General features: G+C 39.6%; 2 protein-coding genes and 1 pseudogene across 8 annotated transcripts in view; all 3 read right to left on the reverse strand.

The window, feature by feature from the left end:
• Positions 1-10,966: 10,966 nt before the first annotated feature.
• On the reverse strand, positions 10,967-14,127 carry LOC118676773 (annotated as a pseudogene).
• A 2,010-nt stretch (positions 14,128-16,137) lies between these two features.
• Positions 16,138-50,149, reverse strand: LOC118676735 (guanylate-binding protein 6-like). 3 transcript variants are annotated; one of them, XM_036351107.1, is made up of 12 exons: positions 49,800-50,149; positions 44,161-44,266; positions 37,652-37,847; positions 34,215-34,342; positions 32,554-32,663; positions 32,169-32,365; positions 22,473-22,718; positions 20,901-21,181; positions 20,045-20,257; positions 18,289-18,391; positions 17,761-17,954; positions 16,138-16,803 (listed from the first exon to the last, which is right to left on the reverse strand). In XM_036351107.1, exons 3-12 carry the CDS (start codon positions 37,839-37,841, stop codon positions 16,582-16,584), a joined length of 1,884 nt encoding a protein of 627 aa, XP_036207000.1. In that variant the 5' UTR covers positions 37,842-37,847; positions 44,161-44,266; positions 49,800-50,149; the 3' UTR covers positions 16,138-16,581. The 3 variants fall into 3 exon arrangements, with proteins under 3 accessions (XP_036207000.1, XP_036207001.1, XP_036207002.1); XM_036351108.1 differs by lacking the exon at positions 49,800-50,149 and having other exon boundaries at positions 44,161-44,442; XM_036351109.1 differs by lacking the exons at positions 34,215-34,342; positions 44,161-44,266; positions 49,800-50,149 and having other exon boundaries at positions 16,139-16,803; positions 37,652-37,758.
• Positions 50,150-71,547: 21,398 nt separating this feature from the next.
• LOC118675952 (guanylate-binding protein 6-like) overlaps positions 71,548-72,089 on the reverse strand; it is a 143,112-nt gene continuing 142,570 nt past the window's right edge. For all 5 annotated transcript variants that reach the window (XM_036349027.1, XM_036349028.1, XM_036349029.1 and 2 more), the window contains one exon: positions 71,548-72,089. This exon is cut by the window's right edge and continues 368 nt beyond it. The gene's annotated coding sequence lies outside the window, so the exon portion shown is untranslated.

Here is a 72,089-nt window from a genome sequence, read left to right on the forward strand (position 1 = left end):
CAATAAAGATGACTCCTAATTGGCTCATTAAGCATCTTGTCCAGCTCACTGATTTGCGATACAACAGTACTGCTAGCGAGAGGGAGAGAGAGAGAGAGAGAGAGAGAGAGAGAGAGAGAGAGAGAGAGAGAGAGAGAGATACAGAGAGATACAGAGAGAGAGAGATACAGAGAGATACAGAGAGAGAGAGAGATACAGAGCCAGATCTGTAGGAACATAAAAAGAAATCGGTAAAGAAGGAAAATGCCAAGAAATCTTTTTTGAAGGCTCAGAAGTGCTAGTAATGGGGTTTCTAGAAGAAAATATCGCTATTTTCAGCCATAAAATTCTAGGTTTTTTTTTGTTGTTGTTGTTGTTGTTAAATTGTTGCTTGCTTTCGCTTTGATTTGTGTTGTTCCTTGGTTTGAATTTGGAGGAAGAGAAAAAGGAATTTGTCTCTTATCAAGGGGACAAATGGGGAACTGAACAAGAAGGAGATGCATGGAGCTTGTGATAAGAAATTCGAAGGAGGAGAGAGTTCTGAGGAATAAACAAAATTACCAGGCTGTAATGAGGGTCGAGTTGGGTAAATGTTGAATCAAGTGATAGTAATAACAGAGGCATTAGACTAGTAGAAACAATCCAACATAAAGGGCCTTAAGGAAAGAGTAGATACAAAAAATCAAAACTAATTGATTCATGCTATTTCTAAAGGAAGAAATCTACCTTCAAACAATGTACAAGACTATGACTAAAAATATATAGTTGTTTTCATGAAAGCTCTTTATTATTCATTTTAGGTTTTAACTTTTTTGGCCTTAACTATGTAAGCAAGCTATTTACATTGCATATCGTTCATTGCTCTCTCACAAAAATAATAGTTATAGCTGTTGAAATTTTCAGGATGACGTTTTAACTGACTTAATCAGGGTTTATCAAAGATTAAGATAGCTGAAGTGGCAATTATGATCCCCATAGGTCACTGGTCAGCAAACTGCAGCTCGAGAGCCACACTCAAGGGGCCAAAGAGCTGAATGTGGCTCGTGAGCCACAGTTTGCCGACCACTGCCATAGGTTAAATTGGCAAAGGAAGAAAAACAGTGTTGAGACATTTCAAATTCCGGTTAGTCTCTACACATGTTTCTGTGTAGCTCAGCAGGAAGCAAATGTAGCTGGCACTTAATGAATGCTGCTTCCTGTCTGACGGCACCTCAGTTTCATTTTTAATTAAGTCTGATATCCCACACCAGGTTCAGCTGCAGCTTATCCTGGATAAAATGTTTTTAAAACCTCCTGATGCTTGTACATCTTTTACCACCCTGGCCCCAATCTTACCTTAAGTATAACATCAACGGCAGATATCTTTTAGAGCTGGTAACAAAGCTGATCCTGGAGATTGTTGTGAGTCCTAACTCTGTCTCTCAGTTTGGCTGTGCTGGTTTCTGGTAAACTTCTTCCTGAACAAATCCTGGGGATTTTAGTTTTCTTTATAGTCCCTTTCCCCTCACACACAGAGAGAGTAGAGGATTAGAAGTTGGTTTTCCAACTTTACTAAAGGAAACTGAAAGACCAGGAGGCAAGCTCACTGACTAGGCAGTTCATGTCCTGAGTGTTGCCTACTGGATGTATTTGACCTGATTGCTCAGAAATTGCATAATGTTAATGAAAAAGAGTTTCAATTTTCTTTTCTATTTCAAACTGTCCTCAGGGCTGTGAGAATCCATAATTTCACAGTTAATAACTCTAAGTATGACTGAACTATGTGAACATACATTTTTTTCCTTTTTAAGAAAGCAACCATACTTGTATTTTACATTAAAGATTTTGATAGAATTTTCTCTGATAAAATTGAGTTTGACATATATAGAATACATTGCTGTATAGTGTTGATGAAAAATTAACTTACTAAATAGATAAGCCAAATGCTGAACAATTTTAAAGGATTGAAAGAAAAGATAATCTCTTCAGTAAGTGGTATTGAGAAAACTGAACAGATACATGCAAAAAAATAGACAAGATTTTTATACCATATACAAAAATAAATTCAAAATGCATTCAAGACTTATATGTAGCAACTGAAACCATAAAACTTCTAGGAAAAAATTATGAGCAATAAACTCTTTGATATCAGTCCTAGCCATATATTTTTTGAATATATTTCCTCAAGCAAAAGCAACAATAGAAAAAATAATCAAATGAAACTACATCAACCTAAAAAGCTTTTGCGCTGTAAAGGAAATGAACAACAAAATGAAATGCAACCTACTGAATAGAAGATATTTGCAAATAATATATCCAATAAAAATTTAATATTAAAAACATATAAAGAACTCATACAGCTCATACAAATCAACATCAAACACACACACACACACCTTATTAAAAAATGGGCTGAGGATCTAAATAGACATTTCTCCAAAGAAGTCATAGAGACAGCCAATAGACACATGAAATATGCTCAATATCACTAATCATTAGGGGAATGCAAATCAAAATGACATTGAGATGTCACTTCATACCTGTCAGAATGGCTGTTATAAAAAAGATAATCCTATATAATAAAGAAGTAATATGCAAATTAATCCTCACGCCCTCACAAGATGGCTGCCTGTGACCAGGTTGGCAGGGGGGTTAGTGAGGGATGACCAATGACTGAACAAGCAGGCTACATGGGGTGACCAGGCTAGCAGGGACCGGGCAGTTGGGGGTAACCAGGCCAGCAGGGGGACAGTTGGGGGCAACCAGGCTGGTGGGGGGGCACAGTTAGGAGCGACCAGGTTGGCAGAGGGGAGCAGTTGGGGGTGACCAGGCTGGCAGAGGGGGGAAGTTGGTGGTGGCAGTCCAGCAGTGGGGGGCAGTTAGGGGCGACCAGGCAGGCAAGCAGGTGAGAGATTAGGAGCCAGCAGTCCCGGATTCTGAGAGGGATGTCCTACTGCCAAAGGGTCCCGGATTGGAGAGGGTGCAGGCCTAAACCAGCAGTTGGACATCCCCCAAGGGGTACTAGATTGGAGACGGTGCAGGCTAGGCTGAGGGGACCCCCGTGCATGAATTTTGTCCACCGGGCCTCTAGTAAATAATAAGTGTTGGAAAGATGTGGAGAAAAGGAAATCTTCATGTACTGTTAGTAGGAATGTAAACTGGTGCAGCCACTGTGAAAAACAGTGTGGCTGCAAAAAATAAAAAATAGAGCTACCATACAGCCCAGCAATTTCACTTATGGATATTTATCCAAAAAACCAAGACACTGATTTTAAAAGCGATATATACAGCCCTGTGTTTATTACAGCATTATATAAAATAACCATACTATGGAAACAACCTACATCTCCATCAATAGATGAATGAATAAAGAAGATGTGGTACATATATAAAATGGAATATTGCTCAATTAAAAAAAGAAGATAAAATCTTGACATTTGTGGCATGAATGGACCTAGAGGTGAAATAACTTGGATAAAGGGAGATAAATATCATATGATTTCACTTATATGTGGAATATAAAAAACCACACAGATAAACAAACAAAATAATAGAGAAACCAACTCATAGAGAGAATCAAGGGGAAGAGGTTTGGGAGATGCATAACAAGATGAAAGGGAATCAGAGCTACAAAGTCCAATTATAAATAAGTCACAGGGATGTAAAGTACAGCGTAGGGAATCCTATCTAATAAAAGAGAAACATGGTAATTAGCATATGACTGCTACCCTTCCCATTGGCTAATCAGTGAGATATGCAAATTAACTGGCAGCCAAGATGGTGGCGGGCAGCCAGGCAGCTTGAAACTAACATGAGGCTTGCTTGCTTCAGTGACGGAGGGCTCCAACGTTCCCCGCCTGCTTTGCCGGCCTCTGAGCCTGCAGTTTAAGAAACATTGTAACAAATATAGAAGCTAAACAAAACCCCAGAAACCTGCTTTCAGTAAGCCGGGATCTCAGAGCTGGAGTTATACATTGTTTCAATTATAGAACTGAAACAAACCAGATACCTGCTTTCAGGAGCGGAGGCCTCAGAGCTGGAGCCTCAGAGCTAAAGCTAGCCCAGAATAAAAAAAAAAAAAAGAAAAAAAGGAGTGGTTGGGAGCTTCCGTCACCCGCCAGCCTGAAAACAGCCCTCAGCCCGTCACCCAGACTGGCCAGGCACCCCAGTGGGGACCCCCACCCTGAAGGGTGTGTGACCAGCTGCAAACAGCCATCATCCCCTCATCCAGGCTGGCCAGGCACCCCAGTGGGGACCCCCACCCTGATCCAGGACACCCTTCAGGGCAAACGAGCCGGCCCCCACACGTGCACCAGGCCTCTATCCTATATAGTAAAAGGGTAATATGCCTCCCAGCACCGGAATCAGCAGAGCAGTGAGGCCTCCCGGCACTGGGATCAGTGTGACAGGGGGCAGCGCCCAAACCCCCTGATGGCCCTGCAGCTCTGTGTGTGACAGGGGGTGGGGCCACAACCTCCCTATCCGCCCTGCTCTGTTCGTGAAAGGGGAAGGCGCCCCAACCCCCTGATCAACCCTGCTCTGTGCCTGATAGGGGGGAGCTCCCCAACCCCCTGATCGACCCTGCGGCTCTGTGTGTGACAGGGTGAGGTGCCCCAACCCCCTGATCGACCCTGCCCTGAGTGTGACAGGGTGCGGCACCCCAACCCCCTGATCTGCCCTGTTCTGTGTGTGACAGGGGGCGGTGCCCCAACTCCCCTATCGGCCCTGCTCTGTGCATGATGGGGGAGCTCCCCAATCCTCTGATGGGCCCTGCTCTTTGCGTGACAGGGGGGAGCTCCCCAACCCCCTGATCGACCCTGCTCTGTGCGTGACAGGGTACAGAGCCCCAACCCCTCTGATGGGCCCTGCTCTGTGTGTGACAGGGGGTGGCGCCACAACCTCCCCATCGACCCTGCCTTGAGTGTGACAGGGGGCGGTGCCCCAACCACCCAATCAGCCCTACCCTGAGCATGACTGAGGGTGGAATCACAACCTCCCGATCGGCCCAGCTCTGTGCATGACAGAGGGTGGCACCCCAACTCCCCAATCATCCCTGCTCTGAGCCCGACCAGGGGCTGCACCTAGGGATTGGGCCTGCCTTCTGCCACCTGGGAGCAGGCCTAAGCCAGCAGGGTGTTATCTCCCGAGGGGTCTCAGACTGCGAGAGGGCACAGGCCGGGCTGAGGGACCCCTCCTTCCCCCCAAGTGCACAAATTTTTGTGCACCAGGCCTCTAGTCTAAGCTAATAAAAGGGTAATATGCTAATTAGACTGGACATTTTCCAAACATCTTCCAGAAATCCTTCTGGACAAAGCCATAGTGGTGGGAGTCGAGGCAGAGGCGATTAGGTGCAATCAGGCTGGCAGGGGAAGGCAGTTGGGTGTGATCTGGTCGGCAGGGGAGGGAAGTTGGGGGCAATCACGCAGCAGAGGAAGGCACTTAGGGGCATCAGGCTGGCAGGCAGAGGTGGTTAGGGGTGATCAGGCAGGCAGGCAGGCGAGCAGTTAGGGGCCAGCAGTCCCAGATTGCGAGATGGATGTCTGACCGCGGGTTTCCGTATTGGAGGTCCCATATTGGAGAGGGTGCAGGCCAGGCTGAGGGACCACCTCCCACCCCATGCATGAATTTTGTGCACCAGACCTCTAGTATAGTCAATGATATTGTAATAACCTTTGTGACAAATGGTTAGTAGACTTATTGTGGTGACCACTTTGTAATGTATATAAATGTCAAATCACTATGTTGTACACCTGAAACTAATATAATATGTCTACTATAATAAAAATTTAATTAAAAATACAATTTTAAAAAAAGGATCAGTCATTTTAGTGAGATTTTTTTTTTAATCAAAAATGGGTGTTGGATTTGTCAAATGTGTTTTCTGAGTCTATTGAAATGATCATGTGATTTTTGTCTTTCAATTTGTTTATGTAGTGTATCACATTTATTGATTTGCAAATATTTTCTTCCATTTGATAGGTTGTCTTTTCATTTTGTTGATGGTTTCTTTTGCTCTGCTGAAACTTTTTAGTTTGGTGTAGTCCTGTGACTGACTATTTTATGAAGTGATCACTGCTGCACTATGCTAAATCAGTGATGGCAAACCTTTTGAACTCGGTGTGTCAGCATTTTGAAAAACCCTAACTTAAATCTGTGCCATGTCACATATAGAAATTTTTTGATATTTGCAACCATAGTAAAACAAAGATTTATATGTTTGATATTTATTTTATATATTTAAATGCCATTTAACAAAGAAAAATCAACCCAAAAATGAGTTCGTGTGCCACCTCTGACATGCATGTCATAGGTTCGCCATCACTGCACTAGATCCAGGTCAGACCAGAGATTGTGTTACAAAACCCAAGTTTGTGCACCCAACGCTTCAAAACAATGCTCAAAATGTTAGAGTTTGGAGTAAGGAAAGTTTATTGATCAAAGCACACTGACATGATGGGAGACACAGGTGGATATGTCAAGCAAGTAATTGAATTTCCACGCATACTCCCTGGTGGTCAGCGCACGTCATAGTGACTGGTTGTTTGGTTGTTCAGTTGTTCGGCTGTTCTTCCATTTGGTCTATTAGCATATTAGGGCTTTATATAGAGAGATTATAGATTATATTTCCTATGTTGTACTTTACATCCTCATGACTATTTTGTACCTGCCAATATGCACTGCTTAATCCCTTCACTTTTTCCACCTATCCCTTCAATACCTCACCCATCTGAAAGTCATTATTTGGTTCTCTGTACCTATGAGTTTATTTCTGTTTTGTTTGTTCATTTATTTTGTTTTTTAGATTCCACAATTTGTGGGGAAGTACTGGATTTGGTTGGAAAGTCTGTAAGGGGGAATCTCTGAAAGGTTGGGGGCCTCTAGGGGAACCTTGCCGAAGGCGGCAACCCTGCCTTGACTTTTCCAAACAAGTCTGAGCCCCCGGGTGTTTTACTGGAATCTTTATGTTTAGTCCTTAGACGTCCTTGCTTAAAGGACACTGCAGACGCATGTGTCTTCTCAAGGATGCTTACCCTGCTGATAGTATCTAGAAGTTAATTTTAGTTCAAGCTGTGGCTACAATAAAAGCCTAAGGAGGCAGGTGAATGGAACTGTTTGGTTTTCATTAGCCCTCTCGGTCACAGAAACGAGTATCAGAGTAATTATTCATCCATTGCTCAGGATCTGCTGGTCAGCCCTGGCAACATAGAAGTGAATGCAGATGATATTGATTTCTCTGTCTGACTGATTTCACAATGAGCCACAGTGACCAGGGAAAGTATGTTTTAAGGAAATGCATATGAGTGCCAAGTTGACAAGGGGTAAACTTGTAATGGTTAATTTTAGGTGTCAACTTGACTGACTATGGAGTGCCCAGATTAAACATTATTTCTTGGTGTGTCTGAGCAGCTGTTTCCATATGAGATTAGCATTTGGATTGGTGGACTCAGTAAAGTAATTGCCCTTTCCATTGTAGGTGGGCATCATTCAATCCACTGAGAACTTGAAAGAACAAAGAATAGTGGGTGAATTCATATGTCTTTTGTGTGTGTGTGTGTGTGTGTGTGTGTGTGTGTGTGTGTGTGTGTTTTCTACCTCTCACTGTTGAGTTGGAACATCTCATATCCCAATATCAGATTGGGATATACACCATAGGCTTCCCTGATTCTCAGGCCTTGGGACTTGAATTAAGTACACCGCCAGATTTCCTGGGTCTCCATCTTGCAAATGGCAGATCATGGGACTTTTCAGCCTTCATAATTGTATAAATTGAACAATATATATATATATATATATATATATATATATATATATATATATATATATATATATATTTGTTGTAATGTACCCCGTGAATTACACAAGGACACCTCAAGAAGTCCAATTAAAAAGTCACATTTATCGCAAATCCGGGACTATGAGGGGCCATTCCCCAAATCTCATAGTGATAGGATGGCTGTATCACCAGATTTATATAGGCAAAGATCACAAAGGTATTGATTACATCCCAAGGTTTGGAATGAGGAACCTGGTTTGCAAAAAAGCAGTTTACAGAAGCAGAAGCAGTTTCTTGTTATCTAAATTACAGTTTTTGGGTCTCCAGAACACTGATTCAACAGGGACATGTTAACTGGAGCCCTCTGACCTTGGGATAATTGTGCTGTCCTTCCCAGGTAAAGGAAAATGTGCTTTCTAAGACCAGTATGACCACAACAAATGGGATAGTCACATTACAATCAATAGGGTATTTAATCGAATGGGATAATCTATATAATTCAGAAAATCAAAATAACTTTTCTATTGTTAAACAAAGCAAATAAGTACAGAAGCCAAACAGCAGGGTTAAAGTTAAACTATAGTTTCTACCTGAGATGATTGCTACCATACTTCATATTTGTTACTGATTTCAGGGAGAGAAAGGAAGAGAGAGAAACAGAGAAAGAGAAACATCAATCAGCTGCCTCCTGCACATCCCCCACTGATGATCAAACCTTCAACCCAGGCATGTGCCCTGACAGAGAATCCAACCAGCAACCACCTGAGCCACACTAGTCAGGGCACTATATATCTTTATCTAGCTAGCTAGCTATCTCTAGCTAATCTATCATCTCCATTTTATTGGTTCTGTTTCTCTGGAGAAATGCAGCCTATCCACAAAGCACTGGTGAATGTACCAGAGGCCTCTGAAGATGTGTGGAGGGGCATCTTTTCTTTCCTAAGACTTTTTGCCCATCGTACCCTGAATGGAAACACAAGCCTTCCATTCCCCCAAAGATCATGCTCTTTCTCCCTGATGCCTCTATTCTTTCCTCTTTCTTATTCTACTAGTATCTGCTTTCCTCTGTCCACTAACTTGCTTTTTGGAGGAAACATAATTACTTTCACAAAGTAATTTAGAAGTCATTTTTTATTGCTTAGGTTTGTGCTAGATTCACATCCCTCTGTTCCAGTAGTCATGCCAATTAATTTTTTTAAAACATGCACATTTTCCTCTATCAGAGAAAAACAGCCAAATAGAGCTAGTATTGTCAATAGAGCAATGTACAAAGGAGCCAGAGGCCTCCAAGAAGCTGAGATGAATACACACACTACATGTGAAACTGAACTTTTCAAGTGGGTTAAACCAAACTCCCACATCCTGATACAGTTCTTGGTACTGGCCTACATCTCTGAACTCTTTGTGAAAAATAAGTTTTTCACTTAGCAAGAGACATAAGCAGTCAATCATGTACAGCATAGTTTGAATCTGCTTGAGAGCACCAATCATAGCTCTTTCAAAACACCTTGTATTGGAATGCAGACCCCCCACCCCCCTTTGTCTGTCTTCATAAATGCTGTCCCTCTTTCACTCTTGGGTTTTTATCCAAATCTTTGTCACCTAGGTTGCATTTTTAGAAAATAAAATATTTGTTTTCTTTGCAGTTCTTGGTCAAAATTGATTAACATGACTCTAGCAAGAATTTTGGAGTGAGGTATTAAAATAATAAACATTTTGTTTTACATTTGTATAATATATTATCTAGTACCTCTACCACTGCAAGACAGAAGGAGGTTGTATTAAAAATGGGAGACTTGTGCCCTGGCTGAGCTGTTCAGTTGGTTGTATTGTCATCCTGTACACCAAAAGGTTGAGGGTTTGATTCCTGGGTAGGGCACATTCCTAGGTGGCAGGTTCAGTTCCTTTTTGGGTTGAATGCAGGAGGCAACTGATCTATATTTCTCTTTCACATATATGCGTCTCTCTCTCTCTCTCTCTCTCTCTCTCTCTCTCTCTCTCTCTCTCTCTCTTCCTCTCTGCTTTTCTCTCTCTAAAATCAATAAACTTATCACATGTCATCTGGTGAGAATTAAAAAGAAGTGGTGAGAGTCATGACTTGTGCAGACACCCTTGCTTTGGAAACTGTGGGAAAATGTACAAATGTACTATGTGAAGACAGAGGCATGCAGCTTAAATAGTAGTAGAATTACATATTTTGAGGACTCTGGGTCTTCTTTTTTATACAAACCATCACACATATTCATTTTAATCTGGTTTTGAAACAGATTACAATGAATGAAACACAATATTAAGTAAAACGTAAGACATAAACTCTGGGCTGACAAATAAATGTTGTTTGGAAAAACAATATTATCTCAGTTTGACTCAAAATAAATCTAGTAAATAGAGAAAAATACCTCCTAATTATATTGTAGATTCAACATAAATTGCAGGTGTGTTAATACCCAATGGAGAAATTTGTTTTTCAGGCTAAAAAATGTCTAGAATACAGATTTCATGAATTTTAAAACTTGACCTTTTGCTGTAAATATAGAAAGAAAATTATAAACAAAATTATAACTGCTAATGCTATTGGCTTTTCATGAGAAACCAAACATTTAGCTGATTAAAGAACAGAAATAAAAATTCTTGCCCAGCCAAAGTGGCTCAGTGGTTGAGTATTGACCTATGAACCAGGAGGTCACAGTTCAATTCTGTGGTCAGGGCATATGCCTGGGTTGCGGGCTTTCTCCCCAGTGTGGGGAATGTAGGAGACAGCCGATCAATGATTCTTTCTCTTCGTTGATGTTTTATCTCTCTCTCTCCCTCTCCCTTCTTCTCTGAAATTAATAAAAATACATATTTTTAAAAAATTTAGACAATAACCTACTGTCTTTCATTTTGCTCTAAATTTAGCAGAAGTAGCATAAAATAATCATGAATTAGACTTCTACTCAAGAGAATCTTGTGTAAGTTACAAAGAACACTTTACCAAAATATATTCTTAGAGTCTATACTTTTGGGAAAAATTAGTCATGATGTTCAAAAATTCATCTTTAATGTGCATAAATATGTTAACTGGTGTCCAATACTGGGATTCCATTTTTTAAAATATATTTTTATTGATTTCAGGGAGGAAGAAAGTGGGAGAGAAAGATAGAAGCATCAATGATGAGAGAGAATCATTGATTAGCTGCCTCCTGCACACCTCCTACTGGGGATCGAGCCCACAACCAGGACACGTGCCCTTGGCTGGACTCGAACCTGGGATCATTCTGTCCATAGGCTGACGCTCTACCTACTGAGCCAAACCAGCTAGGACTGGGATTCCATTTTAGAAGAAATCTCTCCAAGCAAAAGGCAATAGGTCCTAGTGACTTGTACTAGAATATTGGTATCAACAGAAATAGCTTCTTTGTAACACACACCAGAATACAAATACATTTTTAAAACAGTAATACCAGTGGGAAAAGACAGGTACCAAATACAGCCAGTGATTATTCGCAATGTGGTAAGAGGACAAGAAGATAAATAATTCAGAGTCACAGATACTTCCGCACCTCCATTTTAGCTTGTGGTTTCAGCATCACTTTACACCTAGCCCCATTTCAGAGATGAGCAAGCGGGAAAATTAAGTATTTTTTTTTTTATGTTTCCTTTGATTGCCTCATCCTCCAGTGCAGGTGCTAACATAACAAGAAGACATAAGGACTGGAGGAAAATGAATATGACACCTGGCTAATCCAAAGCACAAACCAATCAGACACTGAGTAATCAAAAATCAAAAACCTTTTAGCCAAACTGCCTAGTCAGGGTCACACATTTAATAAGAATGCCTTTGAGTTTTGATAGGAAGCAGAAACATCATGCAAATTATAGGCACATCAAACCCTTGGGTATAAACATATCAAAAGCATAAAATATAGATTGTTTGGTTTAAGGTCTAAACTTCTCTAAACACAGCCAGTGGACCCATACTAAGCCCTCTATTCAGAAGTCATCTTCACTATACAGTGGCAGAACTGTGTATGGTTTCTATAAATTATATATTTGAAAAGTGTGTTGTCATTATTAACTCTTGTTATTCCTACTGACTTATGCAGTCACCAGCTTTATCTGGGTCTTCTCTATCGATTTTAATCCACTTCTTTCCTATTTCAACCTGGATCTTGGAGCACGCTCTCTGTTGTAGCAGAACATGTTTCTGTGGCTGCACATCACTCTCCACCCCCAGAAACCTAAACTTTGTCCTTGATGCACAGTTGTCTAGCATCCCAAACTGAATAGTAGCAAATGGATACCAATCAGAGGAAATTTATTGGTATGATCCAAGTTCTAGGTTGTATGACAAACAATAGGATGATCAGGATTTCAATGTTTATCAGGAAGCTGGTCTACATTCATACCACGGTAGGCACTCTCATATTTTGCTGACCCCACAGTGACCTGTATGAGGGGTTCAGATTCAGGTTCATGAGAACTCCCCAGACATGCCCACCAGTTCATTTGGGCTTTCAGGGACTTCTTCCTCTGGAGGTTCATGGTCAAGAGAGCCTTGATCCACTGGGATGGAACAGAAAGTGTACCATTATGTTGTCACAGGACCTCAAGGAACTGGCATGAGATGATCTCTGAAGCAATGATTGCCTTCTTCTTTCCAAAATGGACTTGAAAAGGCACAGTCTTGCCAAAAATACTGAAACTGGAGATCATCACTTTGGAACCCTAGGCTTTCAGCCTGCGGAGGACTAACTTCATCTGGAAGACCCGCTTTGGGAGCTGTAGGTGTACATGAGTGGTGATTGGATAAGGAAGCATGGGATAAACAGGTTGGTTTAGTAGGCAATAAGGAAGAATCTACTCCAGGTGTGTGGGTGGACTGTTTGAAAGTAATTCTGGAATAGGATAAAGCACATAAGTCTCTGCTTTGGGGATGCCAGGAATTCCTGGGACGTCTTTGATAGGTGTAGAAAGAGGAGAGTTACTTGGAGGTCCTGGACTGGAGTAGAAGTCTATGATGAGAGATGGGAGAGGGGTACTACAGGTGGAGGAAGACCCACAGGGAAATTCCTTAGGACCAGAAAGGTTCAGCTTAAGTCTGCTTGGCCTACAAATGCCTTGATCCTCTGGACAGAAATTCTTTGACAGAAGAATTGATTGAAATGTGTTGCCTGGGTTCGTAGAAAACATCTTTGAAATCAGATTGTGATCTTGTCAATGAGTCAAATGTGTTGAACCATACCATTTATTAGTCACATATTAATTACTGTACGGTTTTTCTCTTAGAAAAATAAGCCATTCTTTCTTCTCAACACTTGGAATCACAGCCGAATAAAGTAATTTAAACTCTCTAGTACAGAGGTGTTAACATTCTCACAGTGGCAAATACTATAACACCCAATGTCACAGAGAAGGAGACTTCAGAAAAGTTTCTTTTATACTTCTAGCTTATAAATCACCTTAACCAAGTTTCTAAAATTCAAGCTACTTATCACCTTCTCCAACATTTGAGGCATGCCTGTAATTCTTGCAATTGCAATTGCATCATCCCTTTGACTTTACAACAAAAACTTATTTAGCACACATTCCATGCCTAAACATATTTTGAGGGGATGAGCAGAAAAATGACAAGCAGTCCTCAGATGAACTTTACTATCCAATTGGAAATAAATAATAGATCCTAATTAGTTGTAATTGGGCAAAGACTCAGTTATTAGCTGGACTCATGAGTTACTACTTTAATAGGTCTATGAATCTATCCAGTATCTGGGTATCAATGACAAGTTAGATCCTGAGTCAGTATTTCTTAAATGTTTGAATATTCCTGTTTCTCCAGTATATAGGGACCTGAGTAAATGGCCAGTGATCCCTCAGAGGGAAGGCAGGAGGAATAATTTTCATTTCTTCTCCTGGAGTTCCTGGGTCCTTCTTCCTGAGGACCCAGCATCTCTTTCTTAAGGAACACCTTCCTCCAGGTGAGAGGTTTGAGGTATGAAATTGGCTCAGATCAAAGGACTGTAACAATTTATTGAGTCTATAAATCAATAGCCTCCTCATAAATCATCCTTGACTTCATTATTTTCTCCCTATCCCTCTTGACCATGTTCTACTCATCATCTTTTGAATCTTCCATGGTAAGGCCTAGCAGGCTGTCACTCCAGCCTCAGTGCTCAACTATCACTGCATCAACTGGGCTTCTGATATTTAAGTGTCAATACCTGGCCATCATGCATCAGGATCTCTCATCTCCAATACTAGCAGGAGTCCAGTTCTGCAATGGTAGCACATTGGACCACCTGCACTGGCATACAATAGAGAGGCCACCATTGAATTTAATTTTATTTTTTATGGTTAACTCTATTACAGATGTCCCTATTTTCTCCCCCTTTACCTAGCCCCCCAGCCCACATCACTCTGGCCATTATCACATTGCTGTCTGTGTCTATGCATATGTGCTCTTTGGCTAATCCCTTCACCTTCTTTCATCCAGGCCCATCCTTCTCCATCCCCTCTGACAACTGGCAGTCTGTTCCATGTATCCATGCCTTTGTTTCTATTTCATTAATCAGTTTATTTTGTTCATTAGATTCCACATATAAGTGAGATCATATCTGAAGATAAAAGGATCCTTCTCACCACCAGTATATGCTCTTATTTTTTGGTAATTCTGGTTCTAACATTTTTTTTTCTAATCTAGTGAGGATTTCATGTTTGGTGTCTTCAGTTATTGGCAATGTTTATTTATTTATTGTAGATAGAAAGAGAGACTCATTTTTTGTTCCATTTGTTGTTTATGCATTCATTGATTGCTTCCCATATATGCCCTACTGGGATCTAACCGCAATCTTGGCATATGGGGACAATGCTTCAACCAAATGAGCTACCTGGCCAGGGAAGATTTTGATATTTTAAAGCTGTGATTCAGAAATAGAAATTAGAGGACATTCTCACTGAGATTTGAAAGAATCACTAAAAACTTTATACCTTAGTTTTGAAGTACATATAGGGATTAAAAAACCAAAGCCAACATGAAAATATTAGGATGGAAATTTTGTGCTTTCCAGTGCTCTGATTCTTAGCCTTAAGCCCCTCATTGAACAGGCTGATGTCATTTCTAGAATCAATGAACAATTTATCATCTCATGGTCAATTTTACATTTCTATTAGGGTTTATTAATAGTATCATATTTTACATGTTCTTTCTTATATATGAATAGGAAATACAAACTTTCTTTTCAAAATCAAAAGATGGAAGCTATAATAAAAACTATGGATCCCTCCCACTCTTAATCCCACCCATATCAGTAGTTTTCAGTAATTTCTATATAAATTACATTATACACACTATTTTTGCACCTAATTTTTTCACCTTAAAACATATTTTAAAGGTTTTATATTAGCACTAGAGGCCCAGTGCACAAAATTTGTGCATGAGGATGGGGAGGAAGGGGGTTCCCTCAGTTCAACCTGCACCTTCTCCAATCCAGAACCCCTCAGGGGATGTCTGACTGCCGGTTTAGGCCCAATTCTGGGGATCAGACCTCAACTGGCAGTCGGACATCCCTCTCACAATCCTGGACCACTGGCTCCTAATCACTAATCTGCCTGCATGCCTGGTCACCCCTAACTGCCATCTCCTGCTGGCCTGATCTCCCCTCACTGCCTCTGCATGCCGGTCAGGTTGTCCCCAGCTGCCTCCTCCCTGCTAGCCTAGTTGCTCCTAACTGCCCCCTTCCCCGCCAGCCTGGTCACCTCTAACTGCCCACCCGCCAGCCTAGTCACTCCTCACTGCCCCTCCTGTCAGCCCCCAACTAACCCCCCCTGCTGGCCTGGTCACCCCCAACTGCACCCACACCCCCACCAGCCTGGTCAGCCCTAACTGCCTCCCCACCAGCCTGGTTGCCTCTTACTGCCCCCACCCATCAGTCTGGTTGCCCACAACTGCCCCCCTCTGCCAGCTTGATCACCCCTCACAGACCCCCCCCCCCCCCCGCCAGCCTGGTTGCCCCACGCAGCCTGCTGTTCAGTCATTTGGTCATCCCTCACTAACCCCCCTGCCAGCCTGGTCATAGGCAGCCATCTTGTGAGGGTGTGAGGGTTAATTTGCATATTACCTCTTTATTATATAGGATATATAATCTCCATTGTCAAGTTATTTAATGGTTACCTAGAATTCCAGTTCATGTACATACTAAACTTTATATTACCAATCTTTCCATTACAAATAATGCTGCAATGGATTTTCTGTGTGTGTGTGTGTGTGCGTGCGCGCATGTGTGTGTGATTGTGTAATATAATTATGCACGTGTATTTCCTAAAAGTGAACATGCTATATCAAGAATTGACTTGAATATATATTTCTTCTTTTGTGACTTTCAGTAACATTATTGATGTTTTTTAAAAGGCAATTTTTGTTCAACTGCAAATATGGTCTTTTTCTACCTCTTAAACTAGAGGGTGGCAACTCTTTCTATAAAGTGTCTAAGAGGAATTCTCTTAGGTTTGGTGGGTCACACAGTGATTGCTCCTACTACTTCACTCTACTGTTGTGGTATAAAAGTAGCCATAGACAATATGTAAATAAATGCATGCGGTGATGTTTCAATAAAACTTTATTTACAATAACAAGCAGCAGGATAGGTTTAGCCTGTAGGCCAACTTTGCCAACGTCTGTTATAAATTGATGCTTGTTTTTCAATTTAAATGAATAAAACCAACTCTCAATCTATCAATGTATGTCAGGCACTAAAATCCTCTAGTAGGCATTTTTTATGTTTAAAACTTTTGTAAAATTAAAAACCATACACACCAAAAATAGGGCAGAGCATATATGCACATTCTATAATTTTCTTTAAAGAAAACTAATCTTATTTAAAGAGTGAGCTCAGAGCATTCAGACCCTTGCCAATTAGTTTACCAGGGATAGCTAGGGTTGCAGAGAGTTCATCAGCAAGTGTGTCCAGGGCCCGTGCAATCAAGGGAGTTTTATCCTTTTTAGTACTTTCAATCAAATTTTTCAGACGATTTATCTCTGCCTCCATCTCATCAGATTTCTTCCTGAATCCTTCATTAAGCAATTCCTCTTGGATCTAAAATAAAGGGTATGGAGAGAGGGAAAAGTAAACTTTTGAAAATCCCAATTTCTAAATAGTAAAATTTTATATGTAAGAATGTTATTAAATTTTCTTTATTTTCTACATAAAAGTAGTCTCTCTAATTAGATTATTAGAGGATAATATTTGGAGCAGGCAGTATCTTCTGGGTTAGACCTGATCAATGAGAGGAAGGATAGGTTTCAACCTTACTTAGCCAGGCATGAAGAACAATGCAATAATGTGTTCCAACCAAAAGTATGGATTAAGAGAGAACCATTATTCCACTTGTACAAATGGCATGGTCCCCATATTGTAGAAATAATAATAGGAACATATAAGCTGATAAAAAAAACCTGATGTAAACACTTCTAGATGAGAAAAAAGAGAATTCTCTCAATGCTATGTGGTGACTTAGGCAAGCTATCCACACTTGGAGACAACCAAAGCAGGTTTAGAAGGTGTCAGTTCCCCATATTTCTACGTCTAGATATATCTGATAGTTTTAGGCCAGCATGGGCCCAAATCAGGGTCTTTGCTGGTAGTAGAGTTCTGGATAATTGACAGTAATCTTGGTGAAGTACCCAGTTGCTGCTTATATTAAAAGCAACATCTGGTTAGAATATCTACTTGATAATCTATTAAAAACCTTGTTTAATTAGGGCTTCATGAGATCACCCTAGAATCCACTAATGTAGACACTTGAACTTTGGGGAGGCTATTCATATTCTCCAAGGACTTGGAGGACCCAAGGTCTTCTTGGCCTCTCCAGAGTCTCGGTGTGGAGCAAAACTCAAAGGCCTCTTGGAAATGCAGGATTTGGTACTTTTGGTGAATCAAATGCAGTAAATAGCAGTAGTTTTCTTTTTAACTTTGTATTAATTTTCACCTATTCCTTTCTCATTTACCAGGGTGATGACCATGAGCAACTATTGAGGCCATGGCCAGACTTACCTTCAGCTTGTGTTCCAGTATCCTTGTCTGTTCTCTCAGAGCCTCGTCTCTGTCCTTCTCCAGCTTCTTTCTCAGTTGGACTATGTTTTCCTCCAGACTCCTATTTTGCGCCTCAATCTGCTGCTGCTGCTCCTTGTGCTTCTGTCTTAGCCACTCCTGTTCCTTCTCAGCTTGCTCCTTCTTGGCCCGCTCCTCTGCCCCATGACAATTTTAGAAAAAGAAGAAAGTATAAGATCAGGCCTGAACTCTAACATTTTGAGATTAGAGAACAAATCAAATTTGAAAGAGATGAGGAATCTCGGATTTCACCCAATGGCTACACCATCAAGAGCAGGTTTGATAATGTAATGGAAAAGACCTTGACTGTCTGGTTGACATACAACCACACTCTGCTTGTTATGTTCAGATTTGGCAGAGTGTAAATTCCACAGAAGGAAAAAATTGTTGTTTTGGAAAGATCTTAATGTGATCTGTCAGAGAGCACTGCAGGAAATGCCACCACACTGAGAGTTGCATTATGCCCCATACCTGCTATGGCCTTCTCCCCTTGGGTCAGGGCTTTATCTGCCTGCAGGATGGATTTCTCTATTGATACCTGTGATGTCAGGAAGCATTGGAAGACCTCTGTTGCCTGAGGACACAAGAAGGGACAAAGAACTTAGAGTTCCACTGAGGAGATTTGTTCTGTGCAAACAAGTCCATATGTGTCATTTTTACCTTTTGTTTAAAATGCTCCAAGATCCTCTACAAAGAGTCCAAGCACTTTACTGTAACCAAAGACTCTCTATGTCTTCCTCCATTCCCTCTTCCAGTACTACTTCATTCCACATGCTCAAGGTCAGTCAGTCAGAATTATGTGCTGTTGCACAAACCCATAACAACTTTGGTTCTGTTATGAATTTGCAGCTCTTTCCTTTGAATAACATTCAACCCAGACAACATGTACAAATATTTCAAACTTTACATTCCCTCCTCTTTGGGAAGATTTTATAGACTACTAGAGGCCCAGTGCATGAAATTTGTGCACTCGAAGGGGGAGGTCCTTCAGCAAGGCCTACACCCTCTCACAGTCTGGGAACCCTCAAGGGATGTCCAACTGATGGCGGGGAGTAGGCCTAATCTGGCAGTCAGACATCCTTAGCTCTGCAATGGAGGTGGGAAAGGCTCCCGTCACCCCCTCTGCACTCACCAGCCATGAACACAGCTTGTGGCTGAGTGGCGCTCTCCCTGTGGGAGCACATTGACCACCAGGGGGCAGCTCCTGCATTGAGCATCTGCCCTCTGGTGGTCAGTGCACCTCATAGCAACTGGTTGTTCCACTGTTTGGTTGATTTGCATATTAGCCTTTTATTATATAGGACTAGAGGCCCAGTGCACAAAATTTTTGCACAGGTAGGGTCCCTAGGCAATCAGAGCTGATCTGTGAGGTGACTGGGGGGGGGGGGTGGTGCCCGACTGGCACCTGCCTTGGCTGACCTGGGACCTGAGGGCTGGGGGAAGCTCTTGCATTGAGCATCTGCCCCCTGATGGTCAGTGCACATCATAGCAACTGGTCATTACACTGGTCCTTCTGTTGTTAGATTGATTTGCATATTAGGCTTTTATTATATAGGATTATATAGGATATGCCCTATGTGAAATGTAGACTCTAATCTATGTTGCTGTTCTCCCTAGGCACTTGCTACATGTGCAACTTTAAGCAAATTATATAACCTACCTGTGCCTCCTAATTCACATCTATAAAATGTGGGTAAGAAAATAAATGTTTCATAACATTTTGGATGGTCAAATTAAAATGTTAAGAGAAAAAGCTTAATATTCTGCCAATAAGTAGTAACTATTTGTAGTAATTTGATATGTTAATTGTATTATTATTATTACATTTATTACCATCACCAGTGTACCCCAGAGTCACAGGTACATACATGTTACCACTGTATATAATTGTCCATTTATTTGGCTTTCTCACTTTGATCAGTTTGAGTGAAAAGATTCTAGCTTTCCATCATAAAGCCTCAAAACATAGTACACTAAATGTCATATTGTAAGACAATGAAATGCATAATTTCTGCTCTCATAAATTTCAGAAATTTATACTCATTTTTGAGGATGGACATTTCTACTCTACTTAGGAAGAAAGATCAAACAGTGGACCTTAAAAGCTAAAGCAGTCATGCTATCCCCATACTCTCATATTACCCAAAACTGGTGCTGTGCTCTCATATTTTCAGGAGACCCTCTTGACTTTAATCTGTAGTATCCCTATGTTCCCCTTAATTCTGACCTTCACTCCTTTTCTGGGTACTTCCCAATATCGCCGTTCAATCCTTTCCTTTGCTCTCCTGTAGTTCTTGTGCCCTCCAGAAACAGAGAAAGTTCCATCTGAAATACTTTCCATTAGGGCCATTGAAAGTTGATCAAGTACATACTGGCAATATTTCTCAGAAGCCTCTTCATTCTTCAGCAATAAACTCTCCTTCTTATTCTTTATGATTTCCTGTATGGGAATGTAGATGGGTGTCACCAGAGAAAGGAACATAGAAGATAAAATTCCAAAGAATTTATTAGCTGGGTACTCTGTGGTCCTCTTAATAAAAGCATCCAGTCAACGTAGCAAGAATCAAATTTATTTCCCACTCTGAAAACTCTCTACAAGACCCTGTTAAAGCTTCTTAACCTCCCTGGGCTTCATCTTCACCTGTGAAATGTTGATATTGCATTATATATTCTTTGTAGTTCCTAGTAACTGTAGTATCCTGTGAATCTATCTTTGATAAAAATGACACAACTAAAATAATATAAATAATTACCTGTTAAGAGAGTATGCTAAGGAAATCAAGTGTCTAAAATAGGAGTGCATATACCTGGAGATTAACCAGCTCAGAAATGACTTTGAGGAGGTCAGGAATCATGCCACAATTCACTAAAGGAGAAACCAATGCTGGTTTTCTTGAGAGATCAGACAGATCTTTAATATCTTTCCTGAGTTTGAAGAAAAAAGAAGTAAATATTCTCCCTCTCTGGAAAATGCAGACTACTTTATGCTGAATAGGAGATGAGCTATGAGATGAATTTGTAGAACTGAAGGCATCATCCCAGAAGGGCAAGAATTAGTAAGGACAAATACCAAGACAAAATACCGTGAGCTTCTTCTGAAACTCCCTCTGGTCATCCTTGAAGGAGTGCTCCAGGAAGATTGCAATGGCTTCCCTCTCACAGGCTGCGTGCAGGTCCAGCAATTCCTGGAGCGTATCTGTGGGAAAGATCACTCGCTGGCCCATCTGCTCGCTGTAGTGGTCAGCTGCCTTCTGCACAGCCGCTGAGTTCTCAAGCTGGGCCAGAGTTGTCACTGCGTTCTCCAAACAAGGCACTGATCCTTTATTGATGGTATCTACGTAAGTCACCACCAGAGTCCCCAACCCTGAATAAAATAGGAAATAGGGATCAATATAAATTTATCACTCAATGAGATCCAAGAATCTGATATTATAATTCTGAAACCACACACACACCTACTTCTATCACACCTTCATTTTCACATTTATTCATTATTCATTATTCTAGTGTTCTACAGGACATCACAAAAAAGGTTAAATACCTACCTTTATCTAACATAATCAGAGGTGTCTGAATAATTATTATACATTACACAAATAAAAGAAAAATATACTACACAGGTAAAGAGATAGGAAAAATAATTCAGATAATAATTGTTCCTAATTCTTAAGCTTTCAATAGATTTCAGGTACTCAGAAACAAGTGTTTATTTTGGACTGGTTTAAACTCCCAAGAAGTCTCTTTGAGAAAAAACACTTACTATATTAGACTTCCCCTGAAAATACAACATACTCTGTTTTTTATACCCAGTTAGTGGTTTTATTATCAGTGGTGGGGTTCTTCTTAAATGTGGGATTCCAAGATATAAGTGATAATATTGGGAGTTTTGGGAAAGGATTTGTTAATCACATGACAAGAGATAATTAAAAAGCACATACACATTTCTCTATGTAGTATGAATATTTATAAGTACACATTTTTTATATAAAATAAAACAAAACTACTGAAAAACACATATTATCCTATATAATAAAGAGGTATTATGCAAATTGACCCTCGTGCCCTATGACCAGGCTGGCCAGGGGGTTAGTGAGGGATTACCAAATGACTGAACAAGCAGGCTGCCTGGGGCAACCAGGCCAGCAGGGGGATCAGTGAGGGACGACCAAAAGATTGAACAGCAGGCTGCGTGGGGTGACCAGGCTGGTGGTGGGGGGGGAGGTTAGAGGTGACCATGCTGGTGGGGGGCACAGTTAGGGGTAACCAGGCCAGCAGTGGGGCAATAAGAGGTGACCAGACTGACATGGAGGCAGTTAGGGGCAACCAGGTGAGCGGGGGGGTGCAGTTGGGGGTGACCAGCCCAGCAGGGGGGCAGCTGTGGGCAATTAGGCTGGCATGGGGGGAAGTGAGGAGCAACTAGGCTGGCGGGGGGGGCAGTAAGAGGTGACAAGGCTTGTGGGGGTGGGGCAGTTAGGAGCAACCAGGCTGGTAGGCAGGTGAGCAATTAGGAGCCAGAGGTCCCAGATTGTAAGAGGGATGTCCAACTGCCGGTTTAGGCCTGATCCCACTGGATTTTGTGCACCGGACCTCTAGTAATTAAATAATTAACACATATGAGGCCACTCAGAAATATGGTTTTAGAAAAGAAGACTCACGATTCCCCGTGACCTTGACTCCTTCCCTGAGGATCTTGGTCTTTGCATGGGTGAAGATATAATAACAGAAATTATCTGATTGTTGCCGGAATTTAGGATCCAGTTGGCTTTCCAAAATATTCTCAATTCTGGCTAGGAGACTTGTGTCTTGTGTTGGCCGGTCAAAGACAAAACACTTCCGTTTTGGAAAATAACGCCTGATACACTCCCTGGGTATGTTGGAAATTTTAGCTTTGGGATTTAAACCTGAGGAAAAGGAAAGCATAGTTACAGTCAGCACAGTCTTGGGACAAGACAGCTAAATATTTTTATGACTGGGAGTTTTTGATCTTTGGTGATTTCTATGCTCATAGAACTCCTTTAACATATTCATTCACATTACAAATTAAACTCATATGAATGACATGTTACTAAAGAGAAATTTTAGGAAACATATGCCCAAGAAAAAGAAATTTATGGCTGGTATCCACAAAATCAAACATGGTGATTGGATTATCAAATGTTTATCTAATGAATAATGGTCAAATTTCAATTTCTGGTCTACTCCAATCCATGTTGGAAGTAAACTGTATGAACAAAATAAAGAGAAGTTACAATGACAATGGAGTAATGATTAACATAGGACATATGACAACTTGTTCAGTTAAGAACTGCATTGATTGAATTCACATACTATAAATTAGACTAGCTATTTTTTTGCAGAAAATCTAAAGACTAAACTCTACGTAAATGTAATCTGAAAAACTCACCACTACTCCAAAAACACATTGGTTGTGTCAAGTACTCACCTACATAAATGCAATTAATTAAATACGTTATTTACTTAAAATAGTGTCAAAGTGAATAAATATATTGGCATACAAAGGAGGATATTATGAGGAAAGTAAAATGGAGAATCTGGCTGTTTTCAGAAATAATTTTAAAAAAATTGTTCCAGTTTAAGATGGCGATGTAGGAAGATCCTCAACTCACTTCCCACAGACACTGAAACTACAGCTATGTATGGAGCAATTTCTTCTGGGTGAAAAACAAACAAATAAATTAAAAACTGGTGAAGCAATACCTTTACAATGGGCAAATGAAATGGTAACCACATTGAAGTGGGTAGAAAAGCTGAGATACAATCTCACCATAAGCCCCACCCCCGGCACAGTGACCCATGGTCTGGAAGGAACTCTAAACCTGGAACTTCTCCCTGAAGAGTGAAGGGTTTGTATCTCACATCAGGCACCCCAATGTTTAAGAGCAGCACTTGAGATGAGACCCAGAACATCTGGCTTTGAAAACAAGCAGGGCTCACACCCACAAGACACATGGGGCTGTGGTGAGTTCTTAAAGGGTTCACATGCAGACCCACCCACCCCAGGGCTCAGTGCAGAAACTCTTTGAAAAGAGAAAAATAATTATTTGCAAAACTTTAAAGCATTGGTCTGAAGGAAAAGGAGCTGCTGAGATACTCTCTGGGGATAGAAGCTGGTGAATGCCGTCTTCCTATTCTCCCTCTACCTTCCTAAAGCCAATGGGTACCATCATTTTTTCTCTTTTTGTTTCTTTTCCTTTTTCCAGTGGACAATATCTTTGTATTCTCCCTCTGCTGTGCTCCACACTACCATCATCTCCAGGACAGAGCTCCTAAACATTTCTGCTGTTCTGGTTTTTATGCTTTGTGACCCAATTTTTGAGCCTGCCACCCAGGAGATGCCCCATGATTGTCTGGCTTTGGAGGTGAGGGGATTTAGGTTACTGGGTCCCAGGGCACTGTAATAATTGAAGAGACAGTTCTTGGCACACTGCTGCTGTAAGGGCACTGCCGAGATAGACTGAAACACACCCCTAGTCTTTCTGAAGAGTCTTCTTTGCTTGTCCAGGAACTTCGGCCTGAGGGCCAAGCTTCTGGTTTGGCACACTTACTATGGAGGTGCTCTCAAGGAATGGAGGCTGGTGGACACAATCTTTATATTCTTCCTCTGCCTTATTCTAGCTTACTGGTATCTTCCAGAAAGGATCATATAACCTTGTCTGGTGTCCTGATTTTTGTGGTTGCTGCCAGGGGACACCTCTGTATCTCCTGGTAATGGTGGCCAGCGGGCTTATACATGTGTGTCCCAGGGAGAAAGAGTCCTTAAACAACTACCACTTCCAGGGCACAGCAAAAGACAACAGACCCAGGAGCTGAGTCTTTCTGCGAGAGACCTGGTAGCTTACATTCAAGCTGCAGTATGAGGGGCAGGTTTCTAATGAAATAAACATCTGAGGGCTGACTGTAATCCTCTCCAGAGAAGTCAGAGGGCAGGTATTATATTGTTCCTCTGCCACACTCCAGAGCACCAGCATCTCTTGGAAGGGAGTTTTTAAATGTGTTCCATGACCCACTTTTTACATTTTGTACCCTGGTTTTTGTGATTGCCACACAGGGGATACCCCTTGATTGCCTAGACCCATGGTCGGCAAACTGCGGCTTGAGAGCCACATGTTGCTCTTTGGCCCCTTGAGTGTGGCTCTTCCACAAAATACCACGTGCGGGCGCGTGTACACTGCGATTGAAACTTCGTGGCCCGTGCGCAGAAGTCGGTTTTAGGCCTGGACGAGTCTGTTTTGAGGTTGGTTTAGGCCTGGGCAAGTCTACTGTTGATATTTGGCTCTGTTGACTAATGAGTTTGCCGACCACTGGCCTAGACGCATTAGCCAGGGGTTCTTGTGTTCCTGTGTCCCATGAGACTGTACAAATCAGAGAGACAGTTTGTGGCAGGCCACCACGCCCAGGATACTATACAGACAGAAGATTAAAACACACACACCCAGTATTTTTGAAAAAAACTTTCTTGTCTGGAGCTTTTGACATAAGAGCAAAAATCATTTTTGACACAATTAGAGGCTATACTTTTAGGGAACAGAGGTTGGGGGACACCATCTTTGTAGTCTCTCTGCCTTGCTACAGATTATTAGCATCTCCCAGAAAGAAGCTTAGACTTTTGTCTGGAGCCCCAATTTTTGGGACTACTGCCCAGCAAACACCTACAGATCATCTGGTTCTGGTGGCCTGGGGGCTTATGCTTGAAGTCCCTTAGGATTGCATTTAAAAAAATCTGCTGCCTGAAGATCTGACTTCCAATCAACCTGAATCTAGGTGCAGCCTTCTCTTTGGGACACTGACAGGTCATGTCACACCCTAAACTAATGGGAACATTAAAAACAAAAATAAGCTGCTTGCACAATCACAAACGATTGAAAAAAAAGCCAGAGCAAGGGCAGGCTGAACAATAAGGTTCATCTACACCAGGCCACTACTTCAAGAACAGGAGAGGTGGTGGTTTCATCTAAAGTATAGAAACCAACAGAGAGAGTCAATCAAGATGTGGAAACACAGGAATATGTTCCAAATGTGATATCAAAATAAAACCTCAGAAAAAAAACTTAATGAAATGGAGATAAGTAATTTACCCAATAAAAAGTTGAAAGTAATGGTCATAAAGATGCCCACCAAATGAAAGAAGAATAGATAAAACTGTGAGAACTTTAACAAAGAGACATGAGATATTAAAAAGTGCCAAACAGAAGTTATAGAGCTGAAAATATAATATCTAAACTGAAAAATACAGTAGAAGCAAACTAGATGAAGCAGAAGAAAAATAAGTGAATTTGACGACAGGGAAGAGGAACTCACCCAATCAGAGCAACAAAAGGAACGAGAGAGGGCTTCAAGGTGGTGGCATAGAAAAAGTCTAAACTCACCTCCTCACATGGACACACAAATATACACCTACATATAGAGCAATTCCTCCTGAAGAAATGAGGGCTGATTGAATAACTTTTGCACAACAAAATGAGAGGGATCATAAAGAGAAGGTGGTATCCATGTGAACCCTTTCCAGACAGGAAGACCTGCAGTAAGGAAGGATATCATTGTGGGGCTCACATAGGCAGACATGCCTCCTCTGGGGCACAGAAAAAAACACAAGGTGATTTTAAAAGCACTTAGACTGTACATTTAAAAAATCTACTAATGACTAGATGCCTGTCAAATGTATGGGAACTGCAGGAACTCTCCAGGTTCTGTGGGAATTCTCTGGGATCAGAGTTGCTAGCCAGCACCATTGTTTATGTTACCCTTCATTACCCTCCTTATAGATAGTGAGGGCAGAGCTCAAACAAGAGCTCTAGCATGCAGGCAAAGCCTACAGGGCATGCCCCAGGGCTACCACAGCCAGCACTGCTGCAGCCCTGACTAGGCACCCCGCTCCCCCCGCCCCCCCAGGCACATCCAGAGTCATGCAGCCAGAGTTACCTCAGCAAATGTCCACTGCAGCCCCTGACAGTTGGTTTTCCAGAGTACCAACAGCCCCCTTCTCAGAATGACCTTAGCCAGTGCCCACTGTAGGCCCTACCAGCGAGCTCTCTAAAGTACTCCAGAGGCCCATGTCTCAAGCTGCCTCAGCCATAATCTGCTGTAGCCTCAGGCACCCCTGAAGCCCTGCATGCTGAATCACTCAGCCAGCTCCTGCTGAAGCATCAGCCAGCTAGATATCCAGAGAACCCCAGGCACTGCACAGACCCACTTCAGCTGACCTGCCAAAGCATCCAACTCATACAATCTACACAGAAGTCACTCCTACACAAGGTCACTCCTTAAAGACTGGAGAGATAGCTGTTTCATCTAATTTGTAGAAGCAAAGACAGAAAGTCAAGCAAAAGGGAGAAGCTAGAGGAATATATTCCAAAAGGAGAAAAAAAGAAAAATGGAAAAATCCCTAATGAAATGGAGATAAGTATTTTGCCCGATAAAGAATTAAAATTAACAGTCATAAGGATGCTCACTGGATTTGGGAGAAGAATAGAGGAACTCATTTAGAACTTTAGGAAAGAGTTAGAAAAATAATAAAGAACCATTTAGAGCTGAGGAATATAGTAACTGAAATGCAAAATATACTAGAGGGGATCAAAAGCAGATTAGACAATAGAGAAGAAATGATTAGTACCCAGAAGAAAGAATAGTGGAAATCACCCAATCAGAACATCACAAAGAATAAAGAATACTTAAAAAATATTCTGGGACAATGTCAAGTGCACTATCACTCACTTTATAGGGATTCCAGAAGGAGAGAAAAGAAAAGGATAGAAAGCTTTTTTCTTTTTGTAAATGGCTAAAGCCTTTCCTAACCTGGGGAAGGAAATAGACAACCAGTTCCAGGAAGCACAGAGAGTTCCAAGCAAGATGAATCAAAGAGATCCACACCAAAAAATATTACAATTAAATGGCAAAAGTTAAAAGAGAATCTTGAAAACAGAAAGAGGAATACAACTAGAATCATAAAAGGGAATCCCTATAAGGTCATCAGACAATTTTTCAACTGAAATTTTAAAGGCCAGAAGGTAGAGACAGTGTATGTTTAAGTTGCTAAAAGGAAAGAACTTATAACATAGAATACTCCAGGGTGCTAAGTTTAACCTTCAGGATTGAAGGATAGATAGTTTTCCCAAAAAGAAAAAAAACAAAACAAAATGGAATTCATCATGGGTCTTCTTTAAGTAAAACTTAAAGCACAAGCATAAATTTTAAAAATACAGGTAAGGAAATATATCATAAATAAAGGCAAGTATATAGTAAAGGCAGTGGATCAGACACTTAAAAAGCTAGTATGAAGGTTAAAAGGCAAAGCAAAATCAAATATAAATACATAAGTAGTTAGGGAATACACAAAACAAAAAGATCTAAAACATTATGTTGAAAACAAAGTGTGGAGGGTGAGTAAAAAGGTACTTTTAAAGTTTTCAAACTTAAATACCTATCAGCTTATAATACATATGTATATGAACCTCATGGTAACAAAAAAACCTATAAAAGATATGCAAAATAAAGAGAAAGGAACCCAAACATAACACTAAAGGGAAGCAAAACATCACAGGGGAAGATACCAAGAAAAAAAGGAAAGAACAGAGAACTACAAAAACAACCAAAAAATCAATCAAGAAAATGGTAATAAGTACATACCTATCAACAATTACTTTAAATGTAAATTAACTAAATGCTCTAATCAAAAGACATAGTGTGGCTAAATGAATAAAAAAACCATGATCCATCTAAATATTGCCTACAAAAGATTCACTTAGGATCAAAACACACATATAGACTATAAGTGAAGGATGGAACATAATATTCCATGCAAATAAATTTTTTTTTAAAGTGGGGGTAATAAAACTGATAAAAACAAAATAAACTTTAAAACAAAGACTATAAAAAGAAACAAAGAAGGGCATTACAAAATGATAAAGCTGTCAATCCAAGAAGAAGATAAAACATTCACAAATATTTACATACCCAACATAAAGGCATGTTAATATATTCAGCAAATATTAATAGACATAAAAGGAGAGATTGCCAGCAGAACAATAATAAAAGGGGATTTTAATAACCCACTTAAATAAATGAATAGATAATGCATACAGAAAATCAATAAGTACACATTGTTCTTAAACAAACAAAAAATTAAACAAGATGGATTTAATAGTTATTTATATAACATTTCATACAAAGTGTGCAGGATAAACATTTTTTAAAGTACATATGGAACATCTTCACAATAGATTACATGTTAGGCCATAGAACAGTTTCAATATATTTAAGAAGATTAAAATCATACCACATATCTTTTCTTACCAAAACACCATATAAATAGAAATAAACCACAAGAAATGGAACACACACACACACACACACACACACACACACACACGGAGACTAGTCAACATGCTATTAAACAACCCATAAATTAAAGAGAAAATCAGCCAGAAAACCAAAAACTATCTTGAGACAGGTAAGAATGAAAACATAACTCTCCAAAATCTATGGGATGCAACAGAAGAAGTTCTATGAGGGAAGTTCATAGCTATACAAGCCCACCTCAAGAAACAAGAAAATTTCAAAAAACCAATTATTTTGAAAGGAATGTCTTACACTTAAGGCATTAGAAAAAACAAAACCCAAAGTAAGTAAAGGGGAAGAAATAATAAAGGCCAGAATGCAAATAAAATAGAGACAAAACAAGAAAGTAAGAGATCAATAAAATTAAGAGCTGGTTCTTTGAAAAGATAAACAAAATTGATAACCTTCAGCCAGACTCATCAACAAAAAAAAAAGGAAAGATGGGCCAAATAAATAATAATTACTATAACCACAATAATTAATTATGTAATACCCAAGATAAAAATATTTAAAATGTGACATCAAATACACAAAATGTGGTGGGGGAGACTAAAAATGTAGAGTTTAGAATGTTTTCAAACATAAATTGTTATCAGCTTAAAATAGACTGCTATAAATATGCTGTTATATATCAACCTCATGGTACCGACAAAGCAAGAACTTATAAGAGATACACAAAGGAAGTCATCAAACCACAAAGAGAGGTAGCAAGAAAAGAAGAAAGGAAGAGGGGAACTACAATATGGCCAGAAAACAATTAACAAATTCAATAAGTACATACCTATCAATAATTACTTTATATGTAAATGAACTAATTTGTCAAAAAAGCATAGAGAGGTTAAATGAATTTTTTAAAAAATGAGACTTGCCTTAACAGGTTTGGCTCAGTGGATAGAACGTCAGCCTGAGGACTGAAGGGTCCCAGGTTCAATTCTGGTCAAGGGCAAGTACCTTGGTTGCAGGCACATCCCCAGTAGGGGGTGTGCAGGAGGCAGCTGATTGATGTTTCTTTCTCAAGAATGTTTCTAACTCTCTATCCCTCTCCCTTCCTCTCTGTAAAAAATCAATAAAATAGCCCTGACAGGTTTGGCTCAGTGGACAGAGCGTCGGCCTGTGGACTGAAGTCCCAGGTTCGATTCCGGTCAAGGGCATGTACCCTGGTTGCGGGCATATCCCCAGTGGGGGGTGTGCAAAAGGCAGCTGATCGATGTTTCTCTCTCATCGATGTTTCTAGCTCTCTATCCCTCTCCCTTCCTCTCTGAAAAATCAATAAAATATATTTTTTTAAAAATCAAGAAAATATATTTAAAAAAAAATATGACCCATCTATATACTGCCTACAAGAGACGCACTTCAGATGTAAGGACATGATAGACTGAAAGTGAAGAAATGATAAAAGATATTCCATGCAATTGGAAACTAAAAGGAATCTAAAGTAGTGAGACTGATATTAAACAAAAAGACTTTAAGACAAATATAATAAGAAACCAAAAAAAGGCAGACATTATATAATGGCATAAATCCAACACGAGGATATACATTTGTAGTTATTTATGCACTTAGAACAGAGAATATATATCCCTATTTAAATATATAAAGCAATCATGAACAGACCTAGGGGGAACTAGGCAGCGATACAATAGTAGTAAGGGATGTTAATGTCCCACTTATATCAATAAGTAGCTCATGGAGACAGTAAATTAATACAAAAACAATCACCTAAATGACACATTAAATCAGAAGGACTTAACTGGTATAAACAGAACATTTTACCCAAAATTATCAGAATGCTCGTTGTTCTCAAGCACACATGACTTCTCTAGGATCTATCATAGGTTAGGTCACAAAACAAGTCTTAACAAATTTAGAAAGATTGAATTCATATCAAGCATCTTTTCTGACCACAATGGTAGAAAACAACAAAAAATTTCAATTACAAGAAGAAAACTAAAAATTTCACTAATATGTGGATATTAAACAACATGCTTCTAAACCACCAATGGGTCAATGAAGAAGTCAAAAGAGAAATAAGGAAATACCTTACCACAAATGAAAATGGAAATACAACTGGCCAAAATATGGGAGTCAGCAAATGCAGTTCTAAGAGAGAAGTTCATAGTGATGTCTACCACAAGAAACAAGAAAATCTCAAATAAACAACTTTACTTTACACCTCAAGAAACTAGAAAAAGATGCAGGTGCGTGAACACACTAAATGTGCACCTATATTTAGAGCAATTCCTCCTGAGAGACAACTGAAGAGCTTCTGCGCGACAAAGAAGAGAGAGAGACCATACAGAGAAGATAGGGGAAACATATGAGCCTCCCAAAATCTAAAAGAACCAATCATGACGAAGGAGCCAGGAGTGCCATTGTTTATATTCCCCCTGCACTTGGATAGTGCAGGTAAAAATTCTACCCACGTAGTATGTCAATTATACCCCAATTTACAAAAAAAAAAAAAGTGAGAGATATAATGAAAACATATGCATTGATAGTAGATCATCAGGTCTATTTAGGCTGTAAATTTTTTTGTGCAAGATCCAACTATTCTCGCACCAGATATTTATGTTTCTCCTTGAGAAAAGTAAGAACTGAGTGAAATATGTACTTCAGTGTGATTTGATGGCTAACAATTATATAGGTCATTGCTTTCATCAACAAAAAAAAAGGGAGAAGCATAATAAAGAACAAAAGTGTCTGGTCTTTGGAAAGTTTTAGCATCCATTATATTTTAATGTTAAGGTATAAATTATCTTAGGTGAAATTTAGTTTTGAATAATTTTCACTCTACATTAAGCCCCTGTCTTCTTGGGTGAGCTTAACTATGTAGTTACTAGATCTTACCAACAAATAGCAACCTAGGTTCCAAAAACCAATTCTATGGGGCTCGGTCTAATCTTAAAATACAAATGCAAATATTAGAAATAATAGACAATGTTTAATACACCCCCTCTCCCTGTATTGGACCATCCACTGCCCAGCCAACCTGTTACCTGGAATCAGCTTCAAGGAATTCTCCAGGTACTCATCTTCTGTGATAGGGTGACCATTTAACTTCAGCTCTAGGGTGAAATCCCGTACGACCCAGATAAAGTCTGGAAAGAAACTCACAAACTCTGTGGCATCTTCTACTCCACCGTGTCTAGGATAAGACTTTGCCCTGATGAGTTCTGTCAACTCTGTCACATAACTAGGACCTGGCTAAGGAAAAGGAACTTTCTACCCACAATTCTTACACTTTCCTCAAAAAAATTATTATAAACATTGTCTTTTGCCCTGGGTTCCCTCTGCTCCACCAAAGGCCACTCAGCCGCAGGGAAAGAGAATTCAGCTTTGTCTCCATTCCCATCGATATCTCAATAAAACTGGGAAGGATACTGGAGTTTCTCTAAGGCATCATTGTTGATAGTGCTCATGCTGTTATAGATGAAAGTGCTACTCAGAAGCACAGCCAGGGCAAAGATCCATGAGTCATTCTTAGGATCACCCTAGAAAACATGTTAGAAAAAAACATTTAGGAGTGTTATTTTCAGAAACTCATTCAGTTATTTGTTTAATCATTTTTAATTTATTATTTCAGATCATAGTGTGTTTGGTACAAAGAAAAAACCTTGAAATCAGAATTAAAGGCAAATCTCAGCTTTGGCAATTACATTGACATTTCTTGTGATCTCATTTTCCTCACCTATAAAAGAATTCTAATTATGCTTTCCTTCAAGTGTTCTTTGTTTCTAAGTGGGAGTAAACACGATAATTTTGAACAATTCATAGTTCAAAGTTACACCACATGTTCATTTAACAAAAAGTGAACTGTAAAATAACTACTATGCTAGTCACAATTGAACTCTCAAAATAAAACCAAGTAAATTAAATATTTATGAACTACCACTAAATGTTATATATTTTTCTTAGTTATAGGGAAGCAAAGGTGAATATAATTGTTACACTTGAGATAACTATTTCATGGTATTTACAAACATTTAAAAACAAATGCAATGAAGATGACAACAATATAATGTAAAGGTTACACAGTAATAGTGAATGTTAGTAAAAACAACAGCCATTATATAAAATAAAAAAGCAGCCAATCAATGATTCTCTCTCATTATTGATGTTTCTATCTCTCTCCCTCTCCCTTCCTCTCTGAAATCAATAAAAATATATATATATATTTTTAAATGATGGATCAGTCAAAAAGGAACAAAATATACTGGAGTTAGAGAAAGAGTGGGTTTATAATATGAAACATCCCTAAAAATTTTGTGCTGGATGTTAAAGGATTTATAAAATCTTGACTTGAAGAAATGAAACAAGCCTGCAAGTAGAAAGATCTGCAGAAGCAAAATGAGAGTTAGAATGCAATAAGTATAGTTATTGTTCTGAGTGGCACAGAGCAGAAGGTAGGTAGAGAAGATAAAGCTCAAAAGCAAACTCCTGTGAAGAATAATGAAGAGCCTTGAAGACAGCCAAAAATTTTTGGTTGACTAAATTATTGCAGAAGCCAGCAATTAGTTGTAGTATAAACAATGTATAATTCAGCTCAAGACCCTTGAATTCAGTTTCTCAATAAAGGCTTATTACAAAGGGTAAAACTATTTACTTCAGTGCTCAGAAATAAAAGATCTTATCTAATATACCACATTATTTTATTTAACCCAGAAATGAGTTTCAAAGAGGCCAAAGTCTGCCTCGTTCAATATAGTTAGATTTCAGCATTTCAAGAATAGATCACCACAGTTAAATTACAAAGGATCGCCGAAACCGGTTTGGCTCAGTGGATAGAGCGTCGGCTTGCGGACTGAAAGGTCCCAGGTTCGATTCCGGTCAAGGGCATGTTCCTGGGTTGCGGGCACATCCCCAGTGGGGAGTGTGCAGGAGGCAGCTGATCGATGTTTCTCTCTCATCGATGTTTCTATTTCTCTCCCTTCCTCTCTGTAAAAAATCAATAAAATATATATTAAAAAAAAAATTACAAAGGATCATGAAAAGATAAGAAGAAAATACAGAATAAAAAGGATCTGTTTGTGACCCTGCCTTACTTTTGCCACATCACCCAGGCCTTCAGTGTCCAGAAGGACTAGGGTGTGGTTGGGCTTGGAGGGGTGGGGCACACACCACATCCAGATGCCTTTGGTTTCCGACTGCACCGTGGAGCCAAGAGGGAAACCTGCAAGGGAATGGCAAATGCAACACAGAGTGACAACAGAGAGTCCAAGAAGCCCATGGGCCACAAAATGAGACATACAGGGTTATAAATGCCCTAAGATACAATACAGTGCTTTCTCTATTTCAAGGGTGTCCACATTTGTATACCATCTATGCATACTTTCACTAGCAGTAATACTTTTTCACATAAGTTTGGTTTATTCAGACTGCTAATTCAATTTTGCAACATAAATATATCCTTGTTCATGTCTATGTGGCCCTACCCACACATTGGATGAGAAAAGGAGTATGCTACATATAAGAAAGCTTTGGTTTTTATCCATTCAACAATCATGACTCCCTAAAGAAGTGAGTTGAATGTACTGTAATTATATCAAGACCTTTCAATAGTCTGAGGAATGAACAGGGCAATTTATTTAATATTATTTATTAAGCACCCATTATGTTCTTGGCATTGGGCGTATGTTCAAGGCTCAGGAGATACCGCAGTGGCTAAAAGATACAGAAACACCTTCTCTTACGAGTCTTATAGCCAATGAAGGCTAAGACCCTGGTAACTTATAATCAGTTTATGAGCCAGGCACGTGAAATCTGGTCTTAATGGATGGGACTATGGAGAGACAGGGACAGAAAATAAATAAATAACAAATAAATAAATAATTAATAAGCATACTTTATAAGCCCTCATAAAGGACTGTGGCTGCATCTCACCTTTTACTTGTTTTGAAGATGCTATGAATCACAACTAATTCAAGGAATCCCAGCAACAATTAAAACATTCTTTAAGAGAAACATTATCACATCACATTTATTCTGATTTTTTTTCTATTTTGAGGGAAAACAGAACTTCTGAGAGCCCCACATTGAACCAGAATAGAAAAGATGTTGATGTGTGGTTGATGCTGTTTCTATATTCTCATTTTCTGCCCATGGATCTCAGTATGTTGTCCTCTATTTTTCTTATGACTTATTTTATATTCCCAGGGTCAGATTCTCTTTACAGTAAACCATATTCATGGGCTTTTTAGTATTTGGATATGCTAGTCTACAAGATATTCTGCAACACCAAGGCACAGTGCTCTAATCAGAATTTTTATGAAGGCTAGCTAAAGTCATATAAAAATAGCAGTGACCTAAAAGATAAACATTCTGATTTATGTTTCTCTTACTCAATTAAAGAAGCACTTACTGTGTGCTTACTATGTTCTACATACTATACTTGTTACCGCAAATTTGTAGCAAAGACTCCAGGTAAGGTTTTTTCCTCTACTGATTTTAATTTTAATATAAAAAGAAAAACAAGTAAATATATAATTATATAAAATATGTTCATATTGTGTTCAATTTAAATGGAGAGGCAACATGATACAGGATGGGCAGGGAAGACTTCTTTGATAACTGGGACATTTGTTCAGAGCCTTGAATAAAAGGAGCCAGCTGGGTAAAGAAGAAGCAAGTATTGCAAGCAGAGTGAACCACAGGTTCAATGAACTGGAGATAGGAAAGGGCTTGCAATTTTCAAGGGCAACAAGGAGGCTGGTATGGTTGTATCATAACCAGTGATGGAGAAAATGTATAAGGTACTGGAAAGACTAGGTCACAGTGGGCCTCTGAGGAGTATGGATTTTATGTAAGAATAATGCAAGCTTATGGCAGGCATTAAAAGCAGCTAGACCAAACTTTGCTTGGCTGCTTTGAAGATAATTTATTAGAGAGGGTCAAAGTAGAAAAAGGACACTTCAGAAAAAAAAGAAAGGATTTCAGGCAAAAGATTAGACTGACTTAGCCTCATAAATAAAAATCTTAAAATAGTCCTGGTCGGTGTGGCTCAGTTGGTTGGAGTGTCATCCTATACACCTAAGAGTTGTGGGTTCAATTCTTGGTCAGGGCACATACATACCTATGTTGTGGGTTAGATCCCCCCATTGGAGCAAGCACTGGAAGGCAATGGATCTCTCTCTCTCTCTCTCTCTCTCTCTCTCTCTCTCTCTCTCTCTCTCTCCTTCCCTCCCTCCCCACCTCTATCCTTTCCCCTGTCTCTAAAATCACTGAGCCTGTATTCCAGTGAGGATTAAAAACAAATGAAAATAGTAAGATAAAAATAGAAAAACAGATTTGAGAAATATTTAGTAAGAGTACCAAGAGGGGAATGTATGAATTGGATGTGGGAGATAAGCTAAGTGAGGGCTATCAAGTTAGAGGCTTGAAACTAGAGGTTGGTACACTACTGGGAAGAAAATGATTGAGAAAGCAGAAAGTGTGCTGTCACTTTGCTTTGTTTGGTTTGATTTCATTTGGGTTTCAAAGTGGGGATTGATCTAGACTTTTATTGTGAACATAACTTTAAGTGGAAAACTTTCAAAAAGAACAAGTTAGTTATTGATTAACGAGTCTGAATGTCAGAAGAGATATTGAGGCAAGAAATATCCATTGCAGAGATATGAGAATAAAAGTGGCATTTAAAGTCCAGAGATTGGATGAGATCAAACTGAGAAAATATAAACAGAGGAGAGAAAAGATCTCAGGGCCAAGTCCTGGAGGGACCTACGATTCAGATGAGTGGATGAAAAGTTGGAGACCAGTAAAGAGATTGAAGAGAACTAGACACAGGGATAAAAAGAAACCCAAAAGACTGTGGTGCCACAGAAGCCGAGTAAAGAAAGAATTTCAAGGAGCAGAGAGATATCAACTATGAGATAAGGTGTCAGACAGGGAACTAAGATGGATCCAAAGAAACATCCATTGATCGTACAAAATGAAGTTCATTGGTAAATATAATAAGAGCATTCAGTGGACTGTTAGGGTTAAAAACAGTGAGAAGTCAATTGAAAAGAGAGGTGGGAAGAGTAGAATCGGGAAAGGAAATTAAGACAGACAAAATATTTTAGCCTGAAGAGGAGTAAAAAGAAAAAAGGAGGTGGTAGTCATAATGAGATATGGAGTCCAGAGAGAAATTTTAAGATGACAGATATTCAAGCATGTTGGTTAGTTAATAAGAATATCACAGTAATAGAAATCAAAATTTCATGTGGCAGACATAACTTCAAGAGCTTAGTGTCTGGTGGGTTAGAAAAGATGTCTCTGAGAGCACTAGTTTGGGAGATTTTCCTTTTATAGGAAGCAGAAACATAGAAGTAAGAATTAGGAACAGAAAAAGGTCAAGTTGCAAGTTTGCTGGTGAGAACTAGAATTAGAAAATGTGTCTAATAAGAAATGTGGCATCTCCCTTCCTGTGACCCTAGAGAAGTAGTGAGAAGGTGAGATTCAGCTGGAGTTAAGCAAACAGCTTCTGTCACAGGACTTCACTTACCACACTTTTCTCTTGCAAGACAGTTCATCAAATAGGATTTTCCTGTGCGATACAGCCCAACGATGGCCACAACCACCACTGGTTGAGAAATCTTGTAAAGAATCTTTAAGGCTTTCTCGTTCACTGACATCTGCTCATCCTTGTTTTCCACCAAACACATGGGGACCAACATGATGGGTCCAGATGCCATGGCAACCTGCAAACCCAAAATAGTTTCTCTGTAGTAATAACATCACAAATTCATTCTCTGATTCAAGGTTAATCAAAGTCTGTGTGCATCAGCAGAGGGCCGGTGGGACCTCTGTACTTTTCTATGGCACAAAATGTAGGATAGCATTTGATGGTAGTGATGAAACAGTAGATACTATCAGCCTCCAAAGTTTTACTTCCATAATAAAAATAAAATTCAAGCAATGATTCTCATTCATTGCTGAGCTCTGTGACAGATGCATTACAAAGCTGACCTCACTGCTCATTATATAAACCTTGCAAATTTGGACTTATTATATCCACTTTGCATATGTAATCAATACAGTTCAGAAAGACTGAGGGATATGCTCAAATTTATATGTGAACAAGTGGTAGGTCCTGGATTTGAAACCAAGAGAGTCTATGTCACTATACCATGCTTTGCAATCACTAATCTGGGAGAATCTTTCTTAACAACATTGAGTATTCCATATACTCCTAGAAATTGTTTTCTTAATTTCCTTTTAAGTCTGTTCATAGTTAGTATATAGAAATGCAACTAATGTTTGCATGTTGACTATGTATCCTGCTACTTTGCTAAATTTATTACTTTTAACGTTTTTGTGTGTGGAATCTTTAGTTTTCTACACATATAATCATATCATCTGTGAACAGAAATAATTTTACTTCTTCCTTTCCAATTTGGATGCCTTTCTTTTTCTTGCCAAATGCTCTGGCTAAAATTTTCAGTACAGTGTCGAAATGAAAGTGGTGAAAGCAGGCATTCATGTCTATTTCCTGATTGTAGAGAAAAATCTTTCAATCTTTCACCATTATGATGTGTGCTGTGGGTTTCTCATATATGGCTTTTTTACATGGAGGTAGTTTTCTTCAATTCCTACTTTGCTGGGTGAAAGAGTGTTGACTTTTGTCAAATGTTTTTTTCTGCATAGCTAGAGAAAATCATGTGCTCCCCCCTTATTCTATTAATTTAGTCTATACTACATTTATTAAGAATAAACACCACTTGGTCATGAAGGGTCATAGAGTATAATTCGTTTAATGTGCTACTAAATTTGGTTTGCTGGTATTTTATTGAAGATTTTTGCATTGATATTCATCAGGGACATTGGTCAATAGGTTTCCTTTCTGGTAGTCTCATTATGTATTTTTGGTATCAGTATAATATTAACCTCATAGAATGAGTGAGGAAGAATTTCCTCCTCTTCAATTGTTTTTAATTGTTTGAGAATTGGTGTTAGTTCTTCAATGCTTGGTAGGAATCAACAGTAAAGCATTGGGTGTTTTTTTTGTTTTGTTTTGTTTTGGGGTTTTTTTGGTCAGGACATTTTTTATTACTAATTAAATATCCTTACCGACTGTAGGTCGAAAATAATTTTCTTTGTGATTTCGCCTTTGCAGATTTTGTTTTCCTAGGAATTTGTCCATTTCATCTAAGTTATCTAATTTGTTGGTGTGCTGCTGTTTATAGTGCTCTCTTTTATCTGTTTCCTACAGAATTGGTAGTAATCTCTTTTCTGGGATTATCCTATGGAAAAGAGTCTATGTAAATAACTTTCTCATTTCAATATTAGTGCCTTCCCTCTTTTTTTTTAATCAAGCTACCTAAAGGTTTGTCAATTGATTGATCACTTCAAATAACCAGCTTTTGGTTTTATTGATTTTCTCTATTGTCTTTCTATTCTCTACTCTAATCTTCATTATTTACTTCCTTCTGTTCAGTTTGTTCTCCTTTTTCTAGTTCTTTAGATTAGAAAAAAAAGTTAGATTTTTTTATTTGAGATTTTTTTCTTTTTTTAATGTAAATATTTACACCTTTAACTTCCCCCTCCCCTTTAGTACTGCTTTCACTGTATCCCATAAGTTTTGGTATGTTGTGTTATCATTATTATTTGTCTCTAAATATTTTTCAATTTCTCAAGTGATTTTCTTTGATCTATTGGTTGTATGAGTGTGTTGTCTATTTCCACAAATTAGTTAACTTTCCAGTTTTACTTCTGTTACTGATTTCTAACTATATCCATTTTAATCAGGGAAAGTATTCTGTATGGTATCTATCTTTTTATATTTATTAAGACTTAATTCTTGGTTAACATGTGTTCTATTCTGGAAAATGTCCTATGTGCTCTTGAGATGAATGTGTATTCTGCTGTTATTTATAGAAGCTCTGTTAGACCTAAGTGGTTTATTGCATTGTTCAACTCCTCTATTTCTTTAATTAACTTCTGCCTGATTTTTCTATCCATCATTGAAAGTGAGATATTGAAACCTCCAACTATTTTAATAGTACTGTTTATTTTCATGTCTATTCAATTTTTGCCTTGTATGTTTTGAATTTCTGTTATTAGGTGCGTAAATGCTTACACTTACTATACTTCTTTCTATATTGAACCTCTTCTTAATATATAATGTCTTTCTATGCTTTTTGTAACTTTTCTGACTTTTAAAGTCTAGTTTGTCTGATATTCATATATCCACCCATGCTTTCCTTTTGTAACTGTTTTCATGAAACATCTTTTCCACCATTTCACTTTCAGACTATTTGTGTTTTTGAATATAAAGTAAGTCTCTTGTAGACACCATGTAGTTTTAACATGTTTGTTTTAAAATAAATTCTGCCAATTTCTACCTCTTGATGGTAGACTTTAATTCATTTACATGTAGAGTAATCCTATATAATAAAAGGCTAATATGCAAATCAACTGAATGGCAGAATGATGTGCACTGACCACCAGGGGACAGACACTTAACACAGAGCCAGGCTCACAGCTGGCAAGAGCAGTGGTGGTGGCGGAAGCTTCTCCCGCCTCCATGGTAGCGCTAAGGATGTCCGACTGATGGCTTAGGCCCACTCCCCGAGGGATCCCAGACTGCAAGAAGGCACAGGCGGGGCTGAGGGATGCTCCCCCGCCCAAGTGTACAAATTTCATGCACCAGGCCTCTAGTTACTTATAAAGAGGAATTACTTCTATCATTTTGCTATTTGTTTTCTATATGCCTTATAGTTTTTTATCCCTCTTTCATGTCCAGTTGAATTTTTTGTACTAAAAGATTTTAATGCTCCATTCATTTCCTTTTGTGTATATCTTATAGCTATTATATTTTCGGTTACCATGGTAATTATATTTAACATCTTAAAATGATCACACCCTAATTTAAATTTAAACCAGTTCAACGTCAATAACATACAAATACTTTCTCATTTAAGCCATTTTTATGGTTTTTAGTTGTTGACCTCTTAAATATAGTTAAAAACAAAAAATGGAGTGACAGACTGTTGTTACAATAACACTATCAGTTATAATTGGCCTTGTATTTACCTTTATCAAGATATTTATTCTGCTGGTGCTGCTGTCATGAAACAAATGGGCAGAGAAAGGACCTAAGAGAATCTCAGCTATCCCCAATACAGGATTTTTCCTTGATCACCTTCATGTGAATAGCTCAGGGACCCAAAGAGGGTGTGGGGAGTCTCTTGTCTAAGCCACAGACTGACAAAAGGAAAGTGTTCTTACTGAAGCACAACTCGGGTAACTGTAAATGCTTGCCCCTTTCCCTTAAAAAATCCATCTACACCCTGATGGCTTCTGAGCCCACAATTTGGTCCTGGTATAAATTTCACCATTAATTATTTTTCAGGGAAACTGTAAGGAAAGAGACACAAAATGAGTAACCAAAAGGGACTGCTAATATCAACAGCTTCTCCTGGGTGGTCCCAAATCACCATTCCAAACATAACAGTGATAATTACCACCTTGTGCTTCTCTGGGAATAAGGTTTTCATATCTAGGCTATACTTTGGCAGGCTAAGTTTAGTTGTTCTTTCCTGTCACATTCATGGCACAGTAAGCATAGGCTAAAAAATTTCATAAAAATTTTGCAATAAAAAATTCCTCCTTTTTGGTTTTGCCCTTACAATCCCTGAAAGGGCCAAAGTGCTCCCAATTTGGTGAGGATCTCAGATTGAATGTTATTGCTGTCACTGGACAGCCACGTCTATCGTGCTGTAGAGAGGCTCTATCCAAAGTAGGGTCATCATCAGTGAGAAGCAAAGCCATCACCTCATCAGTGTCCTAAAACCTAAGGCTTAACCAGTTCTTAAGAGAATAGTGAGGCTTATGATGCTGAGGAAGGACCTGGCACTGGAATGACCTAGGGACACAGCCATGAATTTAATTGTTAAGCCAAAGACTTCATGCATCTCTTGTGTCTCATGGTCCTAGTTGTTGAGAGCAGCTATAAAAATTGTAATAAGTATGGCAAGTATTCATCAAAATCTGAGTTTTTAAATTGACAATTCAACTTGACATATGACAGATCAATGAAATGTAATATCTATAGAACCATTTATAATACTAAAGGGACTGAGGAATTTAGGTTTCAGAAGGGAAACAGCTTTTGATTTTTCTCCTTTTTAAGAAGTCATTAAAATCCTTTTGCCCACAAAGTTCAAAATTCATCCCATGTGGGGAAATTGAGTCACTGGGAGATTGATTTGTGCATCAAAATAAAGAAATAGATATATATTAAGGGCCAATAAAAAGTATATATTAATAAAAAAATGTCAATGAAAAATAACAAGAAAACCTCTCAGTTATCTGCACTCTCCATGTAAAAGTTCAAATGTATCCATGTGAATGACTCAGAACCAAGCTGCTGTTGGGTAGGTCTGCATAACTCCTGGAAATATCTGCCATAGAATTTCATTAGGGAGAAGGAAAGAACTACTTATTTTCCAGGAAGTACTGAGTTGCTCCTGCCCAATTTTCAGGATGTACCAACAAAGAAGCTGCCCCTGGAGTCCAAAGCAAGCTTGGACCTGAGCAGTGATTTACAGCCAATATCTGGTTTCCAACTTTTAAAGATGAGACTGGGGATGGGGATGAGGCTGTAATCCATAGGCAGCCCATTTGTTTTGGGTTCTTCTTTATTATTTTCCTCTCCAATAAATGAAGGCAGCCAGAGTCTCTGAGTCAGTCTGCTCTTGATGCAAAAAGAGAGAGTATAGGAGGTGAATCTAATCTATGTGGAGTTGAGATTGAGAACCAGTGATAAATCCATTCTAATGCAAATTATAATGAGGAACATGGATGAAAAAACTGCCTCCACCACCCCCACCCCATCCCATTAAACAGCCAGGAGAAGAATAATCTCTTATCTCTTCACTTGCTGCTGTCCTGGTTATGTGACATCCTACGAGGCTGTCACTTTATAGCGACCACTGCTCCAAAGGGGGAAGCTGAGCTTCCCCAGAAGAAAGCCAGCAACTGAACCCTGCAGTCCAGCCTGTCCTACGAACCAAAGCCAACAACTAACCCTGCAGTCCAGACTGTCTGGCTACAGAGGCCCTTACCTCCCTATTCCTCAGGGACCATTTTCAATCAGAAATTGAGAGGTTTAAGCTCAAGATCAAGTTGCATGCAAAGGAATGTTGAAGGATTAGCATTTCTGCCCCTCAGCTCCTCAGGCCGGTGTGTCAAAGATGAAGCTCCCAGTTGTTTCTCACTCCTCCTTGCTCCCTCCCTACTCCCGCTTTTCTATTGCTAGTTTATAGAAGGTGGAAAGAAAATGGAGCAAAAATTTGAACTGAAAATGAAAGTAATTTCTGTCTTTTTTATTTTGTTTTGGTAGGGACCACACATTCAGAAACAGTGCAGGATAAAAAACAGGCTTAGACCTTAGAGTTTTTAACAGTTGATTAAAGGGACAGAGAATAAATTATTTTATATAAATAGAGCTTGCTAGAATTTTTTTAATGCTAAAATGGTTAATACAAAAATAACTTTCATATATTATAGTGTAGGTTGAGGACCACCTTTTTCTTTTTCTCCATTGTCTAGCAGGGGCTAGTGACTAGTCTGAAGCAGCAATGGAGAAGGGGAAGGAATGGACCCCACCCAGTACCTCTGCAAGGAGGTCACGGTTTACTTAGTCCATCAGTCCCAGGGGACTTCAGTCCCTTTCCACCGACGAGATCAGAGACGCTTCTCCAATACAGGGCTCTTTGTGCAGCCGTGAGCAGCTGCCCCAGGAGGAGCGGTTTCTCCCGGGGACACATTGCGCGCGCTGTCGCCCTGCAGCCGCCTTGGGTCCTATCGCAAAAGCTGAGGCTCGGGAGCAAAGCGCCTGGCCACCTGCCCTGCCAGCCTCCTGCCCCGCCCGCGCCCGCCTCCCGCTGCTTCCCCACAGACCACGGTGCCTGCCCAGCCTGTGCCTCCTATGCGGGGTACCGCTTGGACACGGGTGGTCGTTGTTTTACGAACATGTGTGTGGAAGACCAAGACTAGGAGCGAACTTACGTGGTGCGTGTGCCCCGGCCCGGGGACCAGTACTCAGCTGTCCTTGCTCTTCCTCTGCGCTCCTTCTGCGTCTGGATCCTCCGGTACCGACTACTCTCTTTAGATCCTGAAAATGTTATGGCCAAGCAGTTATGGGTCGGGTCGGGGAGAGTCAAAATCGAAAGCACACGAGTGAGTGTCTAGTGGTTTTAACTGTGAAGGGTTCTCATGTTTGTTAGCAGGGAGACTAGAGGTCAAAGCGTGGAGGCGCACGGAGGTGGACGATCCCTTTTGGTTCCTCCTTGGAAATCCACCTACTGTCCTTCCTCCTCAGTTGTCTTGTGTCCCCTGACCCCACAGTGAACACAGAGTAGCAGGCTGAATGTGAGCCAGTAGCAGCAGGCTGCCAGGGGGCTACTGCTTCTCTCAGGGGTACTATGGGGTTAATATGAGTGTTTTGTTTGTTTTAATTTTCCTAGACTATTTCATTTCTGTCTCTCATTTTAAGTACTCTTATTATTAACAAGTCATTCTTCATTAAAGAATTTTACAGTCAGAGATAATCGCTGTATTGAAACGTATTCTTCCATTTCTTGTGTGTGTGTGTGTGTGTGTGTGTGTGTGTGTGTGTGTGTGTGTTAGCTCTGAGGGAGATTATAAAGGTTCTGAATTTATATATTTTGAGTGTTTGCTTTAAATAAATACAATACTATAAAAATTTCAAAAGTGAGTATTTATTTAAAATGAGCAAAGAAATCACAATCATTGCATTTTTAAAAGCTGATAATGTCATATTTTCTCTCACTTTTATGATTTTATTATGTCCTATTAAGGTTTTCCCTTCATATTTGAATTTTAGTATGAGCATTAATTCAGAAAAATAAATATATAATTTAAGGCATTACATTGAATCAAACTCTGTAGTTCAAATTAGTCCCCTGCTTCATCTGTTGCCTTCTGGATGAATATACACAGGGGTTCTGCTATGGAACCAATTTGGGGTTAGTTTCATTGTCTATTTTTCTCTGCCTAGAATATTCTGAGTTTCTTTCAAAGACATTAAAATGTTAAATCCACTTTTATCAATCTGTTTGGTTAAAATTGGCTCTTTGAGAACATGGTAAAAACTAGGTAACAACAGTTCAATGTCAGATATCCATTTTCATAGCATGATCAACAATATATTACTAAAATGAAAATCTTGTTCTAAGAAAGTTGTTACATTGACTACAATATCAGAAAATACATTGAAAAATGAAAATTTTAAATTTATTTCTTTAAATATGTGAGGTAATATTACCAATCATATTTTTATTGGAATGTTTACCTTTTAGTATGAGTTTATATCCAAGACTTCCTATTTCCAGAGTTAAAATATATTCTTATTGTGTCATGCCATTGCACAATTTTTATAAATTGTCTTTATTTGGTATTTTTAATTTGGGTAATAGTATGGTTTTCCTGCAACACATGATGCTGCATTTCATTGGTACAACTAATACAATTATGAAGCCCATTGCCTTTGCATATTGAAAGATGAATAAAGTAAGGTTCTCACCTTTAGACAATTTACACCTTGTAGGAGGCAAATACAAAATAAAGACAGAAGTGATAAGTGCTAAAATGATCTTACAAATGAAGTGTTGGTCACTACAAAAGCAATAGTATAATTATGTTAGTAAGGGTTGTATGTGGCTTTATAGAGAAGGTCCCATTTCTGTTGGATCTTAAAGAATGACTCACTTTTGAAACAAGAGTGATTGAAGGAAAGATATTTTAAAGCAAAGGATAGAAACTAGCAAATATACGAAAGTAGGGACTGGATGCTAGGAATCAGTCTGGTCCAATGCAGCCAGTATTAACAGACTCTCAGAGAATAATGTAGAAAGATTGATTGAGACCTGAATCATGGGCTACGTTGCACAAGCAGGTAGAGACTTTAAAGATTACTAGACATGCTCTGAGCCATTTTGAATTGTATTTCTCTGATGGAAGGAGTAGAGAGTGAATAAACTGAGAACATTGGAGAACAAGATCACTTAAGAGGCTGGTGCTACAGCTTAGAAAGTATATCACAGTCCCCCATTCTAGGTTCCACAAAGGAATTCAGGCATTCAGGTACTTTCCATTCTGTTGTTCTATATCCAGGAAGGCATTGTACACATATGCAAGGTCAAAGGTTGAATGCAATATCCAGACAGTTAGATGGAAAAAAGTGACTAGTTGAGAACCCACAAATAATATACATATACTTCTGGTTATACTGCATGTGCACATGGCCACACCTAGATGCAAGAGCAGCTAGAGAGATGTAATGTCGACTACCTAGATTGCTATAACCTCATCTTATTATATGGAGTAACATATTTGGAGCCAAAAATTCTGTCATAGCTCTAAAAGTATATGCAATAATATCAAAAGATATTAAAAGACCTTGAACTTAACTTGGCAATTTCTAGAGTTGAGCGAAAGCTGGGTTAAGTATAGTGAACCTATACTACTGACAGAGAGATTGATTGATGATGCGGGATGAGAGGTGACTTAAAGTTCTTTTGACCTTTAACTCACTATTTTATCATTGTTATTATTCATCATTTTTAATCTTTTTAACTAATTTATATTATTTGAAATGTATTATTATTCCTATTATTGTTGAAGAAAAATATATTAGGAGTCTTTCTTTCCATAGTAGTACATGGTTTCAAGAAAAATTCTTTAAAAGATATATTCTAAAAGTGTAAGTCACAATGTGTAATATTGGTGAAGGAAGAACTATTACAATGATTTCCAAAACCGATGGAGGTTAATGAGACTAGATTTAACTGAAATGAAATTTTTGCACGTTTTCCTAATTTACCTGCAGTTGTTTTAGAAAGTATGTTTATTTGGCATCAAGTACACTAGGTTTTAGGGCCTGATAGGAATTCTCAGACAGGCAGAGTCTCATTTTAACACGCTGTACACAGAGCTTGGTGGAAGACCATAAAACTGCTGATATACCAGTCTTTCCAGAGAAGCACAAACTTAAAGCAGTTTCAGTTCAAAATTTGTGTTGAGTGTAGTATCTTCACTCCTGAGTCCAAGTTCCAATTTGTGAAATTAAAAGACCAGATTGGCTTCCCTCCAATGCCTGTGACATCTGGTTTGAGATAATGATAAATATGTATGGAATGACTGTTAAATTCTACTGCTGGAAATGCCTTTTAATAAATGTGCCCAAAACTTTTCAAGGATAATTCATTTTAAGCTAAATAATTTAAAAAATATATTTTTATTGATTTCAGAGGGGAAGGGAAAGGGAGAGAGAGAAAAACATCAACGATGAGAGAGAATCATTGATCAGCTGCCTCCTGCACGCTGCATGCTGAACACTGAGGGTGGAGCCTTCAGCCCTGGCATATGCCCTGACCACGGAATCAAACTGATACCTCCTGGGTCATAGGTCAGAGCTCAACCACTGAGCCAAGCCAGCTGAGCTAAGCTACAGAATTTTTAAGCTGTGGCTCTGCTGGAAAAACTACTGATTTACATAGGATGTACTTATCATTTTTATACCTCCAATGTCTTCAAAATGAGCATGTGCTGATGGAAAAGACTTATGAGAAGTAGCACCGTCTCAGAAAAGGTTCACTCCAGAAAGTGTACACATCTTTGCATTCCTTTATCCAGACTCCTCCTGAGCGCTCTCTGAAGGGTCCAGATCCCTGAATGTCCTGAGTTCTGTATGTTGATGGGCTTATTCCATGAAACTTAAGGTGCTCCAGTCCCAATTTGAACACCTGAGTTAGGTCAGTGAGTGGAGAGCTACCCAGGAATTATCCTTCCCAAATGGTAGAATATGACCAAACCTGAAGAAACACAGGACTTGGTTGGAAAGTTTGTAAGGAGGAATCTCCGAAGGTCGGGGCCTCTATGGAGAACTTGCCAAAGGCGGCAACCCCGGCCTTGACTTTTCCAAACAATTCTGAGCCCCTGGATGTTTACTGGAATCTTTATGTTTAGTCCTTAGACGTCCTTGCTTAAAGGACACTGCAGACGCATGTGTCTTCTCAAGGATGCTTACCCTGCTGATAGTGTCTAGTTAATTTTAGTTCAAGCTGTTGCTACAGTAAAAGCCTAAGGAGACAGGAGAATGGGGCTGTTTCGTTTCTCAAGCCAATCAGTCCCTTAGCCCTCTCTTTCACAGAAACATGTGTCAGAGTAATTATTCATCCCTTGCTCAAGGTCTGCTAGTCAGCTCCAGCAGACTTCAAGTCTTGTAACTGAGAGGAGCTCTTATTTTGAACGTGATGCTAATTTTTCTTAAGATTATATGTCCAGTACATTTCACCAAAGTTTGGCAGAATCAGCATTCTCTGTTCATTTCCACCTGTTGCTTTTCCTTCTCCTGCTTGTCCTTCTCTTCTCTCCTCTCCAGCCCTTTTACACCTCCCGCCTCTTGGGATATTATGCAGAGCCTGGTGAATCAGACATTTCTGTTTACAGCCAAGCATTCCACACATTATTATGCTGGTTGTCATGGCGTCTTCATTTCCAAATGAATATAAATTGTATTAGTTATCTGCCACTATAAAGTGGTGGAATCAAATATACACAAATTATTTCAGATTAAGACTCTAGAAAAGCTGTTTCTCTTTTAGAAACCATTGTAAATGTCAAGATGTTTTGAAGCACTCTCAGGAAAATTATTTGGAAACATATACTTAAGTTAAACTGAAGTTCCATACGACCTGGCCGTTTCAAACTAAGTATAGGTCCAGCAGAAATGTGGATACATGTGCATAAAAACTTGCAGAGAATGATCATAGTACCAATATGGATAAAAGCTCCAAACCGAATATGACTAAATGTCCATCTAAAATAGCTAAATAAACTTTGTGATATTGGATAGTGGAATATGTAATAGTAATGAAAATAATCAAACTACACCTAAACACAACATAGATTTATCTGACAGTCATAATGGTAAATAAAACAAATTGCACACTAGAAAATATATGTTATTTTATTCCATTTATATAAAATTGGCAAATAGGCAAACTTAGTCTTTGATGAGAAAAGTAATAATAGTGAGCATCTTGGATCAGGATGGAGTGATTATTGCATAAAAAAAACCCAAGAAAGTTTCTGGGATTTGGGAGTGCTCCTTTTTTTATGGTGTTTTTATTTTTTTTTAGAGAGAGGAAGGGAAAGGGAGAGAAACATCAGTGATGAGAGAGAATCATCAATCGGCTGCCTCCCGTATGCCCTTTACTGATTGAGCCCGAAGCCCGGGCATGTGCACTGACCGGAAATCAAACCATGATCTCCTGGTTCAAGAGTCTATGCTCAAATACTGAGCCACACCGGCCAGGTGGGAGTGCTCCTTTTTTAAAAACCAAGATAAAAATCACAGGGATGTGTTCAATTTGTGCGTTTCATCTACTGCCTATGTTTGAGCTTAGAACATTTCTGTTTACAGGTTATGCTTTAAAAAGTGAATATAGTAAAAGCTCTTATACTAATAAAAAGGCTACTAGACAATTTAAAACCTGATCTAAAATTCAGATTCTTTCCCAAGCTTCCAGTAACATAATCTCAGATGTGAAAATGACCTGCACCTCAATACATTTTGGGGCAATATGCAACTCTCCCCTGAGGGAAATTGGGGGAAAACTTACCAAGTCTGCCTGTCTCTCCTCTTGCCTTCTCTAATACGGATTAATATTTTGCAGAGGATAAGGTCTAAAGTTCATCCTCACCTTCTGTGAATGCAAGGTTCTGGTGTCAATTTCAGGACAAAAGTTGTTACTTAACTTTCTATTAATAAAAGTGAAAATGAAAGCAAGAGCAGGGCAACTTTGAAAGCAAACTAATGCTAAGAAATCAGCTGCTTGTTCTTCTGACCAATAAAGTCTGTGTTTATGTCAGGGAAGCAAAAAGAGCTCCAGAAACAACTGAATGTTTTCATGAACTTTGTGACCTGAAATTCTTGCCAATCCTCTGAACCACTTTCCACATAAGCTAAAGTTATGTATTGCATGCACATAGACTTGGAACAGTCTGTAAGAATCATTTAATTAGTGGTATGTAGATTAGAAGCCTTTTATTAAAAAACTTATAAATCAATAAGGTGTAGATAAAACCCTACAACATGTACACTAAAATTAACAGTATTTCTGGGTCACTAAAATAATTGAAGTTATTTTTATAGTTTTGTGTGCATTATGAATTTATTTTCAATGAGTGTGATTTTTTTCAACATAAAAGTACACATATATGATAAAATATTTTCCATTTTAAAAAAGAAAATGTTTTTTCTCACTATTGCAAATCAACAGGTATTTAGTGATCAGACAAGTAGTTAATAAGCACTGACTACAACCAGATCTCTGTCTCCCATTAGAACATAACTGGGTATATTTATGTCTTTTATATTAAGGTAAGTCAGATAGGAAAGGTGGCTTGGAATTGTTACAGAATTTACCAGGCGACCGAAAAATACGCAGGAGTACCAGAGGCCCAGGAAAAACCCATTTATTTCCAAACGTTTCACATGTGATTCAGGGGAGACTGTTTCTCTCCAAATCCTGAGCAAGCCAATATGGTGGAAGCTTTCCCTTCATACTCTTTTGTTTCTTTGTCCCCCAAATATGAGATGGGACTTCCGGGCCTTTCATGGGCTGTGCAAAAAGCCTTGTATATTGGGGTGGGGGCCATGAGACCACATCTAAAGGCCTGGCTTGGCATCTGGGGGTTGTGTATTGTTCATGGCTTATGGCCTTTCTAAAATGGGAATAGTACTTAGGTAAACAGGTCTTGCAGGACCAGATAATTAAAGAAGGGGCAGTGACTAGAGACTATAGGCTAACAGGAATGTTCATTAGGTTACTGGCACAGATTCAGATTGCTAGCCCCCCAGAATGTTTCATTTTCCCCGTCAGAAAGAGCAGTTATATTGGTCCTGGTGGTTTGGACAGAAGCTGGGCTTTTGATAGGTTTGCAGAGACCAAAAAAAGTATTTTATTCTGGTGAGCAAATAAATAGGCAAAACTTCATGAAAATAGCAGGTTGGAACTGGGACAAATTATTATTATTATTTCCTTGTGATAATTTAAATGATATAGTTTCTACATCTTTTTTCACTTTATGATATATTTTATTTTATTTTTTATTTTTTTTTTAGATTTTATTTTATTTTATTTTATTTTTTTAATTTTTTTAATTGCTTAAAGTATTACAAAGGGTATTACATATGTGTCTTTTTTTTTCCCTGCCCTTGACTATCCCCTGACCTCCCCCACCCCCCAGCGTCCCATGTCCATTGGTTATGCATATATGCATGCATACAAGTCCTTCGGTTGATCTCTTATACCCCTCCCTCCTGCCCCCCAACTTTCCCCGGCCTTCCTGCTGCAGTTAGACAATCTGTTTGAGGCAGCTCTGCCTCTGTATCTATTACTGTTCAAAAGTTTATAATGGTCTCTATTATCCATGAATGAGTGAGATCATGTGGTATTTTTCCTTCATTGACTGGCTTATTTCACTTAGCATAATGCTCTCCAGTTCCATCCATGCCGTTGCAAATGGTAGGAGTTCCTTCTTTTTTACAGCAGCATAGTATTCCATCGTGTAGATGTACCACAGTTTTCTAATCCATTCATCTACTGATGGGCACTTAGGCTGTTTCCAGATCTTAGCTATGGTGAATTGTGCTGCTATGAACATATGGGTGCATATATCCTTTCTGATTGGTGTTTCTGGTTTCCTGGGATATATTTCTAGAAGTGGGATCACAGGGTCAAATGGTAGTTCCATTTGTAGTTTTTTGAGGAAACTCCATTGCTGGGAGCCGGTCCAATCAGCTGATATAACCATGGGGAAAGGGTCAGCTGAAGGAAAGGGCTGTGTCAGGATGCTGCCTTCTTCCCTTTCTTCTCCCTCTTTTTCTAAACACTTCCATGCCTTGTAGTTCTTTTGCTTTCTCTTCTTTTTCTCTCTACTACCCTCCATCTTCCATATCAGCTGACCCGGAAGGCACAGCTTACTCCTCCCTGGACACCGACACCACCATCAACCACAGCCCTGATGGACCCTTTGATGCAGCCCTTCAACTCGCTGATGCTTCGGGAAGCCCGTCGCCAGTGACGCCACCCGCTAGCCAGACCAACAAAGACAATCAAACCAACAACTTGAGGACAGCTGTAATCCCTTGACTGAAGAGGCCGGCAACCTTCTACAGGAATGGGGCTCCTTGTGCACTCCATTCACTATGTTTATAGTTATGCTCACTGTCATTGCTTGCCAGTCTTCTTCCGAGTTTTAAACGGCCCAATCTGAGAGGTGGCCACTGATTTGCATGCGCTATCATTTAAAAAATAAAAAAGGGGGAATTTGCCGGAAGCCGGTCCATCCTTGCTGCTTGACACAGTCGCTGCAGGATAGAAACATCTGCACAGCATATGTTTCAAGGGACCTGGCGTATATAGCATACTGTTCTTAATATGTTTGCTCCCCTTAGGGCTGTGTGTTTTAACCAAGGTCACCTCTCCGAGAAAGGTTGTTTCCCCAGGTAGGAATTTTTCCCTGAAGTCAGCGAGGGGATGCCTCTCCTAGAAAGGTTGTTTCCCCAGGTAGGAATTTTTCCCTGAAGTCAGGGAGGGGATGAAACTCCTTAACTAAGTGCCAGGCGGGCAGTTAATCACTACAAACAATCATGCTTAAGCTACATAATCTTTACTCCCTGAAATGGAGATAAGAAACGCCCTAACCTTTGTAATAGAAATTGACAGGATTAAAATCAACTGGGATAAATACAGATGTAACAAGACAATAAACAGCAGAACTTCGCTGGAGATCCAGACCAGAACTTGGCTGGAGATCCTGGCTAGAGATCCTGGCTAGGCTGCTGATCAACTGAACTCTGTCTCTGTGTCATTCCTTCTTCGCCGACTCCATCCACACCTTTGGGGACCCCTGGACCTGATGGGGTTGGACCCCGGCACTCCATACTGTCTTCCATAGTGGCTGCACCAGTCTGCATTCCCACCAGCAGTGCACAAGTGTTCCTTTTTCTCCACATCCTCTCCAGCACTTGTCGTTTGTTGATTTGTTGATGATAGCCAGTCTGACAGGTGTGAGATGATACCTCATTGTTGTTTTGATTTGCATCTCTCGGATGATTAGTGACTTTGAGCATGTTTTCATATGTCTCTTGGCTTTCTGAATGTCCTCTTTTGAAAGGTGTCTATTTAGGTCCTTTGCCCATTTTTTGATTGGATTGTTTATCTTCCTTTTGTTGAGTTGTATGAGTTCCCTATAAATTTTGGAGATTAGGCCCTTATCAGATATGACATTGGCAAATATGTTTTCCCACACAGTGGGTTTTCTTGTTGTTTTGTTGATGGTTTCTTTTGCTGTGCAGAGCTTTTTATTTTGAAGTAGTCCCATTTGTTCATTTTCTCTTTAGTTTCAAGTGCCCTAGGAGCTGTATCAGTGAAGAAATTGCTTCGGCATATGTCTGAGATTTTGTTGCCTTTGGATTCTTCTAGAATTTTTATGGTTTCCTGTCGTACATTTAAGTCCTTTATCCATTTTGAGTTTATTTTTGTGTATGGTGTAAGGTGGTGGTCTAATTTCATTTTCTTGCATGTATCTGTCCAATTTTCCCAACACCATTTATTGAAGAGACTATCCTGGCTCCATTGTATGTTCTTGCCTCCTTTGTCAAATATTAACTGAGCATATTGGTTCAGGCCAATTTCTGGGCTCTCTATTCTATTCCATTGATCTATATGTCTGTTCTTGTGCCAGTACCAGGCAGTTTTGAGAACAGTGGCTTTGTAATACAGCTTGATATCTGGTATTGAGATCCCACCTATTTTGTTCTTTCTCAGGATTGCTGCAGCTATTCGGGGTCTTTTTTTATTCCAGATGAATTTTTGGAGAGTTCGTTCTAGATCTGTGAAGTATGCTGTTGGTATTTTAATGGGAAGTGAGTTGAATTTATAGATTGTTTTGGGTAGTATGGACATTTTAATGATGTTGATCCTACCAATCCATGAACACGGAATGTTCTTCCATTTGTTTATGTCTTCCTCTATCTCTTTTTTCAATGTCCTGTAGTTTTCTGAGTAGAGGTCTTTTACCTCTTTAGTTAAGTTTATTCCTAGGTAGCTTAATTTCTTTGGTGCGATGGTAAATGGGATTGTTTTTTAATCTCTCTTTCTGAAAGTTCACTATTGGTGTATAGAAATGCCTCAGATTTCTTGGGGTTAATTTTGTATCCTGCTACATTGCCAAATTCATGTATTAAGTCTAGTAGCTTTTTGATGGAGTCTCTAGGGTTTTGTATGTATAATATCATGTCGTCTGCAAATAAGGACAGTTTTACTTCCTCTTTTCCAATTTGGATGCCTTTTATTTCTTCCTCTTGCCTAATTGCAATGGCTAACACTTCCAGTACTATGTTGAACAGGAGTGGTGAGAGGGGGCATCCCTGTCTTGTTCCTGTTCTTAGGGGAAATGGTGTTAGTTTTTGTCCATTGAGTATGATGCTGGCTGTGGGCCTGTCATATATGGCTTTTATTATGTTGAGGTATGATCCTTCTACTCCCACCTTGCTGAGAGTTTTTATCAAAAATGGGTGTTGGATTTTGTCAAACGCTTTTTCTGCATCAATTGATATGACCATGTGGTTTTTTTCTTTCAATTTGTTTATGTGATGTATCACGTTTATTGATTTGCGGATATTGTACCATCCTTGCATCCCTGGGATGAATCCTACTTGGTCATGGTGTATGATCTTTCTGATGTACTGCTGGATCTGATTTGCTAAGATTTTGTTGAGGATTTTGGCATCTATGTTCATGAGCGATATTGGCCTATAATTCTCTTTCATTGTGTTGTCTTTACCGGGTTTTGGTATTAGGGTGATGCTGGCTTCATAGAATGAACTTGGAAGTGTTCCTTCCTCCTGAATTTTTTGTAGTAGTCTGAGGAGGATAGGTTTTAGTTCTTCCTTGAATGTTTGGTAAAATTCCCCTGTGAAGCCGTCTGGTCCTGGGCTTTTGTTTGATGGAAGCTTTTTGATGACTGCTTCAATTTCTTCCATAGTTATTGGCCTATTGAGATTTTTAGATTCTTCCTGATTGAGTTTTGGAATGTTGTATTTTTCTAGGAATTTGTCCATTTCTTCCAGGTTGTCTAGTTTGTTGGAGTAGAGCTGTCCATAGTATTTTTTAACAATCATTTGCATTTCTGTGGGGTCTGTTGTTATTTTGCCCCTATCGTTTCTGATTTTGTTTATTTGGGTCCTCTCTCTTTGCTTCTTGGTGAGCATGGCTAGAGGTTTGTCAATCTTGTTTATCCTTTCGAAGAACCAGCTCTTGGTTTCATTTCTTTTCTGTAGTATTTTTTTGGTCTCTATGTCATTTATTTCTGCTTTAATCTTTATTATCTCCTTCCTTCTGCTCACTCTGGGGTTTCTTTGTCGCTTTCTTTCTAATTCTTTGAGTTGTAGAGTTAGATGATTTACTACCATTTTTTCTTGTTTTTTTGAGATAGGCCTGTAGAGCTATAAACTTCCCTCTCAGGACTGCTTTCATTGTGTCCCATAGTTTTGGATTGTTGTGTTTTCATTGTCATTAGTTTCCAGGATGTTTTTAATTTCTTCTTTGATCTCATTGGTAACCCAATCAATATTTAATAACATGCTTTTCAGCTTCCAAGTGTTTGAGTATTTTGGGTTGTTTTTATTGTAGTTTATTTCTAATATTATGCCATCGTGGTCTGAGAAGATGCTTGGTATGATTTCAATCTTCTTGAATTTGCGGAGACTTTGTTTGTGACCAAATATGTGGTCTATTTTTGAATCTGTCCTATGAGCACTTGAGAAGAATGTATATTCCGTGGCTGTGGGGTGAAGTGTTCTGAAGATGTCAATTAAGTCCATCTAATCTAGTGAGTCATTTAGGATTGCTGTTTCTTTGCTGATTGTTTGTCTCGAGGATTTATCCAGTGATGACAGTGGTGTATTAAAGTCCCCTACTATGATTGTATTGTTGTCGATCTCTCCTTTGATATCTTCCAGGAGATTTTTTATGTATTTGGGTGCTCCTGCATTGGGTGCATATATGTTTATCAGGGTTATATCTTCTTGTTGTATTGATCCCTTTAGTATTATGAAGTGGCCTTCTGTATCTCTTGTTATGGCCTTCACTTTGAGGTCTATTTTGTCCGATATAAGTATTGCTACCCCAGCTTTCTTTTCTTTTCCATTAGCCTGAAAGATATTTTTCCATCCCTTCACTTTCAGTCTGTGTGAGTCCTTTCTAATGAGGTGGGTCTCTTGTAGACAGCAAATGTATGGGTCATGATTTTTTATCCATTCAGCCACTCAATATCTTTTGGTTGGAGCATTTAGCCTGTTTACATTTAAAGTTATTATTGAAAGGTACTTGTTTGTAGCCATTTCTTTTTTTGTGTGTGGCTGTTTTCTTTCTGGGATTTTTATTTCTTCTTTTTACACCAGTCCCTTTAGCATTTCTTGCATTGCTGGCTTGGTGCTGATAAACTCCCTTAGCCTTTTTTTGTCTGTGAAGCTTCTTATTTCCCCTTCAATTTTGAATGATAGCCTTCTGGATAGAGTATTCTTGGATTCAGTCCTTTGCTTTGCATCACTTTGTAAATTTCCGTCCATTCTTTTCTGACCTGATGTGTTTCTGTTGAGAAATCATTTGATAATCTAATGGGAGACCCCTTGTATGTAACTTTCCGTGTCTCTCTTGCAGCCTGTAAGATTCTCTCTTTGTCCTGAATATTTGCCATGGTAATTATGATGTGTCTTGGTGTGGGTCTTTTCGGGTTCACCTTGCTTGGGACTCTCTGGGCTTGTGTGACTATTTTCTTCCCCACCTCAGGGAATTTTTCTGATATTATTTCTTCCAATAGGTTTTCTAATCCTTGTTCCTCTTTCTGTTGTTCTGGCACCCCTATTATTCGTATGTTGTTTCATTTCATGTTGTCCCAAAGCTCCCTTAGGCTCTCCTCCTGTCTTTTAATTTTTTCTCCAACTGAAGTACAGTTTGGGTGTGTTTTGCTTCCCTGTCTTCTAATTCACTAATTCGGTCTTCCGCTTCTCCTAGTCTACTGTTGATACTTTCAATGGTGTTCTTTATTGCAGCTATATCGCACTTCATTTCTTCTTGGGTCTTACTTAAGTTGTTGATTTTTTCATCTGTTTCTTCTTGCTTCTTGGATAAGTTGTCGATTTTTTCCTCCATCCGGTGTATGCACTCTAGGACCCTTATTCTGAATTCTTTTTCTGTCATGTTGTATGCCTCTGTATCACTTAGCTGCTTTTCTGGTGAGTCCTCCTTTTCTTTCCTTTGGGGATTTCTTTGTCTACCCATGTTTGATCTCACTGACGTATATAGATATTGAGTCGTTCAGTAGCTGCTCCCTAGGTGGCAGTGGCTCCTCGGGCTGTGGTTGCTCCTTGGGCGGTTGTGGTAGCAGCTGCTCCTCTGTTGGTAGCGGGTCTTCTGATGGGTGCTGTTCACAGCTGTTGTGGCTCTTCTGGCTGGTGGAGGGAGGCTTCACACACAGCAGCTGTTCCTCAGACAGAGCGTGTGGAGATCAGGAGGCCGCTGTTGCTTGGATCTGCTTTCTGTGGGGAGAAGCAGGGTTCCTCTGAGTTCACGTAGTTGCGCTGCTTGAGAGCCGTTGTTGCCGGGTTAGTAGCTGGTCTCTGGATGCCGGTGACAGTCACCCAAGATGGCACGGTCTCCGTGGCTGTGCCGGCGCACCTGGAGAGGTTTCAGCCTCAGCCTCTAACCGTTCCCTTTATCTAGGATTTCTCTGTCTTTCCTGGCTGCAGACTGTCTCTCAGCTGAATCTCCTCTGCTTATTCGGGCTGTATGCTACCCGTTTCAGCTGCCCGCCCTTATCTGCTCCGGGACAAGGCACCGACACGTCTGTCTAAATCTCCGCCATTTTCTTCTCCCCTATTTTAGAAATTTACTCATATTAGTAAATATAGTATTTCCCCTGTTTATTTTAGTGACAGTGGAGTATTCTTCTATTCATATATCCCATGGTTTATACTACTACTTCCTGACAGATGACTTTAGAGTTGTTTCAACAATTTGCAATTTCAATAACACTGCAACTAACATCCTGGAACATCCTAGTACATATGTCATCTTTCTCTAGAACAAATATATCCATAAGATAGATTCCTGTATGTGGACTTCCTGGATCAGAGCTTTAGGTGCATTTAAATTGTTGATATGTAATTGTACAATTTGCACTATCTCTAGGAAATATGAAAAATTCCCCAAACCCTTGCCAACCCATTGTCCTAGCAAATGTTTTATTATTTGCTAATATTAGAAGTGAAACAGGTAACTCATAGTTTTAACTTGCACATCTCCTTATTATCAGTAAGTGTAAAGAAGCATCTTTATTTTTGTGTACTATATTTGCCCAGTTTTTTAATATGGTCATTGCTCTTTTCTCACTGATATGTAAAGGGCTCCTTATAGCATAAAGAAATTATTTCTTTGTCTGATATAAATGGCAAATATTTTCTTTACTTGCCATTTATCTTTTGTGTGTGTGTCTGTGTGTGTGTGTGCGCGCACGCGCACGCGTGTATCATGGCAGCTATCACTTCTTTTTTAATTAGAAGTTTTTAATATGTTTTAATATGTTTTTATTTTAGAGAGAGAGGAAGGGAGAGGATAGAGAGATAGAAACATCGATAAGAGAGACATTAATGAGCTGCCTCTTGCATGTGCCCTGACCAGGGATCAAACTAAGGACCTCTTGTTTCACAGGTTGATGCTCAAACACTGAGCCACACCAGCCAGGCTATCTATCTATATCAATACTGCATCTATACCTATATCTATCTAATTTTTAATCCTCACCCAATAATATGTTTATTGATTTTAGAGAGAGGAAAAGAGAGAGAGAGAGAGAGAGAAACATTGATGTGAGAAACATCAATTGGCTGCCTCCTGTATGCCACCAGGGATTGAACCCACAACATTTGGTGGATGGATAGATGTTCCAACCAACTGAGTCACCCAACCAGGACTTACATATTTGTTAAAAGATTTTCATTATTTTATATAACTGAATTTATTAAATCTTTTCTTTTATGTCTTTTTTCTTATCACACTTAAAAGTGACCTCTTTATACAAAACTCTTGTTAAAAGCTTAAGTAGTTTATCTAAGTTTTTAGTTCAATTTTTCATATTTCACTTTGATCCATCTGAAATTTATGTAAAAATAAGAAAATTTCCAACTTTATATTTTTCAAATGGCTACCTATAATCCAAATAATATTTACTGAATATTTCATAATTCCTCACTAGTGCTAAATACAAAATCGATTGTGTACTAAATTTTCAGGTGAATTTGAGCCCTCTTACAATTTTCAAGTCTTTGATTGCTGTTTAAATGTTTAGATGTCAGTACCATTGTGCGAATTTTTTGAAATGTTTTATCATATGATTACTGTTGAGTCCCTCATCTTTGTTTCAAAATTGCATTGGAAATTCTTGCTTTTAGTATATATATAGTTTAAAATAGTATTTCTACTTCCAAAAAATATTTTTGCCATATTTATTTGAATCATATCAAATGTATGAGGGAAGCAGCTGATTAATGATGCTCTCTCATCATTGATGTTTCTCTCTCTCTCCCTCTCCCTTTTTCTCTGAAATAAAAAATATATATTTAATAAAAATAAATAAAACATCCAATTTTTGATGATATTGTAAATTTTTTCTGTCTTTCATTACATTTTCTAACTTGTTTCCCATTTTTTTCAAATTATTTCAATCAACATACAATTTGTTTTCTGTATTACAGTTTCTAAGAATTTTTAGAAATTATGGTTTACTTTAAAAAATTTCCATTGAATAAAGAAAACATGACATATATATATTTTAAAAGTGAGGCACAACACTAAACTATTAAAACAGAAAAAGCTTCATTTTATAATTTACTAACAGTAATTCTAAAGCCCATTTCATTTTTGGCTCAGTACACCAACTATCTTAGCAGTACCATGTTAGTCCCATAGCGAACACACTGCCACTTTCATCAAGGGACTTTGCCGACAATAAGCTTTCATTGCATTAGTTCTTTCTATCTCTTGCTGTTTTTAGTTGATATATGTTACTTTATTTCTCAGATTTCTTTCTAAATCCTTCAGTAAGCAGTTCTTCTTGGAATTACAAAAAAGAGAGTTCACTCTTTAAAATCTCCAATTATCCCAAGAGTTGGGATTTTGTATTTATCAGCAGCTAAGCATGTGTGCCTACTTCTCTACTACCTTAGAGTACATTTTCACAAGGTCATCCAATATTTCCATATGTGTGAAATTGGATACTGGGAATATCCATGATTTGAACATTATTAAGATTCCTTCATCATCTCCTCACTGGGGCTGGGGCTGGGTTAATAGATGAGGCCTGTAAAATATCCCTGTAAAGTGTCAGTGAAATGATGCTCTTTGAGAGGTAATATAAGTATGATGCTAATTAATTCTCAATCCCAAAAGAGGTTGCAATCCCAAAACAAATGAAATATAATAGAATGCTGGTCCTGTAGGGAAAATGAATTATCAAGCTCCATGTTGATCAAAGAAAGAGTTTCCTTCAGTGCCTTTTAGGTTGATACAGACAGATCTAGAAACAAACACAACTTTTGGGCTTTCCGCAATGTGTATTTCATATTAGGGCAAATCTGATACATTCAAGAGACAATGGATCTATTTCATATTTTTTTTATCATTGTAGCTAAAGTCCTATTAAATGGTTATACAAAGATCAAGAAGACTAAACGCCTACACAGTTGGTGCACAAGGAGACCATCCTAACACTACCACTTCTTCTTTTTCCCAAACCATGCTTTTGCTATGTTTCAGTGAGTCAGAGTTACTCCAGAAAATCCCATTTTAAGGAACAACTGGACTCAAGAGTCCCCAAGACCAGCCCTCCAGTTCAATGATTTCCAAAATTACACTCAGAACTCTTAAAAAATTTCATTCATAGAGGAACAACAGTTCATTACAGTGAAAGGCTAGAAATTAAAGCCAACCAAAGCAAAGGAGGCATAGCTTAAAGTCCAGGAAAGGCCAAGCACAGACTTCCAATTGTCTTCTCCCAGAACAGCATCTAGTTCTCTCAGAAACCACGTGTGACAACACATATGGGTTATTGCCAACCGGGGCAGCCCACCCAAGCCTTGATATCCAGTATTGTAATTGGAGGCAGTCAAGTAGGTGTGGAGGGCTCAGTGGCTGACTTCAGTTATTTAGACTCCAGTCCCTTCATAACCGGACAACCCAGGGGTCCGGGCTGCCTGTCACTATTTCAGCCAATTTAGCAGAGACAGGATTGAATCATATATGAGCTTTTATTCCAATAATGCTGGCAGTATGGGAGAGCAGCCACAAAAATCTGCCCTCCACCCCACCATAAGCAAACTGCTTATATTGGGTAGGACAAGATTACATGGGGAAGTAGGAATTACAAGTATGGGAAAGTAGGCATGGGGTAATCATTACAGATTACAAGTCATGCGGGCTGGAGGGGAATCACAGAGAGGGTGCACCTCCGGGTACCCTGAGCAGGACCAGATTACAGGTAATAGGGGCTGAGGGTTGTAAAGAGCAGGTGCCTCCAGGACTAGGTGCTATGACATTGTAAGTCTCCATATGTAAGTATCCATAATGATAGGCAGTTCTCAGAAGAAGGACAGACTGCATTCCCATGTTAGCTCCCATGTCCTAAGGCATACAACTTTCAGCAAGGTTAGAATGTGTATTCTCTAATCAAAAAAGAGCAATCATAGTTAATGGAGCATGATTAAAATTTCTTAACTTAATTTCTAATACTTTATTTCTGCCCCTAACATGAACACATGAGACATAGTAAAGAACTTGGAACAGCCAAAGAATAGGTGGCTGAACCTCCATTCTCTTCCCTAGCAATCCACTCTCAAAGCTCCTGTCTGCTACTTCACGTTGAACTTCATTCTGCTTAGGTTACTCATTAGAATAAAAGCCAATTTATCTAATACAAACTTATGTCTTCAATTACCTGGCATCCCAAAGGGCAAAGCAGACAAAGGAATGATTCCCATTATTTTCTGTGACATTTGGGAAATTTCAGGGACTAGCTGAGACCATGCTGTGTCACTGTCTCCTTCCTCACAGCATGACTTTTGCAGAAATGACCTCTCCTGGATGGTACTTCAATCAGAGATAGAACTGCACATATCACCTCCTATAACTTCATTGCCAAATGCAAGACTATCCAAAAAGCTTATGTGAGTGTAATAGATTTTACTGAAAATGGGAGAGGACATCTTTTGCCCTATGATTTCTTTGCCCATCATGGTTTTGAAGGGAACCATGAGTTCTTCAACCCACCAAAGCCCAGCCCCTTTTTACCTTGCTGGTTCCTCCTTCCTCTCCCTATCCTAGTCTATCCTTAACTCATTACCTTGCTCTTAGGAGCAATTAAACTTCCCTAACAAAGCACGGGGCACCACTTTTTATGGTGCCCAGCTGAGGTTTCTGCTGACACATACTTGTATTCTCCCCTCTTCTTCAACAGTCATTAATGATTTTTGAAAACACACACATATTCCTCTCTATGAAGAACTGGGGCCCTAACCGGTTTGGATCAGTGGATAGAGCATTGGCCTGCCGTCTCCAGGGTCCCAGGTTCGATTCCAGTCAAGGGCATGTACCTCGGTTGCGGGCACATCCCCAGTGGGAAGTGTGTAGGAGGCAGCTGATCGATGTTTCTCTCTCATCAATGTTTCTAACTCTCTATCCCTCTCCCGTCCGCTTTGTAAAAAATCAATAAAATATATATATTTTTAAAAAGAACTGGAGGTCAGCCCTGGCCAGTAGGGCTCAATTTGTTGGAGCAATGTCCCATGCATGGAAGAGTTGTAGGTTTAATTCCCAGTAAAGGCACATACCCAGTTGTAGGTTCTATCCCAGGTTTGGGTGAATTTGGGGGGTGGTTCTTTTTCACATCAAAGTTTCTCTTTCCCTCTCCCTTCCTCTTTCTCCCAAACTAATTTTTTAAAGGTAACTCGAGGTCAAATGTTAAAATAATAAACCTTCCTTTCATCTTTTTTATAATATTGGTATCCCAATATCTATTCTGCTATAAGAAAGAAGGAGGCTGTGTCTGAACAACTCTTAAGAGTGCAAATAATGCCCAGACACTTTTGTTTTGGAAACTCTGTGGTAAATTGTACCACAGGAAAACAGGCACATGCAGTGTAAATTAAATTCCCTGCAGCTTTCTGCAGTTTTAGTCAAGTTCCCAAACAAGCAGCAGTTGTACATTCCATGAATTTTTTGGCCCATGAAATATTAGTGGACCCCAGTGGAAGAATGTGGAGTCCAAAAAGAGTGTGCAAAGCACATTAGGGAGACTGTTTTAATTGTCTGAACACTTTTACACATTCTGATATTTATTTAGATAGTCAAAACCAGGCTCAAGGATTGTTCCTACAGAAAGGCAGCTGATTTTTTGGAAATGAGCCTGTGATAAAAGTAGCTCTTCACTGCTTTCAGTTTCAGTATGAATTGTTTCCATGAAATGCAATTTCCAGTGGCCTCGAATAACCTAAGAGATTGTTTTTCTGGCTGGAAAACCTTTAGATTAGATCATTTTAAAACCTACTTACTGTTCAGATTAAACTCATACGTGTTATATATGTGTCAATTATATTTTACTAAAGTTGGGGTAGGGGACAATGACTGTAATGGTGTGAAATTTGAAGAGAAGAAGAAAAACATTGTATTTAAGTGTTCTAGAACTTCTCATTTTTGTTTTCTAGAGCAAATATATGACACAGTATTTTATTCATTTGTTTGTTTGGGGGTTTTGTTCATTTATTTATTTTTAGCATTTTGAATATTTGACAAACAGGCTGGTAATTTTAAGAAGCTGCTAGTTTGCCTATTTTTAGGTCTGAAGGCATGGCCAGTTTGAGTAGTTCTAATACATGTTCACACAGTAGTCCCTATGAGTTTATTAAAACAAATTGTCTTGTCACTTTTTCTACCCCAAGTCCTAAAGCCTTAGAAGCTTTCATTCTCAATAACATGGCTGCAAGTTCGTACACAATCAGACTTCTGCGTGCCCCTCTCCTCATCACATGTTATCTCAGCTTCAGCATATGGACCTTCATTCAGATACCAAACACATTCAACTCTTCACCAATCGGGACTTTTTTACACAAACTCTCCTCTGTCTGAAACCCTTCCCTCATTGTTAGCTAACTGTGTTCACCAAAAATGCATCTTACCTCTCATTTTTCCTGAGAAGGATTGCTGACTGAATAATCCAAATGCAGTCTCCTTTCTACATTTACTCATAGCCTTCTGTATGCTTCCTTTACAATGCCTATTAGGCATTCAAATATTACATTTGTTTGTATTACTTGTTTTAATGTCTTCTTTCTGAGATAAAAATAATGCATGAGCACAGGGACCATAGCTGTTGTGCTTATCATAGAATCCTCAATGCCTTCCCAATGCCTTCCCAAAGCTCAGCCATGGTCAGTGGTCAGTGCATATTTATTGAGTGATTAAATGCAATCATGTTCAAAAGTACCCTCTCAGAGGGAAGACAGGGGTTGGGGGCCTGGGAGGAGAAGAGATCAACCAAAGAACTTGAATGCATATATGCATAACCCATGGACACAGACAATAGATGGTAAATGCCTGGGCTGCAGGCAGGTTAGAAGGGTCAGTCAATGGGGGGTTGAGGGGGAACATATGTTATACTTTCAGCAATAAAGATTAAAAAAACAAAAGTACCTATTTTATGTCAGTTAGGACTACATTTGAGTGTGTGTGTTTTTCTGCATTGTAACCTTGTAAAAATTATCAAAATTCATTAACAATAAACAAAACATGAACTGATGAAGTTGAGTTTTTGTTAATACTATATTTGTTCCTGTCATCATTGTTGTCATTATCATCACCATCATCTTTATCATTATCAGCACCATCACCATCTATGTTAGGTTTGTCTTTGATGGTTTTTTCACTCAAACAAAGCCCCTATCTCGAAGTGAGAAATATATTATGCAAAACCAAGGAACTTTAGAGAGTGTGCTTACATTTGCTTTGTATTAATTTTGCGAATTTGGATTTTATTCTGAGTTAAATTATTTACTTAGTATCATTCTGAATAAAAAATAAAAAACGTTAAAAATTTAATAAAGTAGCACACACTTCCTTACTCATTTATAAAGCAACAACAATGACAAAAAACTGAGACATGAGGGAGTACAAGTGAGTCGGTAGTTTCAATTATGGTACTTTTATCTTCTCCACAGTGCCAGGCAAGTTAAATATATTTTGAGATAAAGAAGACATCTACCTTAGGCATTGGTAAGTGGCACCTTCTTCCACACTTTTCTGTTTAGACTCTGGAATACTTATTATGAGATCGGGATGTGATTTTATAGAGATGGTTTTAATTATTCAAGCTTAATAGCTCCTAAAGGTGGTGATTTTGCCCCAGCTAGCATTTAGCAATGACTGGAAACATATTTGGTTGTCACAACTGGGTTGTTTAGCAGAACAGGTGCTATGGCACCCAGTGTTTAGAAGTCAGCCTGCCTGTTAAACATCCTACGATGCCCAAGACAGCTCCCACAAAAAAAGAATTTTCAAGCCCAAAATGTCAAGAGTGCTAAGGCTGAGAAATATTTTGTAGAGCAATGAAGGGAATGAGCTTCTGCTTGCAACAAGGATGACTGTCACAAACAAAACATTGAGCAAAGAACTCAGAAAAGAGTACATGAAGTTGTGTTATATGAAGTTAAGAAACAGACTAAACTTTGCTTGGTGATAGAAGTCAGAGTAGTAGTTAATCTTGGGTAACTAGAAGTAGAAACATTACTGGGATTCAAGTAATGCTTTATATTTTTATCTGGGTGGGAGTTGCAAGGAGGCATTTATTTGTAAACTAGAGGCCCAGTGCAAGAAATTCGTGCAGTCGGGGGGTCCCTCAACCTGGCCTGCACCCTGTTGCAGTATGGGAGCCCTTGGGGGATATCTAACTGCTGGCTTCTGCCACCACCTCTGCACTTGCCAGCAGTGAGCCCAGCTTCTGTCTGAGTGGTGCAACAACTGTGGGAGTGCACTGGCCACCAGGGGACAGCTCCTGTGTTGAGCATCTGTCCCCTGGTGGTCAGTGCGCATCATAGTGACCGTCATTCCACTGTTCGGTCGATTTGCATATTAGCCTTTTATTATATAGGATAATAGGTACCTGTGTACTAAAGTATCTAGTAGATTTTGAACTTCATCTGCAACTTTGGCTCTTCCTGGCCTTCAGACTAGAATTGGAACATCAGCTCTCCTGGGCCTGCTGGCTTATCTTGCAGGTTTTGGACTTGATAACCTCCGTAATTATTTGAGCCAGTTCCTTTCAATAAATTTCTTTCTATATATATATACACATCCTATTGGTTCTGGGTTTGTTTTGTTTTCTTTGTTTGTTTGTAGAACCCTAACTGCTATACAAGGTTAAATTTTGGAATTAACAATAACATTTCCACTTATGAAACTTGCCATTGCAAATTCAATTCTTTGCCCATCATGGTTTCTTTGTGTATTGTGAGCCCTTCTTCTACAACTCCTACAGAAATTCTCTTGAACCTCAATGAAGTATATGTCCATTGTTCTCACCACTTTTCATCTCTCCCATGTCCCCTAACCCTCTTATATTCCTTTGTTCTGAAATACAAGCTCTCCTGAAAACACATGTGTTCAGCTCTCTTCTGAATAGTCACTTTGCCTAAATTCAACCATTCATAGGATGTTCATTGTTCAAGGACCAATCTCTTAAAAACTGGGGGAAATGAGATGATTTCTAAAGTCCAGAGTTCTCCATTAAAATGGGTGAAGCAACTGTTAAGACTATAGCTAAACTCCCCTTCCTTTCCAGTCCAATTTCCTTCTACATTCTATTATAAGTGCTTGTCCCAGGAGTTTTCCCTAATAAACATTTTACATGCAAATTTCCATCCCAGAATTTGCTTAGTAGGGAATTCAGTCCATAGTAGATTGTACCCAGAGAGCTCTGAAAATTAAAATTCTGCAAAAGGATTCTAGATCTATATAATTGGCTGCCTGGAACACAGGAACCTCACCAATGTGGGGTGGTAGTGTGCATAGACCTTGGCACGTGGTAGGTCTGCAAATATGAATCTTTATAGCGGTGCTGTTCGCTGTTAGTGCCTCAGTTTGATCATCTTACAAGGCCTTGCATCCATCCTGCTATTGCTGTGGGTGTTCATTGCTAAAAAGCTCACAGCTGCTCTTTCCTTTGGAGAATTTCCCTTAACAGCCTGGTAGCTGCTCTGCTCAAGATGGAAAGCCCCTGACAATGCCTGATGGGGTACAAATGTCTAGACTTTGCTTCAAGGAGGGACAAGCTCTCATGCTGTTTGTGCCACAGAGATCCCAGTGGATCAGCTTGAAGCCATTTTTTCCCTGCAACCATAGCCTCGTTTCATTTCTATTTTCTTGCCCTCTCCCACTTCCCTTAGACCCCTTCTATTGAAAGCAGCCCTCAATAAATCACATGAACACAACCCATCACCAAGCCTCTGCATCTAGAGAGTCTGACATAAGACAACTAATCCTGCTTTGTGGTTTGGTACAGGTAAAATTCATGTGACGTTTCTTAGTGTGCTTTACAAAAAAGCATATTCTATTATTGTTGGGTGTAGGGTTCTACATTTATACATTAGGCCAAATTTGTTCATCTTTTAAATATATTTTCTAACTTTACTTGACATTTTTTGTTATTTTTTTATTTACTGAGATTTGTGAAAATCATTTTTATGTCTCCAAATATAGAAATTAAAAACTTTCTCTGTTCTTTAATTGATTACATTATAAATGGCACTATTTAGACTTAAATCATGAAACTCAAAATTACTCACCTTATTCTCCTCAAAACAATTCAAAGGGTTTCTAATACTTGATCTACATGCAGACTCTTCCTGAATTATTTTATCTCCTCTCTTTAATACAGAGTACGTTATTATGATGTTTTTATTAAGTTAATATTTACTATTTTCATTTCCACTGCTGTTTTGGATCTGCATTTACTTTGGTACTGCAGAGTTTATATTTAAGCTATTTTTATTTTTGCCTAAATTAAAACATTTAGAACTTTCTTGACTTATTTAAGAAAAGCTCTCCTCAAAATATAAATTTTGCACCCATATTTGGAAGTAATTTTTCTGCCATACATTTAGGTTAAAAATGATATTTCACTACCTTACATTCTCTCTCTTGCACTATTGTTTGACTACCCTTATAATACAAATCATGAGAGCTCCTATGAACTCTTCCCATCATGTGAAGACACAGCAAGAAAGCAGCCCTCAGCAAATCAGGAAGAGAATTCCGACCAAAAACCCCCCAGTGCTGGCATGCTGATTTGGAACTAGTAGCCTCTAGAACTAGAAGAAATAAATATTTGCTTTCTAAGACACACAATATATGGTAACTTTTTGTAGTAGCCTGAGCTAAGACAAACCATGATACTGATTGCAATCATTGTATGGGTTTGGCTTCTGGTATTTAAGTGCCACCACCTGAGCTCCATGTGCCAAGGCTTATCATCCCCAACAGCAGCAGGCCATGCAGTTCTGCAATGGCACATGTCTCCTTGGCTCTTGCTTATAGCATAGAGGCCACCATTGCACTTTTAAGGATGATAGGCTCGCTCTCACCAGTGCATGTTCTTATGTTTGGTAATTGGCTTCTAATAGCTTAAAAGTATAATTCTGGATAGGAAGTAGAAGCTACTCTACCTGAGATTTTTTTATTTTTTTTAGCTGAGATTTCCAAGAGAGGTAGGAAAGTGTGTATCTTAGTTTTGAAGCAAATATAATGGATTGAGAACCAGGCCCAAAAGGAAAAAAGATGAGGATGCAAATGTTATACTTTGACTTAATCTGAAACTCCTAATTGTGCAGGCTGATGTCATTTCTAGAAGCCTTAAGAGCTTTCATCATCTAATAGCCATTTTTAACATTTTCTTGTCATTTTTTATCATTACTAGAGGCTCAGTGCATGTATTTGTGCACCGGTGGGTGTCCCTTGGCCTGGCCTGCACAGATCGGGCCAAAGCAGGCTCTCCAACATCCCCCCAGGGGTCCCAGATTTCAGGAGGGTGCAGTCCAGGCCAAGGGACCCCCCTGGTGCATGATTGAGGCCAGGATGGGATAGCCGGAGGGATCCAGGGCACCCAATCCCAATCACCCAGACCCCAGCAGCAAGCTAACCTACTGGTAGGATCATCTGCCCCTTGGTGGTCAGTGGGCACCGTAGGGACCAGTCGAATGAATGGTCAGACACTTAGCATATTAGCCTTTTATATATATAGACTAGAGGCCCGGTGCACAAAAATTTGTGCACCCGGGGGGGGAGGGATGGTCCCTCAGCCGGCCTGTGCCCTCTCGCAGTCTGGGACCCCTCGGGAGATAACGACCTGCTGACTTAGGCCTGCTCCCGGGTGGCAGAGGGCAGGCCCAATCTCTAGGTGCAGCCCGTGGTTGGGCTCAGAGCAGGGCTGATTGGGGAGTTGGGGTGCCGCCCCCTGTCATGCACAGAGCAGGGCGGATCACGAGGTTGCGATGTCACCCTCAGTCACGCTCACGGTAGGACCGATTGGGGGGTTGGGGCACCGCCCCCTGTCACACTCAAGGCAGGGTCGTTGGGGAGGTTGCAGCACCACACCCTGTCACACACAGAGCAGGGCCAATCAGGGGGTTGGGGTGCTGCCCCCATCACTCACAGAGCTGGGCCCATCAGGGGGGTTGGGGCTCTGTACCCTGTCACGCACAGAGCAGGGTCGATCAGGGCTTTGGGGAGCTCCCCCCTGTCACGCACAGAGCAGGGCCGATCAGGGTGTTGAGAAGCTACCCCCTGTCACTCACAGAGTAGGGCCAACAGGGTAGTTGGGGCACCGCCTCCTGTCACACACAGAACAGGGTGGATCAGGGGGGTGGGGCGCCGCACCCTGTCACACTCAGTGCAGGGCCGATGGGAAGGTTATGGCTCTACCCCGTCACACAGAGAGCAGAGCCAGTGGGGAGGGGGGGTTGGGGCGCCGCACCCTGTCACACACAGAGCTGCAGGGCAATCTGGGGGTTGAGGAGCTCCCCCCTATCAGGCACAGAGCAGGGTTGATCAGGGGGTTGGGGCGCCTTCTCCTGTCATGAACAGAGCAGGGTGGATAGGGAGGTTGTGGCCCCCCCTCCTGTCACACACAGAGCCACAGGGTGATTAGGGGGTTTGGGCACTGCCCCCTGTCATGCTGATCCCAGTGCTGGGAGGCCTCATAGCTCCATTGATCCCGGGGCTGGGAGGCATATTACCCTTTTACTATATAGGATAGAGACCTGGTGCATGGGTGGGGGCTGGCTGGTTTGCCCTGAAGGGTGTCCTGGATCAGGGTGGGGGTCCCCACTGGGGTGCCTGGCCAGCCTGGATGAGGCGATGATGGCTGTTTGCAGCTGGTCACACACCCTTCAGGGTGGGAGTCCCCACTGTGGTGCCTGGCCAGTCTGGGTGAGGGGCTGAGGGCTGTTTTCAGGCTGGCGGGTGACTGAAGCTCCCAACCACTCCTTTTTTTCTTTTTTTTTTTTAAATTCTGGGCCACCTTTAGCTCTGAGGCTTGGCTCCAGCTCTTAGGCCTCCGCTGCTGAAAGCAGGTATCTGGTTTGTTTGGGTTCTATAATCGAAACACTGTTTCAACTCCAGCTCTGAGATCCTGGCTGGCTGAAAGCAGGTTTCTGGGATTTTGTTTTGCTTCTATATTTGTAACAATGTTTCAAACTGCAAGCTCAGAGGCCCGCAGCTGCAAGCGGGTAACGTTGGAGTCCTCCGTCACTGAAGCAAGCAAGCCTCATGTTTGCTTTAAGCTGCCTGGCTGCCAGCTGCCATCTTGGCTGGCAGTTAATTTGCATATCTCGCTGATTAGCCAATGGGAAGGGTAGCGGATGTACGGCTAATTACCATGTTTCTCTTTTATTAGATAGGACTAGTGGTCCAGTGCACGAAATTCTTGCATGGGGGGTGTTCCTCAGATCCACCTGCCCTCTCCAATCTGGGACCCTTCGGGGAATGTCAGACTGCTGGTTTAGGCCCAATCCTTGTGGACCTAAACTGACAGTCTCACATCCCTCTTGCAATACAGGACAGCTGGCTCCAAACTGCTCACCTGCCTGCCTGCCTAATTGACTTTAACCACTCTGCATGCTAGCCTGGTCACCACAACTGCACCCCACCCCACCGCCGGCCTGATCGCCCCCAACTGCCCTCCCCAGCTGGTCTCCCAGTCTATAATTAGCATATTACACTTTTATTAGTATAGATTAGTATTACACTTTACATTTTCTTTGTTATTTACTTATTTATAAAATTTCATTACAGGATTCAAAAGAAAGAGTATATAAGGAAAAGCATGTGACTTGATTATCCTGATCTCACCCACTTCTTCCAAGTAGGAACTGATATTACTTCTTTGAGGGCTCCTATAGATATTCAATGTGTACACATACATATGATTGCACACAGGAATTACATTTTTCCTGTAAACACATTATACACTTCTTGTGTACCTCATTTTAAAATGTATTTTTAAGATTGTTGTATATTTATAAAAATGGAGTTTAATTCTCTATTTACTGGATGCATAATATTCCACCATATGCAAATGTTAAATTTATATTACCAATTTATATAGATGAATTTGTTAGTAGTTTCCAGTCTTTTGCCATTTACAGTGATAACTTGATTAATTGTAAGTATATTTATTTAAAAATGTACTGGTATGTTTCATTAAGTAAACATGCTATATCAAAGCCTATGGGCATTTATCCT

The sequence above is a fragment of the Myotis myotis genome, unplaced genomic scaffold, assembly GCF_014108235.1.
Source record: "Myotis myotis isolate mMyoMyo1 unplaced genomic scaffold, mMyoMyo1.p scaffold_m19_p_2, whole genome shotgun sequence".
Taxonomy (NCBI): domain Eukaryota; kingdom Metazoa; phylum Chordata; class Mammalia; order Chiroptera; family Vespertilionidae; genus Myotis; species Myotis myotis.

What these genes read in the sequence shown, in the direction of transcription:
- LOC118676735 (XM_036351107.1), bottom strand. Translation starts at nt 37,841, where the DNA reads ATGGCATCTGGACCCATCATGTTGGTCCCCATGTGTTTGGTGGAAAAC. An exon ending in GCCTGGGTGATGTGGCAAAA is followed by an intron (nt 32,664 to 34,214) that starts GTAAGGCAGGGT and finishes CATGTTTTCTAG; the next exon opens with GGTGATCCTAAGAATGACTC. An exon ending in AGGGGAGAAGGCCATAGCAG is followed by an intron (nt 17,955 to 18,288) that starts GTATGGGGCATA and finishes GTCATGGGGCAG; the next exon opens with AGGAGCGGGCCAAGAAGGAG.